Consider the following 71,887-nt stretch of genomic DNA (forward strand, 5'->3'; position numbering starts at 1 on the left):
TTTATATTTTACTTGAGAATCTCGCAACTTTACGGACGTATTCTGCTTATTTATCGCTTTAAGAACTAGCTCCCGCTGAATATTCAAAGAGAGCGTTCAACCCCAAATAGAAAAACCAAAAATTAGCCGTCTTGAACGACGTTGACCAAAATACGCAGAATTTTGTCATTTCACGTTGTTGTTCGGCAGACATCGGCTTTGAAGTGAACCAAGATTCAAAACGCACGTGCATAGTTAACGCACGTGCAGATAATTTTGCTCATTAACGTTAAATGCTAATGAGAAAGAACAATAGGGATTTCTGATTTGTTTTCATACCTGTCTCACATGATTATGCAAAACGACGACAGCAAACAAAACTTTGAGCTATTTTTGAGCTTTAGCTATTTTACTTAAAGAAATGCGCGTCTTTGAACAACAACCAACAATAAATCAACTGAAAAACGGCCGAACAGAGCGAAATAACTGTTTGAAATATCACTAAACACATTTATTTAAATTCTAAGGTGCGGTCTGCGTAATCGGACTGCGGTCGTCTTCAAAAACACCAATTATGACGTCACGAGTTTTCATTTCCGACAATTTTCCGACAATTTTTCCGAGCACTCTACGAGTATGAAGGCCTAAAAGAAGCATTTTTAACTTGCAATATCTCTGCGATGCAATGTCCGATTACTTTGAAACTTCGGGATATGTTTATTTGGCTCTCAGTAAACACATGGACAAAAAATAAAAAAAATCCGTCCTTACAAGCACGCAAACACAACATCTTTTAATCGGGCTGGACCCTTGCTCATTAATAAATTCATTAGCCAAATTTCTTGACGGAGTGCTATCTTGTAAAGCTTTAATTCACTACATTTTGAACATCGATTCCTCTAAAATTTAACAAGGATATTCGGGGATGATGGAATTACATCATGATTGTCCTTTTACTGAGAGATGACCGTTGTCTGTGATGTTACAAGCCCTTAAAAGTTTAACTGCAGATAATGCGATTTTGTGTCCAAGTTTTCAGCTAGAACAGCGCACCTAAATGATTATATAGCTTAGTGGTAAATCATAATCTCTTTTGTGCTATGGCTAGAACGAAATTTTGGATTTCAAAAACTGCTACAAGTTAATGGCTTCTAAGAGAGGAAAACTGTGAAATCTAAACTTTGAAACGTGCTATCTTCATTTTGAGAAGGAAATTTAAAAATTCGCTCTAGTCATAGCACAATAGAGTTCACCAAGTTTATGTTCCTCGCGAATCAACTCTTGAAATCCTATATCGGCGGAGAAAACTTGGACACAAAATTGCAGGTTTTGAGGCTTCCGAAGACCTCCCGAGTCAATGTTTACAACAACGTATGATATATTCAAAGCTGTGAATCTAATTATGATAATTCCCTATGTTCCAGCGCACGTGCACATAGCTGAGAACAATTACTAGTAATTACTTGTACAAAAGGGTTTAAAAACAAACATTCTCATGAATATTTCGTTACTTGTCGGCTTCAGTCGTCCGGCAGTTCGTGCATACTCTTTAAATAAATACATACTAATGATTGCAAGGGTCCTGCGCGACCTTAACAGCATTTTAAATAAGCGATATCGGAATTTCGAAAACACGTGCGTGCTTCGGGATAAAATCCAAACTCCATGAAAGTGAACAAAGGAAAGATAATGAATAATTATAAAATGTTCGGTGTGTGGCCAGGCATGGTAAAAATTTTGGTAATTAGAATTTAAAAGGGTTGACATTGGCTAAAAATATATTTTTCTGAACGTTTCGGACTCTACTCTGGCTTCTTCAGTAAAGATAAAAAATGCAAATGTATTACAAAAAACTGTTGCTTTTTTCTGCCACGTTTAAACCGAACAAGACTGAATGTTCTCGCGGTCGAAACGTCTTGTAAAAAGTTCATTATGAGCGTTGTTTTACGTTCAACAAAGTCAGCGTCAGAATTTTTAAAGAACTTTAATGTCTTACAGCGTCCTGCTTAGTATATACGAAGGAACTTCTTAGTGCAACAATAGTCTCTAGATTATTCTTAATGACTAGAAAATTGTTAATGGTATTGTATATGTTTGGTAGCGCTATGTGTTCGTTTATAATAATAATATGATTAATAGTTATCCTGCTTTTTTGCTTTGCCTTTGTTCACTTCACGAATACGTGTATTGGAATTTATTCTGACGCGTGAATGTCTTATCAGAACTCCGATATCGCTAATTACATTAGAGTTTATTCTCTTTTTTCAGCTTCTTGAAAACAAACTGGCTATATGCTTCGATGCGCTTCTCTGAGTTACAACAGCTCCTTTGACGCAAACATGCAAACGTGGACACATTAACGGTTGACTTAACAATAAATTTGCATGAGAGATCTTGATAAATTAAAACTACACCGTGAAGCAGTCATTTAACTTCAGATTAGTTGACTTAACACTGGGTTGAATATGAGAGCGTTTTATCAGATAGTTTCCGCACGATTCTTATGGAAACAGAGATGCGTAATGATGGCAATGCTTCTATTTCTGCTTTTGGAAATTGTAACATTTTCGAAATTTGATGGATTAACAGCGTTACTAACAAAACAGCGAATTCGTGATAAAAGTATAAGACAAATCTCCTTGGATTTAAATGAAATAACTGTGAAAAAGACAGGAACTTTAAACTTGCATCTGTGGAATGAAATATGTGCGACAGATTTGAACATTTTGTGTAATTTCCCAATGTTTCCCAACTCCCCGGACAAAAGGCTTTTACTAAGCAAGACAGAAGTTGCCAAAGACTTGACAAGCGCACAAGATGGATTGAGGTTATTCGGATTTATCACTCCAGGCAAATCTGGTGTGTATCTTTTTGAAGTTAAATTTTGCCCTGCAGAAGTTTGGCTGAGTCACAACGAGAACTGGAGAAATGCAAGGAAGATATGGGACTCTCGAAAGCTATCACAAGAGAAACATTATGGAGTTTCTGATGAGATCAGATTGATAGCTGGAAAGAAGTATTTCATCGAAGTCGTGGCCACTTGTTTTCGTCAACGAAACAATATACAACTTTTGTGGAAAGCTCCAATGAGTTCTAGTTTTGAAGTTATAAACGGCTCGTTTCTGGCCCATTACATGGACGACAGCGGCTTGAATAATTCCAAGATCTACGATGACTTGTTGCCAGATTCTCCCGTTTGCGCTTTAAGGAGGAATAAAACTACGTATTTTCAAGTCCAGCGGGAAATAAGCTATTTATCACATGACGAAGTAAAAGATATATTGCCGTATTGTAACTATAATGCAAGCTATACGGTCAACAAACGATTGGAAAAGTATCAAGCGGTGAATTTTTACGTTGTTCACACATATGTTTACCCGTTTCCTGAACATAATAAGCTTCACCTCACGGCTAAACGTCTTAAACCTCAAGACAAAATACATGGATTTAAACTTGCACTCGACAAAGACGAAGCTTTGGAAGTTGTTCGTATTTTTCTGGAGTCGCTGGAGAGGGAAATGCCCGGGTAAGCAGATTTATTAGTGGTAGCGCGCGCGCTAAACTCCTGATCCAGCGGGCTCTGGCCGAGATCGTTGCGTCGAGTGTTCATGGGCAAGACCTTTTACTTTCCCACCCAGGCGTACAAACGGCTACCGGTGAATTTTAAAATGCTGAGGGTAACCCTACGATGGACTAGCATTCCATACAGGGGGGAGTAGAAATACTCCCAGTTGCTTAATGCTTCAGGAACCGGGATAAGCTCTGGTGTTATGGGCCACTTAAACTAGACGGTTTTTACTCAATAAAGGTTTGCGTGACTAAATTCGTCCCTTCCGTTCTTCCGCCCTTCCTGGGCGCCGTTGAGAACGAAATTGTAGCAAAGATAGCAATAGTTAATTTCTTAAGGCCCGGCCAAACGCACGCAACATTTCAATGCAACATATCCCAACATTGTTGGGTCATGTTGTGAGATGTTGTGAAGCAGCTGGCCAAACGCACGCAACATTTCAACGCAACATATCGCAACATTGTTGCGCACAACATGTTGCACGCGTTTGGCCACCCTGTTGCGATATGTTGCGGTATGTAGGATAGCGCAAATCGAACTAGTGCGCATGCTCCAGCGCAACGATGTTGCACGAACGTGGCCAAACGAGTACAACATCATGCAACATCCAAAGATGTTGCGAGATGTTGGGAGAAAAATTTGACCATTTTCAAACTTGGTCCAACATCACCCAACATATTGCAACATGTTGCAACAGGGTGGCCAAACGATTGCAACATGCTGTGCGCAACAATGTTGGGATATGTTGCGTTGAAATGTTGCGTGCGTTTGGCCGGGACTTTAGAGCCACCAAGGACCCGTCTACAATGATAAATTTGAAAACGGTGTTTAGCCTTGTAAACGGACAAAATGTTTTCCGTCCATACTAATCCGGCTAAATTTGAAAACAATACTCTACATCGCACGCAACGTTGTATCGCATGAGCAGAGCTATTGTGATGCTAATTGAACCATTTGTTTTTGACAGTGATAGAGGGGTTTTCACTTGAGTGTCGAAAGTAATTAGCGTTTGCTTTGGTTTTGCATTACTACGCTCAGTGGTTGGTTTAAAACTCTCGCGCCACTTTCTCAGCCAATCAAAAGTAAAACCAAAACCAATCGTGACTCGCTTGCGCACGTTTTCCTGCGCTTCGTGCCGGCTACCTGTATTTGCTTCGAGTTTTGATTGGTTTACTCGATTGTCTGTGTTCTTTGTGATTGGCCAAAGTGATTACTTTGGTTTTGGTTTTCCGACAATCAATCGTAAACTAATCTAACATGAATGAGGCGTGAATGACTCGTAAATAGCCCAATTTCGATATATTTAAATTCAGCCTAAAACAAAAGACCTCCGGACGAGGCTCCGGGCTACTAAACTATAGAGTTTGTGGGGTTTATTCCACGAAAATAAGACTATTTTCTAACTATAGTTAGAGTGAATAGAGAAGCGCTCACATTACCGGAATAGCTAACTATAGTTATCCCCGTCCTAACTATAGTTAGTAGCCTAGATGTAACCGCAGCCATTATTGAAATACTTTATTAAAGTGTCTGAAGTATTTAGCTTAAAAAAAAACTAATTGTGGACACTATTTACATTATTATATATCTAAGCTATTTAAAGTTAAAATATTTACACTTAAATTCTAAGAAGAAGAAAAAAGAACCGTACTACATAGATAAATAAATAAATAAATAAATGAATAAATAAATAAATTACAATAGAATATAAAATTTTATTATAAAAGTAGGTGAAAGATAAAAATTGCAGTTAAGAGTTAAAAATTAAAAATTTAAAAATGTATATCGGCTAGCTGCATATGTCACATTTACACTCAGTTTTTATACCATACCATAGAAAATACAGCCAATCAGAATACAGGAAAGCCGTTGTATATTCGACGGTATTCAACCCAACCTTCCCATCGTGCGCTGCGATTGTATTCTCGACGAAATTTAGTAAGCGTATTTTCTATGGCATGGTATAAAATAGTTACACAACACTTTCTCGTGGTATACTATGGAATATCCCACTTGTCACTTGTATTTTCTTGGTATACACACTCGCCTAAAGGCTCGTGTGTATACCGAGAAAATACAAGTGACTCGTGGGTATTCCATAGTATACCACTCGAAAGCGTTGCATAACTAGTATGTATAAGACGGGTGAGGTCTTTTCTCCCAATACTGTTTTTAAAACTCGTGACATTAGGTTTTTCTCTATCACTGTGGTCTAGTTTGTTCCATAGATAAGGCCCGAAATATCGTAAAGAATGTTTTCCATAATGTACTGTGCGAAAACGTGGAATATTAAAATCAGCGTTCCTCAGATTATATCGTTTCGGGGCTGTATTAAATATTTCTGTTATATAAGTGGGCACAAGTCCGTGTTTTACTTTATACATTAGAATGGCAATGTTTTGTAGCCGTCTTTGGTACAGACTTGGTAGACCTTCTCTTTTCAGTAGCTCACTGTAGGTCTCCGATTGGGATTTAAAGACTGCCCTGAGTGCGCGCTCTTGAACTCTCTCCATTTTCTTCTTATCGGATGATTTGCAAAAGTGCCATACAATATCACATCTGCATTTTATACTAATTTTGGCTTCGTTTTACTTGTTATCCTACACAGGAAATTTTCTCTTAACGAAATAAGAAATGTTGAACGAAAGACAGATAAGAAAAGAGGAAATCGATATCTGATTGAAGTAGAACTCCTGGATTTAACAAACAACAGAAAGGTGATGTTATCTGAATACGTCTTCATGCCCAGTGGAACAAAGGAACTTTGTTACCCAAAGAACTTTCGGTGGAACAGAACAGTCAATGTTTATCTCATAGTTACGGCCAAAAATCTTGGAAGATGGGTTCATCACTTTATAAAAAATGTGGAAAAGATTGTGAATGAAACCAACGACCCTAATCTTCATGTTATAATATACGATTACAACAGCTCCGACATTAAAGGAAAGTTCTTTGACAAACTACATGTTTTTGAGTGAAAGTGGTCAATATTCGCGGACACGGTCGTTTACCGAGGCTATAAATCTGGTGTCAGACCCTCACAGTATAATATTCACGTTGGATCTCCACTTGGATATTGGAGCTCCATTCATCAATAACATTAGAAAAGTAAGTCATTCAATCTATCATGTTTCGCGTTTTTTTGTGTTGAGCAAGTTATTGTTAGTTTTTTTCAGGAAAAAGATGCTTTTTTAACTCGGAAAAGAGTTGTAGTGAGCGAAGTGAATTTGATTCGATTCCTGTTAAACACAGGCACGCAATGCGTGCAAGTGTTTTAAAGCCTCTAGAAAACTAGTAGTAATCAGAGATCAGGGGAGTGCGTTCGACCTATAGGTAAAATAGACCCAAGGTAAGCAGGCAGTGGCAAAAAAACCGACATGGTCGGCCTACTTGTAGTATGCCTTATGTCAAAGTTAGTTACTATGCTTCAGTACCGAACCAAACTCGAGGAGGATAAGTGTGAGAAAGATTGTGTGACGAGCCAAAAGAACATAGAATGAATGAAATATTATGTACACAAAAATAATTATTTATTTCACTTGACCTGTTATCGTTTGGCACTATCGTTTTCCACAAACTTCTGGAAATAGTTTTACTTCGATTTAAAATTCCACAGACATAATTCACACAGTAATCCACTACACGTATATTACATTCACACAACGATTTCCTCGTCAAAACGTCTAGTGTTTCTAGAAATAACGATATATCACAAATTCAAAGAAATGATAAAACAATTTCGATTCGTACTATACCCACTCTCGATGCATTTAATTCTAACAATTTGTAGTTTTGTGCAACATATAATAATTGCAGGAAAATACGCTGGTTTACCTACGAACGAACTCCGTACGAAACTACGCATCGACTTACTCCATTTCCACTCTTTTTATGAAGTTCGGTGGCTGAAGACCACTCTGCTCCCTTGGATGATAACCTTCTAATGTTCTCCATGACATTTTTGGCAAAATTACAATTTTGACAACACGTTTTTAACCTTTTTTTTCAAGCAAAATAATGTTTCTAAGCTGCGTTTGGGACGCCATCTTGTTTTACATGAAATCGAGGCCATCTGTGGCTACCAGTTTCCCGGCCGAGAATTGCCCCTGCAAAAATCAATCGGGGCGGCCAATCTGGCGTCCATACATCTGCGCGCGCAATAAGGCTCGATTCATTCCGCATAACAGTACACAGGTATACCAACTCAAAAGACACAGGACGCAAAAACAAAATTAGGCTTGCGCTCTCCTTCGTCGAACGCAATTAGACCTGTTCTCTGATTACTTGCATTTCTTTAAATTATATAATATTAACATGCTTAATGAGGTCAAATATTGTATTAATGTCAGTTTTCTCAAAATAGACCAAAGCTTATTTTATGCAATGATATTATTATTATTTTGCCTAACCTTCAAGAAACAACAAAAAAGGAAAAATAAAAAGAAAGAAAACAACATGAAGAAATTGCAACGGATGGGAACTCTATCTCTTGGCCTTTCGGCCTGCTTTCGATTAGCAGCTAGATGACAATCAAACTTAGAGAAGTGAAATGAAGCGTGGAAAGTTTGACATCATTTGTTTTGGAAAAACTGTAAAAAAAGTGTAAACTTAAATCAGGATAAAAGTACGTCAAAATATTTCATTTATTTTCAGCACTGTATTGAAGGTCGCATGGTCTATACGCCAATTATTGTCCGGATGGGATGCGGTGCTAACCCCGCCAATTTAGCAGGAAAATGGCAAGTGTATGGATACGGGATTATAGGGATGTACAAATCGGACTGGGATAGATCAGGGGGATTCCCTACGGATAAACACAAGTGGGGCGGAGAGGACCACGAGCTTATGGATCAGTTGGTCAGCGTGGGACTGGAATTTGATCGCATGCGCACGACGTACGTGTATCACTATCATCATTCTAAGAAAGGAATGTGGACAGATGGAACTTAATGCCGAGACAAACTGTTTTTATTACACAAGTAACACTGTAAAGGAATAAAAAATTATCTGAGTTTTTATCGTTTTTTGGGGGGGTTTTATCATGCTCCAGAAGCCGGTTGAACTAAAGCCCTGGCCAAACGGAGACGCAAGTAGACGCAAGTTTTCAACTTGCGTTCACTTGCGTTTCCGTTTGACCAGGACTTGTGTGCACTTGCGCTGACTTTGGTAGAAATCAAATTTGCACACAAGTCAACGCAAGTTTTTCACCGTTTGGCCACCCAACGCAAGTCTTTCTATTTACTTCAAGTAGTAAATTGCAGCGCGGACAGTAGCATTGAAATGGCTTTTTGACAACTTGCGTGCACTTGCGAGTACACTTGAGAGTCCGTTTGGCCACCCAACGCAAGTCTGTACGCAAGGTCAACTTGCGATTACTCCGTGATTACTTGCGTCCACTTGCGTTATACATGAGTAAAGAGATTAAAAAGGCAATAATTGTTTCAGTTTTATTAATGCAAGAACACAACACAGCTAACATGTCCCAGAGTTTCGACCAATTTATTTATTCCAGTCTCTATTTTCCCCCCTTCCTTAACAAAGTCCATTCGATTTTGTATATCTTCTTTAAACTTTGAAATTAAATTTTGGCTATTTGTGTTTTGGGGTCCCATATTTATTCTGCTCTTAGGGGCCTGTACCGCAGTATAATTGTAGGGGCCTTAAGATTAAAACAAGAGGCTGAGTATGAAGAAAAAAAAATTAAATCAAGTTTCTCAGTTCTTGCACTCTACGCTGTCAGTAAGCAGTAGAACTGGAGGTTCTTGTAGTTATAAGGACCATGTCACGGATTTTACTAGATTTTTGAGCAGCAAAAATTTATATTTGTGTCGTAGGAAACCTAAAGAAAATAGCCCATTTTTATTAAAAACTGCTATATTAAAGCACTGAATCTGATAACGAGCATCTTTGCCTTTGGATGGCTCGGATGGTAACGGATTGCAACTTGAAAAAGTAAGGCCTACTTTTTCAAGTCAGGGCTGCAAATAACAGTCGGTCATAGGACATTGACCGACCAAAATTTGCTCATGTCCGACGAAATCCGAATTGTGGCCGGACATGATGTCCGGACAATTTTTGATCATAAATCATAAGTGATAACTTGTAAGTGGTTTTGTTTTTGTTGATGTCCGACCACAGTTTTGTTTTGTCCGACCAAGATGGTGACTTAGTAGGACATATGTCCTTTCAAGTGAAAAAAATTATTTGCAGCCCTGCAAGTTGTTTCCACACGTCTTCAAAAAAATTGATATTTATAGCCGTAGCTTGATTTATATCCAAAATTTAAGGTTATCTTTCTTTGGATGTTTAAAGATAATGTTTTTATGGGTTAAGTTGCCTACCACTAATTTCAGAACAGTTGAGACCAAAAATCTGAAAAATCCCCGTGACGTAGCTTCTTTAAGAGGGTTTCTGTTAATTGCACTGTATGCTGTACAGTATTATATTTCTGTCTTATTATTCTTAACTACATGTATTACCTTTACAAATAAAATTAAAGGTCAAAAAAGTAACTGAAAACGACACGATATTAATAAATTTGATATCACGTAAAATGATACAAAAATACATGTACTACCTAATGAAAGCTCTTCAACAAAGCTATGTTAGCAATTGAAAGTTGTCACACTTAAATTGTAGTGTCACACAACAGTGTCACACAACAGCCATGTGAATTTTACAACAGAACAGCTTCATTTGTTTGTCCCACTTGGTCTTCCCAATGTTGTGACAAGGCTTTATAGAATATTTATAACTTCTATTCAGTTGATGTCTATAGCCACTTTCAATGTGCATTATTTTTTATGACGTAGCAATGGGTTGTGATTGCGTTGGTGGCGTTGGTTGGAAAGCTGCAGCGATGTCTTCATTTGTGGACGTGGGAACTGTTGTAGGTATTAAGGGGGCTGGGCTTGCCCCTGCGGTGATATCAGTCATAAGCGGCGTTGCTGTTGCTGTTACAGTAACTGCGGAACTTCCAGCTGGTAGCGTCGAAGGTTGTGGGGGGCTCACAGAAGCCAAGGGGATCAAAGGTGGGGTCATACCTCCTATTACAGGCGCGCCCTGGACTTGGGGCGAGAATGAGGGAACTGTAGGTGGGGCACCTCCAGGTGCTACTAAGGGAGCACCCACTGGATATGTTCCAGTTGTAGCAGGGGACGCGGATGGGAAACTGGGACTAAATGGGTTCATGGCTGGTGGGGCTGCAGTTGTGTTGAGGTTCAATGTAGCCATCCCTGACTCGAGACCTGGAAAAAGGACATCAATAATTATGTTGTTGTACATGTACATTAATGAATGTACTAAAATGGAGTCAAACCACAAACTTGGTGCCCAGCAGTGTTTTAAAATCTGCCACAAATAAGCCTGGTAACTTAACGAAAAATTCTGTTTTCTGTTAGTCAAGATCGCCCATTGTTTCTAAAGGAAAAGTACTATGCATCTTATTTCCACACCTCCAATTTTAGTTTCAACAAATTATGTATTTGACAAATAATTTTCTGCTACATGTACACATACATGTACATGGTGTACACCTATACATCTTTAATTTAACACTATGACATTTATGGACATGCATGGACTTGATTGGTACATGTATTCAGATAATCAATTAATTGTATGCAAGAAGGATGAAGTTAGCCCTCTTCCCCTCTTGTTGAGGAAGGGAGATACATGTAAATGCTACATGACTGTATTCAGGAGAGAGAGTGTTCATTTTGATTATTGTTGTATACATACCTGCCGCTTGTGCTGGTGACACTGTTGATGTTGAAACTGCGACAAGAGGCACTGATGTAGGCCCAATAAGAGGAACCTATGTGACCAAATAGAAACAGAAAATTAAAAAAAAAAATGAGTCTATGTATTAGTGCTTGAAGGTGAAGGCTACAGATACATGCATGTTTTATTGCATTTGTACTGTATCTATATGAACCCTTTTGCAATAAGGTAAAGGTAAAAGTCTGCATACGAGCCTAGCAGCCCATCAGGCCAGTGCTCATCTCAGTTTCTGTAGTATGACTGAAGCGACCAGGAGCATTTCCACTTCCCCCTGGATGGGATGCTAGCCCATCGCAAGGTTACCCCCCAGCATTAAATTCGCAACTCGCTGGTACCCATTTATACACCTGGGTGAAGAGAGGTACTATGAGATTAAAGTGCCTTGCCCAAGAATACAATGCATGGCCAGGGCTCGAACCCGGACCACTTGATCCAGAGTCCAGAACACTCACCATTATGGCATGGTGCCTCCCATATTTTGCAATTAAATTTCTTTACAATACAGTGTAAAACCAATGATCAATATTCTGTTATGTGAACATCAAAAACAGCACAACACATTTCATAGATAGCCTCTTCCAAACCTTGCAAGAGTTTCTACCCGGCGCAACATGGTTGTACTTACTTCAGAGAAGCCATCAGGAGCGGGTGATGAGGAGTTAGGTTGGAGAGGCATCTCAAGGGATTCTTTGATAGGTATTCTGTGAAGGTAGCCATATCCTATTCCACAACCCATGCTGTAAGAAAATACAAACAGGAACAAAACAATCACTCAGAAAGAACAAGTAAAGATGAATGTCCAAGTTTAAGAACAAAAATGACTAGAAGTGGTTAACGCTGGACAAAACTATGTGTAGGAACACCTTTAAGGTCATCAATGGACAAAAATATTATTATGAAGCCTAGCATTTTGATCAAATTTAAAGAAAAAAGACACAGTTTCAGGGATGTCGCTTAGGGCCGGCTACTTTAACCAGCTGAAATAGCACTTAAATCAGGCTAACATGTCACATGAAAACAAAGACTTACTAGGTAATAGTATAGGCCAGAAAAGGCCAGAAAAGCCAGCTATGCTTGTTGATGAGTCGGCTTAGTGTTTTCCTAGCTACATCCCTGCACTTTTAAGGCATGACAGGATCCCCTTTGCATTGATACTTACAATGTACAAAAGTTTTGATTGACTTACCTTCCCTCACCTCCCCAGTTTCTGTTGGGTGTTATTGTCACCTGTTAAGACACAGTGATCCAGAGATACATGCAATTATTGTGCTTAATAAAGTTATGTTTCTAATTTTATGGGAGGCATACATGTATAATAGATTACAAGTATATCAAGATTTATTATTCAACAAATGCGTGCGCTGCCCAAATATGGTCAAAATGCAATTGTTATCTGTCATCGGTACATGACAGATATCCTGTGATATACATAGGTTGTCAAGATTCGTCCGAAAACTTGGAAATGCTGCACAACCCCAGTTTTTTCTAGCTGCAAAATGTATTTTGTTGACAAATTGTTGAATCAAATTATCCTGCTCAATCTTGCAAAATATCGTCTGATTTAAGCCCACTTGGCCTACGGCCTCGTCGGCTAAGTATCAAGCGATATACCATGCAATTTTGCGGGATAATGGTTAAGTTTTATGTTCACACACTTCAACAGTTCATGTACCAGTCATTAATGTTATTAAGTTTAAATAGCATGATCTTCTTGATGGGAGTAGTTCTCAAAAGAACTGTTGTTGGTGACTGACATTTCAACAACCTGGGTAATAGTCATCTTGAGAGTGTTGTTGTCAGTCGATGACATTATAAGTCTGGTCCATTGAAACAGATTGGCAAGTTTAGACTCCAGTACAGTTTGTCAACAGTAATTGATCCGTTGATCCACTTGTTAGTCACTTGTTACTGTTGACATACAGCATGTCCATAGGCGTTTGTGTAGTGTCGCAATTGTACCATATATTCTTTCAACTTGACAAAGGTTTGTGTACTTGTACCTACCTCTCGGCAGCCATCTGTTTCTGAATTATAAACATATAACTTAAGTAGTTTGCCCTCGTGAGATTCTATAAGTTGAAACAGGTCTTCAGACTAAGGAAAGAAAACAATGAGGCGTTCAAACCAGTGTTAAAATCATTTGTAATTAGCTTATATAAATGGATGAAAACTGGGATATAATTATTGCTAGGTAATATCCTCAGATATTACCTACTTTTAGCTGAAGTATTGTGTCACATGATACACTAAGACTAATCAAGCACGAGAAAGGATATTCCATACAAATGTTCTATTATATGGGGCTAAATGAAATTTAGGCGAAGTTACACTTGAGACAATGGTGGCCAGGGGTCTCTCTAATAAATTCGAGGCAGTCTGAGGGCTTTCACAGGGCTTCAGTAAACTTGCATGTACAGCTCTTCCATTGAGGTCAAACCATTTTGTTCACCTTGCCGTTCAAGTGTAGTTCTCGCAACTAGAGGTTGACTATGTCCTTACCTCGTGTAACACTGAATCAGCTCCAATGATGTAATCTGTGTTTGATCGTAATCCAGCAATGTCAGCAGGGGAGTTTGGTTGTACTTCCTTTAGAGGAAGGAGAAAAGAAAACATCAGCATCCAGTGTATACTACAATTAGGAAATTGTAGTATACAAATAAATGTAAAAATGTGGCCTCAGTACTGAACTTACCAAAACATGCCAGACATTTTCATTAGCTCCTTCAAAAGAACAGAATCGAATGCTAACACCTGTAAGAGAACAAAGAAACAATCAATGTACTACAAACTCACACAAAATAAACAGAGTTTCAGGGGAACTGCATGAACACACCGTCTTGACTACTACTGTCAAAAAAAAAAAGATAAGCAAATGGTTTCCACACCAAAAATTAGAGTGTCTGCTGTTCGAGGTGTGTTCATTTGGATGAGGGTGCATGTAGTAGATGGGGGGATGAATGCAATGTTAGCTGGAATTATTGTTGTATTTCAGCGTAATTCCAACATAAACAACAATAAACATAATAATAATAATAATAATAATAATAATAATAATAATAATAATAATAATAATAATAATAATTTTCTTCTAGATTTATTTGTTTTCAACCGTTTGGAGCGTGAAAAAGTTACACTGACATCGTCTAGAACTTTCAACCTCTTCAGGGTTCTCTTCAGGACATGATAATGAATAATTATTTATTATATTAGCCACTACGTTAAATATGCTGGGCAAGTAAGAAAATAGCACATGAACATTGATTCTCTAAGGTGCTGTCTAAATTGTCTTATTGTTTGAGTTTCTTAGGATAATAGTATTATTTTAATTAGGATATGTACGCAGTTCTATTCTTACGCTCTGGTGATTTGTCTTTGTGCGTATTTGCGTATATATACAATATTGAAATAAGAATAAGAATAAATAATAAGAACGTTTCCATGCTTGGCGAACCGCGCCAGTCCTATCATTCCGGTCGCAAAAATAACGTTGTTGCTCCGCAACTCATTGTGCTGCTCCTCGTTGGGTCCTGGTCTGGGGGACGGCTCCCTGCAAATATTCCAGTTTACTGTTCATTTGTAGTTGCTCCATTCCCGAGTATTTTGGTAGTCCCGTCACGATGTTGACTCCTTCCTGCACCTGCCGGGTCAGCGGGTCCTTGTGGGTGCTGGTGATCCACATGTCAAAGGTCACCTGCCGGCCGCTGTGGTAGTCAATCACATGTTTGCCCAAGGCGTTGTTTGTCTGCCGCTTCTTGGTCGCGTCTTGGTGATCTAGTGCTCGGGTGAATCCATTTCGTGCCGATTCACCGATGTAGTAAGAGACCATCAGCTTACCAGCTTCGCCCACCACCTTTTCGCCGCTGTCGGCTCTGTCGGGGATGGTGTCTGGCCCCTTGGTCCTACAGTCGCGGCATTCGATCAGGTAGCAGCAGCTATTTCACGAGCAATAATAATAATAATAATAATAATAATAATAATAATAATAATAATAATAATAATAATAATAATAATGAACTTATATTGCGCAAGTACCAATCAAGGATTTTCACTTGCTCATTACAATATTTATAAAAATTTAAATTACTAAATGGCCCTAAAATTAATAAAAATACTAATTTAATAAAATACATGATAAGTGTAAATTCCAATTAATAAAAAATAAAAATTAGCTTAAAAACGCCTTCTGAAACAAATTAGTCATAAGATACTTTTTAAAACTATTTACAGATAAAATATTTCTAATAACATACCTAGAAGACCCTGTCCTCCCCACATGGTACTTGGGGTAATGCTAACCTCTGCAACATAAACAAACATTCATTAAACAAGCAAATTATAAATAAATGAACAAAATCAATAAGCTCTGACGAGATGAACATGAGGTGTCAAGCTATGACTCCAGTTTTTTTCACTGTGCATCTAATTGGAATTTACCAGTTTTGGTATTGTTAGGAGGTTGGGTGGGAGGGGGAAGGAGATAACTGCACCACCTGGAGAGGAACCCTTGCAGTAAAGCAAGAGGCAAAAACAAAATCAACCCTATTATGGAGTCATTGGTACATGTCTTAAGGTAGCTTTAAACTCTCTTCTTAGAAACAATATTAATTATCAAAATAAAACTGCTGGAGCGATCTGTAGTCATAGCTTAAAATATAAAAATGTTTAAAACAGATCTAAAAATATAAAACGATACTCTAAATTTTCGATCGCCTTCTGCGGTCTTCTTCAGAGAATGATGGATTTTTGCAAGGTTCGCAGAATTCTAATAAGCTACATCGACGTTATTGTTCATTGTCCCCCTGGGGAGCAACTAGCGATGCGTAAACCCTTGGGAAGGGCGCTCTTTCGTTTATAGTGTTTTTGTCGAGGAAGGAATGCAAGGATTCCAGAAACAGTCTTTTGTTCTTGCTGCTTACACCTGTTTAAAGAATTTTGGCGTAACTTGGATGTATGTCGTGGCCGATTTCTGCATGATGTTTAAGCACGGAGTTGATATTTCCGTTTGTTCCGGGCTTGTGTTCGGCTCCCCGCGATTTCTAGTTTCTTTTGCTTTCAACAACGTATGTGTTGTGGTTCAATTTTATCTTTGGTTTAAAATTTTTCAAACCAGTTTGATTTTTATTTCCTTTTGTCTCCGATTATGATAATGAACATAAAACAATGATAAATGAAAATCAAACTGGTTTGAAAAATTTTAAACCAACTATAAAATTGAACCACAACATATGCAAATGGACATGTCCTGCAAGTCACTTTGTATACGATTCCTTTCAATTGATCTTTATTCGGTCGGTCCTTGGGCTTTTTGAAGATATTTCCTAACATTCGTACTGGTTTAAACGCTGTCTTGATGTTTTCGCGGCTCAAAATACGCCGAACGCGCTCCGACACTCCTTTCACATATGGAATGGACGTGTATGCCTTCGGATTCTCCTGGGTTCTTGGTTGCATGTTTGTTTTGTTTGATTCGCCAGCTGACCGCGAGCGCGTTCGGCAGATTTTGAGCCGCGAAATACAAGCGAAATAATTCCATGCGTCAAGCAATAGTTTTAAGTCAATTCGAGTGCCTGTTTTTAAAGGAAGAGTATTTTACTGACTAAATAATCTCAATAAACGTTGTCAAACTCGAGATTTTCTTGTTTTGAAATCATGTCGGGACGCTTGATTAAAATGCAAATCAACGCGGCCGACAAATTGTCGCACGTGTACTGAATTTGCAGACGGTCATGTAACTGTGTGAACATGTGTTGTTTACGTACACTTTGTGAAGAGTCATGGTCCTTTTTCTACTTCTTTACCAGCGTTTTATTTAAGACTTAAGTTTTATTCGATGAGTGTCCCAAAATATGTATTTTTTTTAATTTTATGGTGTGCGAACATCAAGCGCTTTTGATTTGAGGTCAAAAGAAATCTCCCGTGGGAATTACCACTGCGACTGTCACACTGAATCTTTCTTATGAATGAGAGTAATAATCATTTTCCCTACCTTCTGAGGAAAACTTTCGATTCACAACAGGCTTGAAAATCGAAACGTTTATGCCTGATGCGACGCGTGGGGGATGGAGGATCTTTCGCTTCGACGTTCGAAGAAAAAAAAATGAAAACGCATGCACTTATCCATTGCGTTACGCATTTGTTTGTTTGTAGTGTTTATAATATATTCAATCGACTGTTTTTATGCTCATTCATGCAGCGTGCGGCGAAGCACGCAATGAATGAGAATATTAAAATGGACCAGCTGTAGACGGAAGTTGTTTTTCGTTCCGTGGACGGAAGTGGTTTTTCGTTCCGTGGACGGAAGTTGTTTTTCGTTCCGTGGACGGAAGTTGTTTTTCCTCCGTGGACGGAAGTTGTTTTGCCTTCCGTGGACGGAAGTTGTAGTTCGTTCCGTAGACGGAAGTTGTCCGTCTTTGGTACCCCCTCCTTAATAAAAGTCAAAAATAAATTCCATGAAGCTCAGATGCACATGTGAAAAGAAATTACATCTTTTATAGTGTGATAAATAAACGTCAGATCAAAATTTCACGTTCACGCCGAGGGGGCCCTATAAAACGAGTTTATGTTAATACACTCTGACACACACAATCAAGTCCATCGAGGCAGCTATATTGGCAAGGTGCAAATTCGCTAAAGTTCACATTAGTAAGTAACCATTCCGGAGATCCCCTTTTTTCTCTTCTTTCCCTTGTAAGTGAAATTTACGATGCCTTGAGTGGTTTTCCCGGTCACACATTGCGATTCGTCACGCACCGTCTTTTCCACATTATTAGAAAAAAAATAGATTAATTTTATCGTTTATAAATTACCAAAGATTATTGACGTACCTTTATTTTCTATTTATGGTAAACATTATGTTGGTATTTTCGCCAACTGGGCAACGTCACGAGCCAAAATAAGGTCTGTTACGCGCGTAAAAATAGCAAACGTGCAAAACAAACATTCCTTTAGCTCGTTCATGCCGCGGAGCACGCAATGAATCAGTATATTAGATTGTTTTACAAGAAAATCACCTAATCACTATTACTTTTACCCTCCATTCGTGTTTTTTTGAATAATTTGTGCCAATGTTTTCTTTTTCAGCCACAGTTATTGTGTTTACAATATCAATATTTCGGCAACAACAGCGTGTAAATTATTGCCAAATATATTCATTCGTAATTTTTGGCAAAACTGGCTTTACTTACTTTCAGAAACTAAACCAAAATTTACTTGATTAAATTGAGAAAAAAATCTTGGAAGGGTCTTTTTTTGTATGTTTTTCTATTTAAACTTGGCTCGTGACGTTACGCAGCTAATGTTCACCCGCACGCATTTCTGTCGTGTACAATGAACCCAAAATAAAGCTACGTCAACTCTCTGTATAGCACTGCACGACCTGCACGCGTCACTTTTACGGAAATTTATCAAACATAATATATTCTTTCGTTTTTTTCTAAGACCGTTGAAAATGTCCTCGACCCTGACCCCCAATCCGTCTACGTCCAAGAGAAAGTATAAAGAGCGATCGAAAAAAAAAAGATCACCCGCCCGCATTTCTGTGTACAACGTACAATGAACCAAAAATAAAGTTGCGTCAACTCTGTTTGTTGTAATGCATGGCCCACACGCGTCTCTATTACGAAAATTAATCAAATTTATCTTTTCTCTCATTTCTGGTTTTTCCTAAGACCCTTAAACATCGCCCCCGACCCTGAGCCCAATCTGTCTACGTCTAACAGGGAGTATAAAGAGTGATTGAAAAAAAAGTATTCAATGGAATGTTTTCTTGTGCGTTTGAAACAAAGTTTGTTTTGACTCGTGACGTAACGCAGCTGAGGATCACCCGCACGCATTTCTACGTACAATCTACAATGAACCAAAAATAAAGCTGCATCAACTCTGTTTGTAATAATGCACGACCCACACGCGTCGCTATTACGAAAATTCATCAAATGTATCTTTTTTCATTTCTGTTTTTTTCTAACACCCTTAAACATCTCCCCACCCTAACCCCAATCTGTCTATGTCCAACAGAAAGTATAAAGAGCGATTGAAAAAAAGTATTTTCAATTTCAATTTTGTGCTTTACCGATAACACATGCACAACATTATCATTCAACAATGCTTTGCAAAGGGAACCACCACAACCAATAATTAATCAAAACAATTACCCATTACATGAATGAGCTGGCTCACAGGAGCCCTTTGATTGATTGCTGTTATTCGAGGCCGTTCGAAATGAAGTGTATTCCTTTATATAGCGATGCTGTTCGAGCGAGTCTTTGATTTTCTTGTTTGAAAGCCAAAATTTCCAGCCGTTCGACTTCAGCCGTGTGAAGAAAATTTACATCCGTGTAGCCGTTCGACTACATCCGTGCGAAAAAAAATTACATCCGTGTAGCCGTTTGACTTCATCCGTGCAACAAAAATTTACATCCGTGGAGCCGTTCACAGAATCCGTGTAGAACGGCTCATCGAACCGTTTCTCATCCGTTCGCTTGCCGTGCGATCAGCCGAACACACGGATTCTCTAAGGAACGTTTTCGCGTGAGAGGTCACAATTCTGTTTACAACAGCGGCAATCTTTGGCTCGTGAGCTACAGTGTAGTACAGTTTCACATAAACACCACTTATTATATCTGAAATGTTCAATCTGCTGAAAATGGAAAGGAAAGGCCTTTTTTCAAACAAAACAGCTTTGTCACGGCGCTCAGCTTGATGTCACATACGACGCAGAACTGAAATATTCAAAATGCTCTGTTTAAAAAACGAATGACACTATCGATCTGGAAATTTGCAAAAAGATATATTTTTAGTTTATCTTACGTCTAATGACAACGAAAATTTAGTACGCCTAGTGAATTTTAATTTCAGAATTTTATGACGTAACATGAAAACCAAGAATTACTAACGTTCATTACTAACGTGACACGAGATGTCGTGACACGAAACAAAAACGTGCTGCTGTGGATGTCGTGTTAACTAAAACATGTCACGTGGCAAGCGTAATAAAAATTTATAATAATTTAAGCATAACTGCATATAGCTTATGGCTGCTATCAATATCACAATCTCACTTAATTTGCCTTTTAATGTTTTCTTGCGTCAATGGGTCATTGATAGCTTTTTTTTCAAATAAGCGTCCAATAATGTAAAACAATCTCACTTTGTTTGCGTTTGAATGTTTTATTTTTCATGGAAGCTGCGGCATTGATGGTGCGTGCTTTCAGGTTTTGTAGCACGAATTCTATTTTTTCACCACAAAAAATATTCAACTTTTTAGCTTTAAGTAAATTTGTTTTGTGAATTTGTTTACCTTTCTGTCAGCACGTATAGCGTTATTTTGAGCAGCGAATAAAATTTGAGAGAAAGATGTGCGTTTCTGCTCAACTCAAAAAGATGAAAAACGGATGACGTTGACACGAGATGACGTGACGCGAAACAAAAACGTGCCATGAATGTCGTATTTACTTAAACACGTCAGATGGCGAGGGTAACTGCGTGTAGCTTATAGCTGCCATCAGTAATGTCACAATCTCACTTCATTTGCCTTTGCATGTTTTCTTACGTGAATGGGTCATTGATAGCGTATGCTCTGAGGCTTCGTACGGCGAATTCTATTATCTTTTATCACCTGATTGGAGGATATGTGTAACCTCTTTCGATTTGTTTTGTAAAAATTCAACCTTGTTCCTTGGAAGAGGGAGACCCTGGGAATGAGGTTGGAGAATAATTTGGTTTTGATTGACATGTGCTGAATGGCGTTTCAAAGAACCTTTCTGTCAGCACGTTTACTGTAAAATGCATAAGTTAATTGCGGTTTAATATCAGAATGGAGTGATCGAGTGAGTGAGTGATCCGTGAGGGAAACACGTGACGTCGAGAATGATCACTACACCTTCATTACCATTCGGTAAAAAACGAATAGGGCAAACAGGGGTACATGTACAACTGTACATGCAAGTGAAGTTTCATTATCAGAAACTGCCTTGGTATACAAAGAATTCAATGTACAATACTTACCTCTAACTTTACAAGTTTTGCTACTGAACACCAACATCTTTACAGGTTTTTCTGCATTAGATTTTAGAATTTCTTTCAGTGTTTCATTATCTTGGTCCTGCAAAAAAAGTTATCAAAGAACTTAATTTCCCTTAGCTGCAATACACCGCAAAAAAAATGTCTTCTTTGGTCAGTTTTGGTAACACATCCTTTGTTCTGATGTATGGTAAATATATCTTATTAAACAGTTTCAGGGCTGCAAATATTTTTTTCACTTGAAAGGACATATGTTTTACTAAGAGACCATCTTGGTTGGCAAAACAAAATTGTGGTCAGACAGATTTTTATTCATCATTGCCGTAAAATGATTTACGATCAGAAAATTGTCTGGACATCATGTCAGACCACACTAGGGAATTTGTCAAACATGAGCAAATTTTAGTCGGCCAATGTCCCATGACCAACTGTTATTTGCAGCCCTGCATTTTAGTGTGTAATATCGCTGTATATTTTTGCGAGTCATGCAGTGTTTGGCAAGTCAAAATACAAATGACAAGTAAAAATGTTCAGCTATACTACACACTAAAATGTCTAATAAGAGTTTTATTATCCAATGGTTTCTTTCCCCAAAATGCTGACTTGCCACTTTTTCAATCTTTTGTGTGGTCAGGAATGAGACGAGTAAAAATATCGTGAGATATTTGTCATCATCATCATCATCATCATCATTTATTTGCCACTTCAGAATTAAACATACAAATTAAAATAACTTAAAAAGATAGGGCGAGGAGACCTCCAAGAAACCACAAGGCTTATGGGGGAGGCCACCTCGGGTTAGCAATAAGTTAGTAATTTCGCTGTGAATGTGCAGCTAGGCCTAGCTAGGCCTAGGCGTTATTCATACTTTACAAAGCAGAGTTGGATAATAATATATGTTAGTATATACTCAAACAGTGGATAGCATTTTTGGTGCGCGCTGATTGGCTACTCAAACTCCGAATATCCTTAGCTATTCACCTCTGAGCAACTCGCTCGCGAAAACTTCACTTGTTAACAGAATAAACTGATCAAAAGTCATCATTTCAGGCTACATTGTCTCACTGTTTGAGTATAATTACTAAAACAACTATTCATCTCAGTGTCGGTGGCTAGTGGTGGATATTTACCTCGCTGCTTCGTGGCTTGGTAAATATCCACCACCAGCCATAGTTGTTAAATAGTTGTTAAATAGTAAATATAAAATGAAGGAAAACACCAAACTGTACCAAGGGTAAAATTGAGCCACAACACAGACATCTACATGTAAGCTTTGTTGGCCAAAAATATACATGTAGATTGGAATTAAAACTTTCATATCCTAATAACCAGTATAATACATGTAGGTACACCACCTACATTGTACATGCATCACAATATGTTTTCAGTTTGTTTTAATTGTCCTTAAGTACGTTTTGGCCGCCACTTACATAAACAGCTGCTTTTTTATGAGTTAGACAAAAGAAAGAGTGTTTGCAAAGTTTCAAAAGATTACTTTAAAATAGGTTTAAGTTGCATTTTACAAGGGCTGGAACAAGAGAGAACAAAATCACGAAAAGGGAGAATAAAACGCAGAAAAGTCTTGTATAGGATAAAACAAAAATGTAAATTCGCCGACCTCTGGAACCAGAAGTTATATCAACGTAACCACATTGCATGACCACCTACCAGTCTTGTGTTTTCAATCGAAATGATGAAATCAAAGAACGGTTCCAATCCTGCTTTATACCCAGGAGAATTTTCTTGAACCTACAATGTGACATGTAAAATAAAACGGCGTTAAAATTCAATTCAACAGCGCCATTCAGTTCCAAATAATTTTATAATGCCATCACAGGAAAGCAAACGCAAGTTTATAAGCTCGTAGCTTGAGTATTTTAAAATCAAATGCGCAGATAACAGCGATCGTATATTACCCTAAGTACATGATATCCCTCTGATCCACCGCCTGGGATTTCTGCGGATTGGCCTGCTCCCATATTAAAATTTCCTTTGCTATGTTCTACGAAGTTTCTCTACTCATTCAAGATGGCCGCCAAAATGTTGACGTGGACTTCGAGGGCAATCTCCCAGAAACCCTAGCGAGGCTCGAAGCGAGATACGTTTTTACAGGGGTGGCGAGGGGACTTCCCGCATATTTCAGCCCTCTCCCCAGTCACACTCGAAATTAGGTTCACGCTCGTTCCAGATTCTTCAGCTTTCGTCTTATTTTCTCTTGTTTTGGTTTTGTAGAATAGTTTTCGCGGCTCGGTAAATATCCACCACTAGCCACCTTCACTTCGGTGAATAGTTGTTTTAGTATATACTAAAACAGTGAGATAATATATCGCAAAAGGATGATTTTTTTGCTAGTTTATTCCTTTCAAAGATTACAATTTTCTCGCGCGCGTTGCTCGGAGGTGATTTGTGTCTGTAAAGAATTTTCTAAAACTAATCAAAATGTTGTTCTACCGGCTTCAACAATTCACTTGACATCTTCATCTTGGTATTCTAGACGCATTTCGTGTGTAAGCGAAGATTCTTAGTTATATTTTTAGCGCCATTTTGACCAAAAATGTAGCAAAATCCCCGTGACATTTACCCCTTCAAGTTTGTGTTGACGTAATGAAGTCTTTAATAAATCGTTAAACCACAACGCTCCAAGCATGTTTTTTCTCCTGAAGCCCGTTCTAAGTCAGATAGTTGGTCTTTACAAAGGAAAACAGTTTTCCATTTTCCTTAAAACTGATGGTTCTGTTAATGAGATACTCTCACACGTTTTATCTAAATATATACCACTAACACCTCACGTGACCCCATTTTAAAACCCCTGGCAACTTAATTTCTAAGCAATGTAAAGTCATTTGGTGTAAATGATTACTTCGGTATTTAAAGGATTTCCGGTTTTAATGGAAACTTGTCATCGGGTTTTTGAACTCTTCAACTTCCTTGTTAAACGAAGCCATGTTTCAAAGATGTAATGTTAAAATTCAAATCAAGTAGTGTCTTTTCTTGCAATAATTATGCTTTCTTTGTCGTTGATTGCGTACTTGCTTCTGTTGCTGTTGTTGCTTTGCATGCAAGTTGTTACTTCTTTTTAACCTTTGCACGGTCTCGATTTTCCCCACTGGAAACTCAATCCCACTTTCCTGGCTTAGAAGTACATCATGCGGAAAGCTTTTCAAAGACAAAAATATCAGTCACCAGATGTGTGTAGACTTATGCAACCACATATTTTTTGCGCCCCTGAAAGCCGCCGCTGGAGCTGCTAAACCCTTTCAAGTGTTTTGTTTATCGAATGCTTTTAAATGTATCACAAAAAACCCGAAGATATCGAAAGGATTTTCAACCAACCCGGAAACTACTAAAGCCAGTAACCGCGAATTTTATCACGCGCCAGTAGCTCTGGTACTTTGCACTGGGAAAGGTTGGTTTAGTTTTGTTATAGTTGGAATACAACTTGTAAATGTGCCCTCTCTCAGTCATTTACTGACTTTCCGAATAAACCAAGTTCATTTTCTTACGGGACTTCTATTAATAATCTAAGTTCCAATCTCTCAAATTGATTTTGCTTAATCCCTCTAACATACACGCGCACAGAACGACCTAAATAAGTTGGACTCTTTAGCCGTATGGCTCAGTATTTTCTATATTTTTGTTTATTTGAGTTCTTTTTTTTCTGTATCTTCTGATGCCTTTTAAACTTTATCATAATTGCCTGTCGAAGTAAATAGGGAACAACCTGAAGGGACCACCCAAGTCAGATAAACAGCTCGCTTCAAAACAGATAATGGCGGAGAAATATTCATGACTTTCGTTTCGCACGGAATGGATGTAATTGCTTATTGACCATAAGTATTTTTTAAGACACCAAAAATATTTGAACTCGATTACTTTTTAGTCAAAGATAAAAAGATAAAAAGTGATGTGGTTGGACTTAACAAACATTTTCTTCAAGAATAACTTTGAAGGCTAGCCGCCTTGCAAGGGGGTGTCGAGAATGATAAATTCGAGACTTTGCAAGATGGCGAGACTGATATATTTTCAGCAAGCCCGAGAATTTCTTAGCCTTGCAAAAGAATTTGAGACTGAAAAGGCATCCCAGAAACTTTCGAAACAATTAAAAAGACGTGCATCTTTTGAAGTACCACTCGCAAGCCATCTTGCATGAATGAATCTTTATTTTGTTAAAGAAGTAAATTGAGCATTTTATTTCCTAAATAAAAAGTCATCACGACAGCTAAAGCTAGAACCAGGAGCCATATCATGGGGACAACCTCAATCTTGCGCTTACGGTCTCCGTCCCCGATTATGGCTCCTGCTAGAACCAAATAACTAATTTGATTCTTAATGTATGAAGCTACACCCCACTGAAATGATACAATGAACTGCTGAATGTTTCAAGCTTTTCACACAAAACAGAGAATACAAAAATCTATATTATGCGATAACTTCTTATTCACGCAGAACACTGATGCAATCAGAACGAGAATCGATCCTTTAAATCTATAGTCAATAGACTTGAATTATTTAAAACTGAATAAAGAAATAAATTTTTTCAATTATTACTACTACAATAACAATAAATGATCTACAACAACTACAATTTCTCTTCGGAAAACATCTACAAAACATGCCGTAAACGGCCATTATGAGCGGCTTTCTCGTTTGATGGATTGTCAAGATTTGAAAATAACTGCTGCATACCGCTGACCTTTGTTACTCGCAGGAGCAATCGTCAGCTTTCCACGTCTCCTCTGTCGTACCCAGTTCACCGTTAGACAAATGAACGCGGACAGTAACAAGCTGGCCACGACAGAGATCCAAATGCTGTGTTTCTCGATGATCGAGGAAATACCCCGTCTGTTATCATTGCGAGATTCTTTCTGAGCTCCTTCTGTATCTGGGACCTTGCTGCTAAGCTCTATGGAATTAGGTGATGCAGTCGTGTTTGAACGCAAAATAGAAGCTTGAGTTCCATTTTCTCTTTTCCGAAGCTCGCTTAAAATTTGGTGAAGAGAGTTTCCGGCACGGTATTTTCTTGAATTCTGAATGGGGTTGCTTGCATTATGTTTGGTTCGCGGTGAAGGTCGACGCGTGCCGCGGTGACTGTTGGGTATTATTGGAAATCCCAGATGATCAAGTGGAACAGAGCTTCTGTTTCCTTTTAATAGTTTATGTATTTGAACTTCTGTTAGTCCTGTTAAATTCAGGGCAGATCCAGTTGGCCTTGGTGTGTTTCTTCGTCTCGTTGGCCAGCCAAAGAAAGGGCGTTTATAGGTTGTAGCTACTGTGGGGACCCCCGTGGTGGTTACGTTTTGCACTTGGGTTGTGTTGGCGGAACCGGAAGTGTGATTACTGGACACATCGCGCTTGATTCGGCGCCCGTGATTCCAAGAAGCTAAAGCGATTATGAGAAAAAATGTTAAGTTAAATCAGTGACAGATCAAGATTACATTTTGGGAAGAAACTCCTTATTTGACAAGAACTAGCCTCCCACGCAGTCGTTCTTAGGGGCGATCGTGTTCGTGGGGAGGAGTGAAAGACGATCGCCCCTTAGAACGACTGCGTGGGAGGCTAACAAGAACGGACTTCACGCAAACGTTTTTGTGTTGAAAGGCCATTTATACTTTTTACAGAGGAAAAGGCTGCGATCTTTTGCATGGCGAAACACAAAGAAGGAAAATAACGGATCCAAAAGTTGCTTTCTTTCGTAACTGGAATTTATATATAGCTGAAAAAACTAAGTTGCTTAAGCTTTGTCTTCAGTAAAAATGCTCTTAGAAGCTATATTTATTTACTGTTTAAATAGTAAACAAAATCAACGTCCGTTGCACAACAAATCTCCCTGCAGTATCATGCAAACACACTGAGCAGACCATTTGCTTAACGATTTTCATGATGGTATGCTCGACTTTATGCACAGAAACCAGTCCTTTAAAAGAAAGTAAAATAACCAAAGCCAGTTTGGCCTCCTTACAGCTCGAAAACCAGGCCAAAGACACGAAAATAGGCTTGCAGTGACCTGGTGACTAGGATTATGTTCACTTGTACACTGTAATCTGGGCGCTCCTTAGTCTGTAACTATTTCTGTGTTTATATAACAAAGATAACATAAAAGGGTTTCCTTTAGCAAAGTTTGTTTGATATCAAGTTCTGTATTTTTAATCTCTGAAGTTTGCTGATCTATAATTTTAATACGGTTTTAATCCGCATTTATTTCTACTGTCGTGGAGGGGGTAAAAACGGCCCCATCTAGGCTGGCAAAAAAAATTGCATCATGCACCCAAAAGTGCAATAACCCCCTCTCCTCCTAAACCATTTCCAATACAAGAGGGAATGTTTCATTAAAATTGCATGAATAAAAATTTAAACTGAAAAAGCTCGATTGACTTCGTGCTGTCTCAGTCTTTTGTTTTCAGAATCTTTTAAGAAGTATTAACAGTCACGAAAATTAAGGGTCAAGTTAAAAAGAAGTGGTGAGTAAAACTGCGCCAAGAAAAGACATTCAACAAAATGAAAATTAACATTATATTAAGATACATCTTGCAATTGCTTAAGGACTTCCGTGTTTAAAAATCAAACCTTGAACATTTTCCAATGCTGGCGCAAACTGCTTCCATTTAAGAACAAAAGAGGAATTTTGGCTTTTTAACGCTATGTTTGCAAACAGTACAACTTCAACGGGATTTTTTTCCGGTGTTTTTTTTCTTTTTTATCGTGTTGTGTGCGACGTGCATGAAAATATGGATAGATCAAAAGTCAAGATGTCCTGCCGTAAACTAGCTCAGTGGCCTTTTTTTTTTCCATTGTGGATATAACAAGAACTTTTTCTGCTCTGTGAGTGGTCGCTATCCACGTATAATGTCGACAGCCTCTAAATGTTTGAGTACCACTTCGATAACAATCTGCAGCAATACGCGAAACACTTAGTGTTCCGCTGTGAATTTACGCAACAATAATGCAAACATTTTCTTCCTTGACCACGAAACGTGTCTGATTCTCAACGAAGAATCATGCAGAAATTAAGATAAAGAAAGGAAAAGGAAACTTAAACTACCAGTTCTTTTGTCTAATAGCTTACCGAATTTGTCAAAAAGTGCTTGGAAAAGATTTACGAATCATTGATATTGCGTAACGGTTTCCCTCCATTGAAGAAGACAGGAGTTCGATCCATGAAATTTTCAGTTCCTTTAACCCCCCGACAAGTGCAGTTTCTACTAAAAAAACATCGCAAAATTAGATTGCACTGACCTTCTTCTTGTTGCCTTAAATTGCTGGTTGTAGCGGATACTGTGATCAGCAGGAAGTTAGAGGAAACAACGAAAACCGCAACAGCTAGGACTGCAGGACAAAATGATTTCATTTTCAAACTGCAGCGTCGTTCGACCACAAGGAGATTCTTGCTCACTTTGAGTCGGGAGAACTCCTCTTAGCTACTGTATGACAATTGGTGCAGTTGTACCTTGCGAGAACTTTCACAGAACTAATTCTTAGACTGTGTTTTACGTCTTAAGTACCTCGCTACCTGAGCCTTCAAGGCGAACTTTTTTGTGTGATTGGCAGTACACTTAGCGGCTGTCATACATGACACTCATATTTGTGGTCAGAATTAATTTTCTTTACAAGGGCGCCACTTGTCTCCTCGCCTTAAGGATAGGAAGTTGTAAAGCGACTCGATTATTCAACACAAAATGATATTTCCTGAGCTTATACGGACTCTGTTGCACTGAATTCATTCATGTATTTGCATATCTCCCAGTCGGCCACCAAAGCATGACCGGAGCAAGAATATCAATCCATAGATCGATCGACTCTGTGCGTTTCGTTAGAGAATTTTGAGCTTTAGAGCTATACTTTGAAATCAAATCATATTCACATTTGAAAACGCCAGCGAAGGCAAATGTAAAAATACTAAGCCCTTTGCTAAATAGTCTTTTCTAATGGAGGAGATATCATTAGCTCAAAGAATTGTGCTACGCGCTTGGGAGGGTCACGTGGTTTCTTGGAAGGCAGGAGAATCATTCTTAATTGAGAGTAGTACACTCGAACCGGCTAGGACAAAATTAGATATATTGCGTAAGCGAGGCCACTGCCTTACTACCCGCCTACAGAGACCTCGAATTATGGCGGTCAGGGTAACTTTGGAAAAGATAAAATGGTTCCGCTAAAGCAATGTCCGGATCAGAACGAAAGTCCGATTTTTAATAGCTCTGGTTAACTTTTCGTGTCGTGCATTGAAAAGCACTTAATAAACCAAACTCTTTGCACGGTTTAGCCGTTCGAATTTCAAAAGATAAGGAAGTCTTTTGACAGGAAGGGAAGATGTTTAAGCCTCAGTCCCTGAATAATTTTCGCGAATTAGATTTGAAGTAAGTCCTGAATGTCCTGAATGTGGAATCGAGTTTCCCAGGGAAGAGGCGACAGCACAAAGGTTAAAAATTAGAGTTTTATACAGGGACCGCGCAGGAAGAATTTGAGTGGGGGGGGGGGGGGGGGGGCTTAAACTCGAACACGAAAGCGTGAGCCAACTACGCGGGGGGGGGGGCATGCTCCCCCGGGAAATTTTGAATTTCAATTCCTCTTAGTTACTGGAAAATGAATTTGAAATTAAAAATTTAAACGTTCAGTGCTTAAAAAGTTTTTGTAAAATGACAAAACGTTGCGATAAAGAGACGTTGCTCCACAAAACGTTCGATATAACTACTGAGATGTTACCAGAACGAATGAAAACAATAGAGACAATTTCACTTTCATTGTTACAAAATGGATTACCTTTTGTTAGCATGAGCTCGAAAACAAATCGTACTGACTTATTAACTTAACCCATTTGTTCGGATCGAAACTGGCCAATGAAGAAACAGGCGTTTTTCATGAGAAGTGTTCTCGCCCTTCTGTAGTAGTTTAACATTTTTCCATTATAACTGAAAACCTTTAATACAATTGTCCGCATTTACTTGTTTTTTTTTTATGTATCTAAGTTAAGGGTGAGTCTATTTTGCTAATAGTAACTGCTGTTACTTTCATCCTTTGCAAACTAAGTCAATACTATGCATCCACAAACGAAATATTTTCAGTAATTTTTCGTTGTTTTATATTCATTATATATTTTTTCATGTTACTGTAAAAAAGTGGGGGGGGGGGGGCTAAAGCCCCCCTAGCCCCTCCCTCTCCGCGGTACCTGTTATAAACATAAAAAAACACGCAATCAATGTTAAAGGGAGGAAGGTTATTTCAATACGAACTAGAACTAGACCCCTAAATCTTTGTTTAACACTGCTTCTTAGAAACATAACATGTTAATGAAATGTTGCATTGAGGTATGTGACAATCAAGTTGAATAGTTCGAATTGTCGATGACAGTCCAATTCTGCAGCCCTTCGATATTAAACGGAAAGCCCTTAAGTACTGAAGTATATATTTATAGCAATTAATGACGTTGCATTATTCGAAAGGTTGCTACGAATTTTAAAATAGGGTCAGAGATTTTTGTGCAAAGGTTAAGGCATAACAGTTTTACAAACATAAAAAAAACACGCAATCAACGTTAAAGAAAGAACAGCCGAGCTTTTTTTCCAGACGAGCTGAAAAGAAAAATACTACACGCGATTTAAGATCAGTTAAGTTTTAACTTGTTTTGGTAGAACATAACTTCTTTATGAAATGTTGCATTTAGATGCTTGACGAAAACATTTGATGTTTAAATATCCGATGACAAGTCTTTTTAATCTAGCTCTTCTGTATTTAAGGTAAGCCGAAAAGTAGACAAGTACCAGTGTATTTTATACCAATTATAACCCAAACGAACTTAAATTTACTTGAAAAACTGATAAGCGAGTTCAAAGCGATTTCAAAGCGATAACAGAGGTTTTTGAATAAGGTGTTGATAAAAATTAAATATAAAAAGGAAATCTCAATACAGTATTTAAATTTAGAAAATCGATAACCAGTTGTCCATTATAAGGTCCAGTTCAGACACAAAATATTTGACTTTTACCAAACATAAATAAGCTATAAATACCTTCAATTCGGCGAAATTAAACAATTTTCGGCCTCTGAATCGATTGAGCGCGACTGATCTCATTAGGAAGAGCGCGGCCGATCGTCACGCCCGGCTCATCCGGGAATTAGGCTTCGGAGCGACTCTGACCATTGTCAACTGTTCTTGGACAAAACGCTAGCTTTACTCTTTCGGTCTCTCTCCACGAAGAAGTATAAATGGGTACCGCGGCGAATGGTCAGGAAAACCTGAAACATTGTTGAGAGATGAGCTTCGATGGACTAGCATCCCATCTTGCTGCTGAGGGAGCCAATGCTGACTCCAGGTCTCGCTCATGTTATCTCATAACTCGGCATACCGTTCATTTGCTTGACTTACTCAATAACTTCTTTCCCCCGCTGGGGCATACAGAATCGGGCCATAATGTCATCTTGAAAATAATTTTAAAAGCGTAAAAAATTCGTCGGCTGACTTTTTACTTTTAAATTTTAATCGATAAAACTTTCCCCAGTTGAGATTAGCTTGAGATTATTAACACTGGTATAAATAGTACCGTTATATTTGATTTGAGCAGTCGGCGAATGTATTAATCTTATAAACACAACCGAACATCTCTAAAGTTAACGCAAGCTGCGAAGGAGACCAAAGGTTATGAGGCTAACTCGATAATACCTTTACTGGTACAGTATGAGATTGTGTGTTTGAACTGTAGCCGGCAAGAAAGTTTTGAATTTTAAATTCTTTTCCCAAGTTTTTGGCAGAAATCTTTATTCCTGGGAAAGCACATTTAAAGCATGAAAAATTCTGCATACCATTCCATTAGCTTATAATTACTTTCTTTAGTTAAGTTATTTCGGCGCCTAAATTATCAGGTTAAAAAGCGGGATTTTCTTGATCTCGACTAAACTACTGTAGTATTTCAAATTAAATTAGACTTATAAACTGTCGGCGTTTGAACGAATATATTTATTCCACGAGCCGAGCTAATTCAACCTAAGTAAGTATTTGGAAATCAGTTAGGTGCCTAAAACAGTTAAGTACTGTTAATTTCATTTTGGAACGGCTCAATCGATCGCCACGCTGGCTCAGCCGGAATTACAGCTATCAGCAACTCTGACTCAGACGCCGAAATTGTGCTGTGTTCAGTCTTGTGCAAGTCTCTCCTGACCCAAGAGTATAAATGGCTTTCAGCGAACCGTTACTAAAAAGAAAAACAAGCAAAATGCCAGGAAGTATCCTTGAATGGACTAGCAAGGAAGGCAGCTAGTCCAGGTTCCGTTCATAAAAACGATTGTCATATCGCTGATTTACATCTTTTGTTAATGATATTACTAAGATCGGCGCCATAATCAAAAGGGAGGATTTTCTTGATTTGGCCCATATTCGAATTAAGTTAGGCTCATTTGAACGTTTGGCGCCAAAACAGCTAAGATGGAAACGGTGATGCCGAAAAGTTAAAGAAGCACCGCCTGAACTACCACTCAGTTGCTAATGAAGACTTAAGAGGCTCCGACTGAGAATATGAAGAATCGTTGGACAGGCTGGGGAAATCGAAAATCTTGAAACTTTGCCTGAATAACACCTTTGGGGAACTATGTTCGAAAATATTATTCTCATCTTCTAGGAATTTATGGTTTTCGAGAAATTAAGAAAAAACGAAAATAACGGTTTTAGCTCATTAAATATGCAAAAAATATGCGTAAAAATGGCAAAGTTCTCGATATTCCTATAAGAGCAATTTTCAATGCTTTGAATCGAAATAAACTTAAAATAATAGCTTGACCTTTCTTCTACCAGGCAACATAAACTTTCAATTTTTTTCCGGCTATTTTGAGGTTTCCTTCGCCTTTTAAAATACTGCTTTATCAAGCACTTCGGGAAAGGGCAAATTTTTTACAAAATACTAGTGAGCAGCACAAGCAACGAAGAAATCTTGTTGACTGAAGTTTTATTCTCCTGGACAATTTTTTAATTTTTTAAAAAATTTTTTACAAAATACTAGTGAGCAGCACAAGCAACGAAGAAATCTTGTTGACTGAAGTTTTATTCTCCACCGGTTTCGTCTGATAACTACAGACTTCGTCAGGGAGTTTGAACAAGATTACATTGGAAACTTATTTTATACCTATCTAATGTAGGACAAATCACGTTCCCATAAGTTAAGGGTGTGAACACATAACACCCACTAGAAATACGCGCAGGATATGACTAAGATCCTGCGTAAAATAGTAATGTTTAATTTTGGGGCTCACGGATTTAACGTTAAATCCGTGAGCCCCAAAAAATAATTATTTACATAGATGTGCTAACGTTTGAGTAGACTTATAGCTAACAATACAGCTAAGATCGGGTAAATGCTTAAGAATAACTTTTTTGATCCCAACATAACTACAATTAAAGGAAGTTTTAAATACCACTCCTTTTTGTCGTTGCGGCCTATTATACTTAGAAAACCATTTCCTCCTATTGCTATAGTTTATGTCCTTAAAAATAGGTAACAAAAACTTAGCAGGATACCCCCTAAGGCGTAAGCGTGTCCAGAAAAGCTGGCGGGTTTCATTAAATGAATTATATGTGGAGCTATTTCTGGCATAGCGCATAAGTTCGCCTTTGATAAAGCCGCGTTTGTTGCTAGAGGGGTGAAATGATTCGAATGGTATATATGTGGAGCTATTTCTGGCATAGCGCATAAGTTCGCCTTTGATAAAAGCGCGTTTGTTGCTAGAGGGGTGAAATGATTCGAATGGAATAAAAATAAATGACAGGCCTGCACGGACTCCCTGTGTGCCTTTTGTGGTCGCGTCGCATTAACACCTTCAAATTATATTTTTGCTCTAACAAGCATGTCTTTCAGGGATTTACCCTTTTTGAAAGAGACGATCGGAGGATTTTTAAAGATCGTTTTCAGCAAAGGCTGATTTTGTATTAGGCTCCATTGTTCCATCAGTATTTGTTTAACGTTTTTAACAGCCGGGTGGTATGTGGTGACAAAAGGCAAAATCCTCTCGTGACTTTTTTTCTTTTGTGTAAGAGCCGATTGTCTAGAGGCAAAGTTGACCTCTGACAAAGACCTTTCTATGATGTTTTCGGGATACCCGCGTGCTTGAAGGCGTTGTTTGAATTTCACAAGGCTCTCTTCAAATGTTTTTTTCGAAGAGTTTGTTCTGAGCAATCTTATTGCTTCGCCTTTAATGAAACCGTCCATCAAGTTTATTTACCAATTTACAAACAGTCTCTTGTAAGTCAGAGAGTCCTTTTCGTAATTCGGCTATTTCTTCATTGTTGTTTTTTACAATGTTCGCCGAAGGCGTTTGGTTGAGAGGTTGCCTATTTACATTTGTTTGTTTACGGACTGAGGGTACATTGTTAGCCCTCCGTTTATGGCTCTCGAGCCTTCGTTTATGGAAGCGAGAAAGGGCATCCACCAAGCTTTGCTCTGCTTGTTGTTTGATACCCTTTATTTCTCTATCGAAGGTGGTGTCTGGCGTAATGTTTGGTTTGGCCGTATATTGCAAAGATTTCGGACAAGTCCGATTTGCTAAATGTTTCTCAAGTTTTTCGATAGATTGTTCTGTTTTGGCTATTTTAGCCTGCACAGCGTTTGTGTCTGTGTATTTCCTTTTCTGTCCTCGCTTCACAGGGTTTTGTCCGTTTTGTCTTGGCGGGCTGTTTTCACGTTGTCTTTTAGGCTGGTACTGAGTTGAACGTACTGGCCGTGGTTGCGATGTACCCTCAGTCCGTAAACAAACAAATGTAAATAGGCAACCTCTCAACCAAACGCCTTCGGCGAACATTGTAAAAAACAACAATGAAGAAATAGCCGAATTACGAAAAGGACTCTCTGACTTACAAGAGACTGTTTGTAAATTGGTAAATAAACTTGATGGACGGTTTCATTAAAGGCGAAGCAATAAGATTGCTCAGAACAAACTCTTCGAAAAAAACATTTGAAGAGAGCCTTGTGAAATTCAAACAACGCCTTCAAGCACGCGGGTATCCCGAAAACATCATAGAAAGGTCTTTGTCAGAGGTCAACTTTGCCTCTAGACAATCGGCTCTTACACAAAAGAAAAAAAGTCACGAGAGGATTTTGCCTTTTGTCACCACATACCACCCGGCTGTTAAAAACGTTAAACAAATACTGATGGAACAATGGAGCCTAATACAAAATCAGCCTTTGCTGAAAACGATCTTTAAAAATCCTCCGATCGTCTCTTTCAAAAAGGGTAAATCCCTGAAAGACATGCTTGTTAGAGCAAAAATATAATTTGAAGGTGTTAATGCGACGCGACCACAAAAGGCACACAGGGAGTCCGTGCAGGCCTGTCATTTATTTTTATTTCAGTTTGATGTTTTCCAGACAGGCCCCGTCCTTGTGTGCGATCACTGTAGCGTGCATAATGAGTTAATGCACAATTGTACACATGTACAAAATACAAAATAACGCTTAATAATAACATTTTAAGCGTATTCTTTACGAAGGATAAAGAAATACTATTACGGAAAACCGTAAAAAACTATCACTATGCGTCTTAGTAGCCTTTATGGCTTACTATACAGCAAAACAAGCCTTCTCAAAAACACAAGCTCACCTTCACAATGAGTAGGATCGAAATCCCCTGCACCTGATTGGTTTGTTAAACAACATCAAGAACCAATAGGAATAGTGCAAACTCGATCCTCTACCCTAACGGTTCACATATATAAAGGTCAAAAAAACATTTTTCTTTCGGGAACGGAATTGAGAAAACATCTCTACCTTTCCCTGAGAAACTTTGCAACACTAGCATCAAACGACAGCTGAAGAGACTCGAGAAGAGTCGAAACCGCCGGTCCTGTTGTAGCCACCATAAATAGTTGCAGTTTAATATGTCTGCCGTTGACCAACCTCTGGCAATACACCATGATGATGTCAATGATGAACACGACATCGAACCACCAAAGACGCCAGACTATCGTCCCAATGGCGACGACTTAGAACTGAACGACCAAGAAATGTCTGCCATAATGGAAGACTATGACGAGGAGAACAGTCCTCCGCCATCGCAACCACGGCCAGTACGTTCAACTCAGTACCAGCCTAAAAGAGAACGTGAAAACAGCCCGCCAAGACAAAACGGACAAAACCCTGTGAAGCGAGGACAGAAAAGGAAATACACAGACACAAACGCTGTGCAGGCTAAAATAGCCAAAACAGAACAATCTATCGAAAAACTTGAAAAACATTTAGCAAATCGGACTTGTCCGAAATCTTTGCAATATACGGCCAAACCAAACATTACGCCAGACACCACCTTCGATAGAGAAATAAAGGGTATCAAACAACAAGCAGAGCAAAGCTTGGTGGATGCCCTTTCTCGCTTCCATAAACGAAGGCTCGAGAGCCATAAACGGAGGGCTAACAATGTACCCTCAGTCCGTAAACAAACAAATGTAAATAGGCAACCTCTCAACCAAACGCCTTCGGCAAACATTGTAAAAAACAACAATGAAGAAATAGCCGAATTACGAAAAGGACTCTCTGACTTACAAGAGACTGTTTGTAAATTGGTAAATAAACTTGATGGACGGTTTCATTAAAGGCGAAGCAATAAGATTGCTCAGAACAAACTCTTCGAAAAAAACATTTGAAGAGAGCCTTGTGAAATTCAAACAACGCCTTCAAGCACGCGGGTATCCCGAAAACATCATAGAAAGGTCTTTGTCAGAGGTCAACTTTGCCTCTAGACAATCGGCTCTTACACAAAAGAAAAAAAGTCACGAGAGGATTTTGCCTTTTGTCACCACATACCACCCGGCTGTTAAAAACGTTAAACAAATACTGATGGAACAATGGAGCCTAATACAAAATCAGCCTTTGCTGAAAACGATCTTTAAAAATCCTCCGATCGTCTCTTTCAAAAAGGGTAAATCCCTGAAAGACATGCTTGTTAGAGCAAAAATATAATTTGAAGGTGTTAATGCGACGCGACCACAAAAGGCACACAGGGAGTCCGTGCAGGCCTGTCATTTATTTTTATTTCATTTTGGAGAATAAAACTTCAGTCAACAAGATTTCTTCGTTGCTTGTGCTGCTCACTAGTATTTTGTAAAAAATTGGAAGTTTACTTTTTACGAACATAAACGTAAATAATTATTAAAACTATGATGGACATATATCGCTGTTAGATCCGTTCAGTTGTCATTAATGGAAATAAAATACGAAAAGTTTCTCATTTTGTTTTAAAACAACTATATAAAAGGTTTCGATTTTCTGGGCTTGGACTCCTGAAGCCCCACCAACAAGAGAGGCACAACTGTAAAGGGTCATTCTATTTTTAAATTTCAGCCGAATAATTTTGTGCTTTGTGTTAAATGTCCTGGCGCCGAGTTCTGTCGCTGTGTACGTGTTCGGTCTCTTTAAATTGAATTATAAATTAATTTTATTTTGTGATGTGCATCTGAATAAATGAATGAATGGTTTTTGCACGATCGAAACCTTTTATATAGTTGTTTTAAAACAAGATGAGAAACTTTTCGTATTTTATTTCCATTATAAATGACAACTGAACGGAAACTAACAGCGATATATGTTCATAATATTTATGTACGTTTATGTTTATAACTGAAGTCAACTTCCAAATTAATAATACTACGCAAGTTACGGCTTTGACGTGAGTTACCCGCCAGAGTAAATAAAAGGTACAAATCATTCCCAATTTCAGGTAAGTGAATGATATTATTATCTCATTCTTTAATCTTAAATTTGAAATGCAACTGAGTCCTAACAAACAAATCAAATTCAATTGTTGACAAGAAAATTTATAACGTGACGCAGGTCACGCAATGAGCTCAGTCGATGATTTTACTGTTTTTTCTTCTTTCTTCGCGTTTATATAACCTGTTGATAGGCATAAGACGTCAACAAAATCAAATTAAGTTTAAACTTGCTTTCTTTGTGCAAATCATAGCTCCCAAATTTAAATTTAGCGGACCAGATCACTTAGCGGAGAACGAATTCAAAACTTAGCTTTATGCAAATTAGACACGAGGAGGTCGTAAACTTTGGTTTCTCATTTGTGTGAATCTTGAGTACCCAGATTTTTTATTTAATATTATAACATAAGAGACATCGAGCTTTTGCACAGTGTTTAGTTTGACTCGATATCGGACATATCAAGGTGCTTTTTCGGCCTCCAAAGTTTCTCAATTTTTGCCCTTTCCCGAAGTGCTTGATAAAGCAATATTTTAAAAGGCGAAGGAAACCTCAAAATAGCCGGAAAAAATTAAAGGTGTATGTTGCCTGAAAGAATAAAGGTCAAGCTATTATTCTAAGTTTATTTCGATTCAGAGCATTGAAAATTGCTCTTATAGGAATATCGAGAACTTTGCCATTTTTACGCATATTTTTTGCATATTTTTTCTTAATTTCTCGAAAACCATAAATTCCTAGAAGATGAGAATAATATTTTCGAACATAGTTCCCCAAAGGTGTTATTCAGGCAAAGTTTCAAGATTTTCGATTTCCCCAGCCTGTCCAACGATTCTTCATATTCTCAGTCGGAGCCTCTTAACTATGTAATCTTTGGAACGCCAACCTCTAAACAACACCTTTGATCTATATCATACATAAAGCATATAAAGACGAAAGCTTACTTTAGCCGTCTATTAAACACGACAGAAATCTGGCGCTCACGACACCTGTTGGAAAACGAGCGTAAAATTTGTTATAGAAAGACTTCTTTCTGTATTAAATCTGACAAAGTCCGTCTACAATTCCGTGACTACAAATTTTTTTCAACACAATCTTTGGCAACACGCTAACACTTGTAAAAGATATTTAAGCTTTTTTTGTTCCGATTTCTTGCGGGTTTCACTGCGGTTATTAAACTTCAAAATTAAACATCTCTCAAATTCCGTCGTTGTATTCAATCTTCTCCTCGATACTTCCCATCACGACTAAAACAATTCATTTCCTCCTTCTTTTAACACTTAATAAAATAAATTTTTTAATAGGAAATCACGTGTTTGTATTCCTGTTTTTTAAGTAAATCGTCCTCTCGATTTCTAGCTTACGTGACTCCTCGCAAAAGATAAAAGAAATTTGCAGATGGACGCGTTTTTTGCAAGCTCTTCCATGTAAACATGATTTATAGTAAGGAGAACAAGCTTTTGGACGAAACTAGTTCTTGGAGCTTGAAAGCTCAGAAGAGCCGAACAACGTCTTGTTTTAATTGCTCGTTTATGTAAACATTCAAATAATAATGACGTAGGCGTGATTATGAACGTAATCTTTCGAATCCTATTTTTGTTATTTTCCTATCCTATGGAATTACCGAATAGAGCTCGCTGCAGTTTGCTAATTAACACGTTCTTCAAATGACTTCCGCTTTCCTGCGCACGTGCGCACGTGCGCTCTAGCTGCAGTGGTGACTTTAAGGCCCCGTCCACACTGACCCGGGTAAATTTGAAAACGGAGAAATTCGAAAACGCCGGGTTAAATCTGACTCGTCCCCAGTCGTCTCTTATGCGAAAATTGCAACACGCGAAGGATGATGGGAAGGAGGAAAGGACTCAAAGACGACTGGGGACGAGTCAGGGGTTAAATGTTTTCCGTCCACATTAACCCGGGTAAATTTGAAAACGATACCCACTTTGGAGAGCGTTTTTGAAAAGTACCGTTTTCGGTGACCAAAAACGCCGTTTCAGTGTGGTCGGTTGGCCTATCCGGGTAAATAAAGGTGCGTTTTCAAATTTACCCGGGTCAGTGTGGACGGGGCCTAAAAAAACAAGCTTTTTCTGTAGTAAGCATTACTTTCTTTTCCTTTGTTTTTCATTGAACAAAATCCTTAAGAAGCTTATTTTTTTATACAGTTTCCTTTGACTCAAAAAGGTAACTTTTCTGGACAATTGTGTAGTTTTATCTCATGTTCCATGCCGTATAAAGTCATAGCATTTTCGTCCATACAAGAATTTTTAGTGCCGTTCACGAAAAACTTCCCGTGTTTTTCAGACCATCGCCACTGTGCTAAAAATTGCTTCGAAAGAAACGTTAATCTATTACTGCACTTAACGACTCAGCAGTCACCTCTTTGAAGTATGTTTTCTCACCTCATTCTAAACATTTTTTTGTTATTATCTTTTAAGCTTTTGTGACGGTTAATCTCTGGCATCGAATCAAGCGCGATGTATCCAGTAATCACACTTCGGCCAACACAACCCACGTGCAGAACTTAACCACCACGGGGGTCCCCACAATAGCTACTACCTATAGACGCCCTTTCTTTGGCTGGCCAACGAGACGAAGAAACACACCAAGGCCAACTGTATCTGCCCTAAATTTAACAGGACTAACAGAAGTTCAAATAGAGAAGCTATTAAGAGGAAACAGAAGTTCTGTTCCACTAAATCATCTGGGATTTCCAAAAATTCCCAACAGTCATCGCGGCACGCGTCGACCTCCAACGCGAACCAAACATAACGCAAGCAAACCCAATCAGACTTCAGGAAAAAACGGCGAGGGGAACTTCCATACCGAAATTATGGGCGAGCTCCGCAAACGAGAAAATGGAACCCAAACTTCAATTTTGGATTCAAACGGAGCCACATCAACTAATTCTGTGGTGGTTAGCAGCAAGGAGCTCAGAAAGAATCTCGCAATAATAACCGACGGGGTATTTCCTTGGTCATCGCAAAACACAGCATTTGGATCTCTGTCGTTGCCAGCTTGTTACTGTCCGCGTTCATTTGTCTAACGGTGCATCCTTGCAAACTCTGTTATTTTTCTTAGAGTTGTACAAATTGTATCTCGAGAACTGGATCCCATGCTCTTGACAAACTAAACACAACTGTAATTTGAAGTACGTTTGGAATGATGAGTTTAAAGGGGCACTCTCATGAACACGACTTTAATAACACAACAGCCAAAAGTCACGTTCACATCACTGAAAAACTACAAGTAATGGTCAAATGTTTTTTTTTTAAAAAATTACTAAACTAGTGCACTGAGGTTTAATATTATGGCTGGAAACATGGGTGAACCGTGCACGAGCTCAAGGGTTTGACCACAAATCGACAAGACTTGGCAGCCTTTTTAAGATTCTGTCCTTGTGCCTTAAACATTTCTAAACACTTATCAAAATATTGCTCTATAGGCTTCAAAAAGTCGCTTAATATCTTCATTTTGGTATTCTTGACGCATTGCGTGTACAAGTAATGGTTCTTAGTCATATTTTTAGCGCTATTTTGGCCAAAAATGTAGTAATATCGCCGTGGCATTGCTCCGTTAAGATTCGGCTGACGTAATGAAGTCTTTAAATCGTTAAACCACAACACAAGAAGCACGTTTCCTCGCTTGAAGTCTGTTCTAAGTCAAATAGTTGAGATTTGCAAAGGAAAACAGTTCGCTATTTCCTACAAAAGGAGTGGGTCTTTTAAAGAAAAAGTAACAATATATTTTCATGATTTAATTTGGAGCCAGCTCTCACACGTATATTTTATCTATTTATATACCACTAATACCTTATATGACCCCATTTTATAACTCCCAGTTACCTTTCAAGTATTGTAAAGCCAATTGGTAAAAATAATTACTTCGGTACTTAAAGGATTTCCGGTTTAAATACTTGTCACTTGTCATCGGGTTTTCGAACTTTTCAACTTCCCCGTTAAACTTTTTTTATAAGAAAGCTATAGATCAAGATGCAACGTTCATGACGTTAAAATTCAAACAAGTGCCTCCTCTTCATCTTTGTAGCACGTTTTGTAATAACTTTCTTTGGTGTTGATTACGTATTTGCATTTGTTGTTGTTTCTTGGCAAGTTGTTACTTCTTTTTAACCTTTGCACCACCTTTTATTGTATTTTGATCACTGGAAACTCAACTGATCCCACTTTCCTGGCTTAGAAGTACCCCATGCCGAAAGCTTTCTAAGGACAAAATTATCAATCACCAGAAGTGTGACGACACTACCACCTCATATTTTTGCATCGTTTAAAGCTTGTCGTCGCTTAATAAAAGAGCTGTTAAACCCTTTCAAGTGATATGTTTATCGAATGCTTTTAAATGTATGACGCAAAACCCCAGATATCGAAAGGATTTGCAATCAACCCGGAGGTAGCCGAAGTACTTTGCACTGAAAAAGGTTGGTTTAGTTTTGTGCTAGTTGGAGTACAACCGGCTATCACGTGCCGTTTACAGATTTGAAATCGATCAACGTGTCTCGAAGTTATGGCTCTTCCTTTAACGTATAAGAATGCCCTCAGACTGACTGAATAAACCAGTAAACCAAGTTAACTTTCTATCGGGACTTCAATTAATAAACCAAGCGCCACCCTCTCAAATTGTTTTTGCTTAATCCTTCCGACAGCCACGCGCACAGAACGACCTAAATAATTTGGCTTCTTTAGAGCTCAGTATTTTCTATATAGTTTTTTTATTTGTATTCTATTTTTGTATCTTCTGATGCTCTTTATCTTTTATCTTTACCATAATTGCTCGTCGAAGTCAAAAGTGAACAACCTGAAGGGACCACCCAGGTCAGAGAAAATACTTGCTTCTAGGAACAGATCACTGCGGACAAATGTCGCGTAATTTCGTTTCGCACAGAATGGGGGTTATTGTTTATTGAACTCCTGTATTTTTAAAAAAAGGCAAAAAGAAACATTTTTGACCTCGGTTTTTTAGACAGTATTTTGGCGTTTTATTAAATTCTTCACTTGCAAGAGAAAGAGAAATGATTTGGACTTGACAAACATTTCCTTGAATAACTTCGAAAGGGGAGCTGTGCATAAATGATTCTTAAAGAAGTAAATTGAACCTTTTACTTTAGTTCAGTTTATTTCCTTAAGTTAAAATCAACACGCCGGCTAAAACTACAATTGATTTAATTCGCGGCCTAAATCACGAAGCTACACCCCACTAAAATTATATAAAGAACTCTTGAATGTTTCAAGCTCTTCGCACAAAACAGAGATTACAAAAACAAATAATATATCTTATGTGATAATTTCTAATTACAACATACTGATATAAACAGTCAATAAGAATCGATCCTTTAAATGTATAGTCAATAGACTTAGAATGATTTTAATAAAGAAATAAAATTTACCAATTATTACTACTACAATAACAATAAATGATCTACAACAACTATAATTTCTATTCGGAAAGCATCTACCAAACGTGCCGTTTTAAACGAGTTCATTGAGCAAGTTTATTATGAGCGGCTTTCTCGTTTGATGGATTGTCATGCTTTAAAAATAACTGCTGGAGACCGCTGACTTTTGTTACTCGCAGGAGCAATCGTCAGCTTTCCACGTTTCTTCTGTCGTACCCAGTGCACCGTTAGACAGATTAACGCGGACAGTAACAAGCTGGCTACGACAGAGATCCAAATGCTGTGTTTTGCGATGACCAAGGAAATACCCCGTCTGTTGTCGTTGCGAGATTCTTTCTGAGCTCCTTCTGGATGTGGGACCTTGTTGATAAAGTCTATGGAATTAGTTGATGTGGTTTCTTTTGAACGCAAAGTTGAAGCTTGAGTTCCATTTTCCCTTTTGCGAAGCTCGTCTATAATTTCGTGAGAAGAGTTTCCGTCACGGTCTTTTCCTGAAGTCTGAATGGGTTTGCTTGCGTTATGTTCAGTCCGCGGTGGAGGTCGACGCGTGCCGCGATGGCTGTTGGGTATTATTGGAAATCCCAGATGATCGAGAGGAACTTCGCTTTTGTTTCCTTTTAATAGTTTATGTATTTGAACTTCTGTTAGTCCTGTTAAATTCAGGGCAGATCTAGTTGGCCTTGGTGTGTTTCTTCGTCTCGTTGGCCAGCCAAAGAAAGGGCGTCTATGGGTAGCTACTGTGGGGACCCCCGTGGTGGTTAAGTTCTGCAGCTGAGTTGTGTTGGCGGATCCAGAAGTGTGATTACTGGACACATCGCGCTTGATTCGGCGCCCGTGATTCCAAGAAGCTAAAGATATTAGAACAAAAAATGTTAATTATTAAATGACAGAAGACAATTTCAAGAGGTGATTAATCAAGATTGCCTTTGGGAGCTTGCTGTCTTATGACAAGAACTTCCACCGCTATGGTTTCAAGATGTAGTGGCGACAGTAAAAAAACACGAAGGTTTTAGTGTTAAAAGGCCAGAGAAAAAGGCTGTGACCTTAGGCAGGGGAAATACAAAGTTAAACGACTGAACACGGATCCAATAGTTACTTTAATTTTGCGGTAGTCGGAATTTATATACGGCTAAACTAAGTTGCTTAATCATTGTCTTCAGTAAAAATACTCTTAGAAGCTATATCTATTTTCTGTTTAAAAAGTAAACAAAATCGAACCCGGTTGCACAACAAATCTCCCTTTGTACTGATCAGACCACCTGCGGAAAGATTGTATCCTATTCCATGCACGGAAACCAGTCCTTTAAACCAAAGAAACAAAAAAATAAACAAACAAACAAAACCATTTGAGGGTTGGTCACGGCCTTCTTACAGCGCAAAAACCAGGCCAAAAATACGAAAATATACTGCTTGCAGTGACCTGTTCAATCGGATTGCGTGCACCTGTACATAATATTAATCTGGGCGCACCATAGTCTGTAACTATTTCAGTGTTTATACAACAAAGATAACACAAAAGGGTTTCCTTTAGCGAAGTTTGTTTGATATCAAGTTCTGTATTTTTAATCTCTGAATTTTGCTGATCTATAATTTTAATGTGTTTTTAATCCGCATTTATTTCCACATCCGTCTGAGCTCGCAAAAACTTGCATCACCCAATACAGGTTTCTAATTTGAATGTTGCTTTGCTGTAAATTTGGCCTTAAATACAGCTAAGGATGGCTAAGCTTTTTCTAATTTACACCTATAAATCAAGAAATTGGCTGAGAAAATTATGTGATTTAACATCATGCAATTCTCGTTGAAGTCAAATTTTCCAAACAAGGCATCTAAAAGTTTTATGATGATAACTGCTTGCTTTTGGGAGTTTGATAATACTTTATGTTTATGTGCGTAGTTGAAACAGGCTACCATATGTTTTCATAAAAATAGTCAAACGCTAGATAAAACTCTGCTGTGAAGCCATCATACCCTGGTGTTTTATTCTTTTGAAATGATTGTCAAATTCTCCTTACATAGATGGACCTATAAAATGAATCCATTAGAGTTTCATCGCATGAGTCTTTTTGGTAAAAATTTGAATAAAAACTACTGAGTTCCTCCATGATCAACTTGGTATTTGTAGTTAAAGTTCCATTTTGTGCCAAAATCTTTCGAACTTAGCTCTTACCATCTGGCCCTTGAACGGACTATGACCCCTTGTGCAATGAATTCGTAAAGAATGTCATAGTCAGTGTTTAGAATCTCCAATCTATTTAAATTTTCAACTGATGGATTTTGATTCTACAATGACTGACAATTATGTAAATTATCTTCAACTTCCAACAGTTTTGACTTTCTTTCTCTTGCTTTTTTTTGCTGTAGGAAAATGGTTTTCTGTCTTATTTTTTGTGAGATCCCAGAGCAATCTCGGATCTTCAACATCCTCAAATTCTTTTAATCATAATTGATAATTTTCACTTATCAAATCTACATAGGCACTGTCATTCAGAAGGCTTGCATCAAATTTCCACAAAGATTGGCCACGTGTTTGGTTCTCTACACTTTTAATATAATGATTAATGTTATTCCCAAGTGATCAGATTTAACTGGAGGGTATAATTTTGACTTGGTCAATGTCTTCTTGGATATAGCATAACCAGAAATCCAACCTCCTTTGCACAACTGATGTCTTCTGTCGCCATGTGAAAGACTTGGTGTCCGGATTCCTAACTCTCCAAACTCTCCAAATATGTACAAGGTCATATGATGAACAAATTTTTCAATGTGTTTGACTGATTCTTTTTATTTTGGATAGCCACCAAAGCCATCGAGTTTTGGATCCATAAGAACGTTGAGATCGCCACCAACTATCATTCTACAATTTTCGTAAATGCACATGTTATCTAACTCATCTTTAATGTTGTCAAAAAGAGGTTCTGCTCATTGTTTTGTTTGGAGCGTAAACATTCACAAATGTGAATTTCTGATCTTGCACTAAGGCTTCCAAAACGATATAACGACCTTGACTGTCTTGACGCACAGGCTTTAGCTCAATTCTAAGGAATTTTTTATCGATTATAAGACGCCCCCGCCGTGCTGAGAGCCATGGGAGAAGAACATGTCACCTTTCCATAGCATTTTCAACTATTTTAGATTTCTATTGTGCTGTACGCTTCCTGTAAGAAACAAATATTCGCTTGTTGTTTTATTTTAGCCATGCAGAAATTGCTTTACGTTTTTCGAATGTGCCTATCCCTCGAGCACTTAAAGAAACTAATTTAAATGCAATGTAGTCGTGAGAGAAAACTTCGCTATTCGCCACCTAACTTGATAACAAATATGATTGTTAAAAGTAATTTCTAAGCTAAAGAAAGGTAAACTAAAAACATTAATTAACCTTTTAGCGAAAACAGCAACACTAAACCTATAAAGCTTTACTATAAAAGCGACAAACAAGAAAATTTACAGGCAGCTAGATAAACCTGTAATGCTGCCGTTGAACGAATCGGGGCATAGAAATTAGAAGAAATGAAAACAAAATGTATAAAGAAACACATAAACACAGATACATAATACACGGAAAATAGAATATACTCTTATAATTTTCCTCTTTCTCTCCGAAGTCTTTGGTTTCTCGCAGTAAGGAACTATTGGCCTTTTACTCAGGGCGCGTATAAATTTAGACTAAGAAGAAGACAAGATACTTTAATGAGCCAACACCACAATTACAAAGAGTCGAGAACACCGTCAAAAATTGTCCGGTTCTGCAAGACTAAAGAGTGCGCGCCTACCAGCTTTTCTCTTATCATTTATGTTCTTCTCTTGTAATATCCTTCGTCGGACGATTTCCTTCGGAAGATCTGCTGACACTACGAAGCCAGTCCGTTTTAGATCAAGGCTAAAGTTTAGCCTTCGAGAAAATAAATTCTCTATTCCCATAGCGAAGAAATCGAGCAATTATCGGTCTTGGACGCCCATATTCATTTATTTTTCCGATTCTGTACACTCGCTGGAATTCAAAAAGGCTTGCACCGACCATCAATTGATTCTTCAAAAAATCTTTGAGCACTAAACGTGTGTTTTCTTCTTCTTCTTCCTCGCTGATTCCGTAAAACCGAAGGATTTCTCGTCCTGAATCATGACCTCAGCGTACAACAATTTATCCTCCAGGAATTACATCTCGCTTTGCAATTTTCATCACAATCCTTTTTAGCTGCTCATTAGCTGTTAACCTCCAAAACCGGTTTGTTTGGTTCGGTTAAGCCATCATCCAAAAGTTTTACCTTGGACCTCGCCTCTTTAGCAATTTCTTCAAGATGGCGGACTCGATCATCTAATTTGTCGAACTTCTTCTTTAAACTCGAGCCAATTGAATCATTTTCAAGTTGTTTTAGTTTTGTGTCAATGTCAACTATCCTTAAGAATTGTATCCACTCTCAACTCCAAATTTTGTGTCATTGCATCAGCGTCTTCTCTATCGTTTGTTGACGAATTCAGCAAGGAGCTCGAAGAGGTTTCTTTGCTTGTTTTCTCTTCTGGTGACTTCGGCGTCGTTATCTGAAACACTAGATGAGCTTTTTGTACTCTTTCCCGTTTTACTTTTACTACACATATAAACTTTAGCCAATGATATTACATTTAAATGGGGAAAACTATCGGAGATCTATTCGAACGCGTCTTTAACTCTTCACGCATACATCGTCCCAGTCCTGTTGTGTGCTTCATGCGTGAAAACATGATCATCAAAAGTCAAGATGTCCTGCTGTAGACTCGCTCAGTGGCCTTACTTTTTTTCATCGTGAGTATAACGAGCATTTTTTCTGCTCTGTGAGTGGTCGCTATTCGCCTATAAGGTCGACAGCCTCTAAAGGTTTGAGTACCACTTTGATAACAAAACTGTAGCAACACGCGAGACACTCGTCCGGTACAGCCGAAAATTTATACAATAACTGAATTCAAACATTTTCTTCCTTTACTGCGCAACGTGAACCTGATTCATAAGGAAAAATCATGCAGAAAATTAAGATTAAAAGAGGGAAAGGAAAAAAATACCTGTTCTTTGTGAAAAAGTGCGTGGAAAAGATTTAGGAATGCATTGCGTTAAGGGTCCTCCTCCATTGAAGAAGACAAGAGTTGGATCCATGACAATTTCAGTTCCTTTAACCCCTCCCCCAGACAAATGTGGGTTTTCTACTAAAAACCTGGGAAATCGCACTTACCGCTTTCTTGCTGCCTTAAATTGCCGGATGTAGCGGATGCTGTGATCAGCAGGAAATAAGAGGAAGCAACGGAAACCGCAAGAACTAAGGTTACAGGACAAAACGGCTTCATTTTCAAACTGCAGCGTCGTTCGGTCACAAAGTGATTTACGAAGGCTTTGAGTAGGATGCACGCCTGTTAGCGATTGTATGGAAATTGGTGCAGTTCTATCTTGCGAGAACTTTCACAGTAATAATTCACTGACTGTGTTCTATGTCTTAAGTACCTCGCTACCCGAGCCTTCAAGGCGAAATTTTATTTTTGATTGGCAGCCCTCTTGGTGGCTGTCATGCATGACATTCATATTTGCGGTCAGAATTAATTTTCTTTACGAAAGCGCCACTTGTCTCCTCGACACAAGGATAGGAAGCTGTATAGCGACTCAAACATTCTACCAAAAATGATATTCCTGAGCTAATACGGACTCCGTTTGCAGTTAACTGATAAGTCTTAGTCGGCCACCAAAGAAAATGACCGGAGCAAGAATATTAATCCATAGATTATACTTTGACTCTGTGTGCCTTTGTACTTTAGAGCTGGAGTTCAAGTTTAACATCTAATCATATTAAACTTAAAAACGCCAGCGAAGGCAAGTTGAAATACCGAGCTGTTTGTTAAATGGTCTGTTCTTATGGAGGAGATATCGTTAACTCAAAGAAGTGAGCTACGCTTACTTGGGACGATCACGTGGTTTCTTGGAAGTCAGGAGAAGTATTGTTAAAAAGTAGTATACTGCAACCGCTAGGAGAAAATTCAACTTTAACTGAGATCTATTGCGTAGACAAGGCCTCTGCCTTACTGCACACCTACACACACCTAGAATTTTGGCCGTACAGGGTATAAATGGTTCAGCTACAGCAATGCCCCGATCAGAACGAAAAACCGATTTTTAACAGGTCTGGTTAACGTTATGTGCCGTGCAACACAACGCTTTGCAGGGTTTCGCCGCTCAGATGTCAAAAGACAAGGAAGGGTTTTAGTGGCTCAAAGATGACTAACTCTCAGGCCTAAAGAATTTTCGCAAATTAGATTTGAAGTACGTCAGGAATGTGGAATCGAGTTTCCCTGAGAAGAGGTGTCTGCGCAAAGGTTTAAAATTAGAGTTTTACAAACATAAAAAAAACACGCAAAGTCAAAGAGAGGAAGGTTATTTCAACACGAAATAGAATGACAAAAACTAGACCCTTAACTTAGGTTTTATGGCACATCTTCTAAGAAATAAAACATGTATGTAAAATTTTGAATTGAGGCATTTGACAAGAAGGTTGAATAGTTTGAATTCTCGATGACAGTCCACTTTAAGGCTCTTTGATATTAACCCTTCAGTTATGCTAGGCCCGGATTTTTCCTGGATTTGGAGGAATGGGCATTCAACCACTTGTGACGCCACCAATATACACGTCAGCAGATTTTTATGACGTGCAACGAATGATGTATTCATTTAGAGCAATTTACTCAAAACAATTAATTTACTTTGCATTACTCGAAAAGTTTAAAAGTTTAAAATGGGGTGAGAGTTTTTTGTGCAAAGGTTAAGGCATAACAGTTTTCGGCAAACATAAAAAAATTCACGCAATCAACGTCAAAGAAAGGAAAGTTTTTAATTTCTTAGACGACCAAGAAAGACAAATACTACACAAGATTTAAGATTAGTTTTTCGTAGAAACATTACTTGTTTATCAGTGGAATGTTTCGTTTAGACGCTTGACGAAAAATTTAAATTGTTTAATATCCGATGACACGCGTCCAATAGTTCCAGCTAGCTCTTCTGGAATTTAAGGTAAGCCGAAAACTCGTCAAGTAAAGTGTATTTATTTATATCCGTTTTAAATTAAGACTTGTCATCAGGTATTTGAACTTTTCAACTTCCCCGTTAGATGTTTTAATCAGGACGCTATGATTCGAAGGCGTCACGTTAAAACTCAAATCAAGTGCGTGTTCTTCGTCTCCAGTTAGCTGGTCTTGAAATAACTTTTTTTCTTTTTGGTGCCCACTGCGTATTTGCTGCTGTTGTTGTTGCTTTGTAAGATGTTACGTCGTTTTAACCTTTGCACCGTCTCCTATTTTGACCACACTGGAAACTCGATCTCACTTTTCTGGCTTACAAGTACCTCAAGTCTAATTCGCGTGGAAAACGTACCCAAGACAAAAATACCAATCACCAGAAGTCTACAGACTTTTGAACCACTGAAAGCCATGTTGTCTGTCGTTTAATAAAAGAGTGGCTAAAACCCTTTAAGTGTTTTGTTTATCGAATGCTTTTAAATGTATACCACAAAACCCCAGATATCGAAAGGATTTGGAACCTACCCGGAAATTGTCGAAATTGCTTAAGCCTGACCATGAATTTTATCACGAGCAAGGTAGCCAGGCCAGGTACTTTGCACTGGGAAAGGTTGGTTTAGTTTTGTGATAGTTGGAATGCAACTTGTTAGAATGCTTTCATCCATTTACTAACTTTCCGAATAAACCAAGTTAACTTTTTTACGGGACTTCTGTTAATAAACCAAGAGCTAACCTCTCAAACTTTTACTGCTTAATCCCTCTAAGAGCCACGCGCACAAAACAGAAATTGGATTCTTTAGCCGAGAGAGCTTAGTATTTTCGATTTTGTTTCTCTGATACTTTTTAAACTTTATCATAATTGCCTGTCAAAGTCAATTACTTCAATTAAACAAAATTAAGACTATGAAGGAAATTTACAATTTTGCTGCGTGCGCACATAAACAGCATTACCCAAATACGTTTTTTTTTACAGCAAACGGGACGCGGGTTCTGGGAAAGAGAATGTTTACAGCATTAAATAAAAATATCTCAAAGTAGAATTTTTAACAAAGATGTATTTTTCAGCAATGACACGAGCATGGGACAAAGAAAAATTGTGAGTCCCCGACGGGAATAGAACCCATGGCCTCCCAGATACCGGTTGGGCGCTCTAACCAACTGAGCTACGAGAGACTCGTGGTGAGCTGGGCCAGTTACTAGGTTGATATGTGACATGTGTCCGGCATTCTGCTAGGATCAGCAATGTCGAATTCATCGAGTGTGGAGTAATTCGTGATATTTTGTAGCTAACCGCATGTCACTTAAATTTATGTATTAAAAAATACGGGTCACCATGCTCGTTTAGAAGAAAACGACCACTTATTTCCCTGCCGAGCTTAGCCTATGCGCGCGCCCTAAATGACGCGCAAAATTATGAGTAGCCATAGATCACAAGCGACTGGGAGACGAGTATCGCCTGAAATTTCTTCTCGTAGCTAATATTGTTAACAAACTGCGCTTGCAATCGTAGGTTTTTGACTGGTATATTGCATCGCGTACTCCGAGCTTTGAAAAGTTGAAAGCATACATTTTGCTCAAGCTCGCAAGTTTTTTAAGTCTTTGAAGAAAACCTTTTAGAGATTCCTTTTTGCTGTTGACAGAAAGTTTCAAAGATGAATCAACTGTCAATTATTTCTCACATTATGACCGTAGTTCGTCTTGAATGAACTGAAAACGGTGCCCGTGTAAAACGCTCAAAAACCCGCTCGATGCCATTTAGACCCATTTATGTAATTGGCTTAAGTCTTGAAGTCGTTTTGACGTTTTAAAATATAAAATATCATCAAAAGTTTTCTTACATGGCTAAGGCTAGCTGGCTAAGATGAAATTCAAGCCTTAATGTACAAAGTTTAAGCTTTAAAACATCTTTTACTACGGACGCCATCTTGCTGCTAACTGCGTTGCCATGGCAATTTTATAATTTCACATGTGAAATTATAAATTAACGTTAAAATTTCGCGCCAAAATTAAGGAGTAATTTGTCACCTATGATATTAGTCTTGGAATTCCTTTCTCTACTTATTCAACCTGACCTCAGTCAGGGATCTTCCACTCTAAATAAGGTTCAAAGTGAAACTCAGTAGCGGTTCTTTTTTGCTGCTGATCAAGTTTCAACTTATATCAACTAACTGTTTTTGTAGAAAAACTACTTAAAATGCATGGCTGGCACTAGAACACTTTTAATGGGCCAAGTGACGTCTGGTACAAAGCATTGAAGAGATCCGGCAACAAGAAAGACTGGGTTTTAATCTGCATTGTGTGGTTCCCTGCATTCAAAAGTTTCAAACTTTGTTTTTTCTTACATATGTTGAGAAGAAATATTTCGGCGAACTGTGTGCTAATTTCTAAACGGCCCATCTTAGAGGTCCGTATTGCTTTTTTTCCCGCTAACTTCTGCACTTTTTCCAGAAGGTGAACTCTAGATTTTTGCCGTGTTAATAGACGACTATAGTTAGCTTCTGTCCTTATATGCGTTATCTATGCTATAGATCAAAGGTATTGTTTAGAAGTTGGGAATTCAAAGATGAAATAACTAAAAGCCTTGCTAACAAAAGTGTGGTAGTTGTGGGTGGGCCCCGTAACTTTCATCCCCTTTCCACCTAAGCTGTTTTGGCGCCAAATTTTTTAATGAGCCTAACTTAATTCGAATTTAGGCCAAATCAAGAAATCCTCCCTTTTTGATAGAGGCGCCGATCTTAGTAATAATACCGTCCGTCCTTGTACGCACCGTTTAGCCCTCAATCATCTCATACTGCTGGGCAAATATTTTCTTTATGTCAACGCACTTAACAATGTCAAAGGCGTTTTTAATGACTTCATCTCATTAGTGCACGAGAAAATCGAGACTGAAAAATATATCGCTGTCATGTCGAATGATGAGAAGAAATTTAAACAGAAATGGAAATTCCTTCTCAGCTAGTTAGAGTCTGTATTTTAGTAATGTAAGCAATGCAATTATACATTTAAATGTAACGTACCAGCGACTGTAATTAATGTATTGTTTAACTTATTGTAATGTAGTGTTAAATATATAGTGTGTTGTAATTTAGATACTTATGTATTGTATTGTTTCTAGTACCATGTAAATAGCTTGTGAGTGTTGTTTGTAATAAAAGCGCAGTTAAAAAAAAAAAATCTCGTTAACAAAAGATTTAAATCAGCGATATGACACTTAAATTGTTTTGATAAGTGGAACCAGGAGTGTCACTAACTGCCTTCCCTAAATGGGATGCTATTCAAGGTTACCTCCTGGCACTTTGTCACTGTTACTCTAATATAGCTGTTCGTCGGTAGCCATTTATACTCCTGGGTGGAGGGAGAAACAATTTCAGCGTCTGAGTCAGAGTTGTTGATGGCTGTAATTCCGGCTGAGCCAGGCTTGGCCAACGGTTGAGCCGTTCCAAAATGAAATTTCCAAGTACTTACTTAATTGGAATTAGGCTTGGCTCATGGAATGAATATATTCGTTCAAACGTCGACAGTTTATAAGCCTAATTTAAATCTAACTAGTTTAGTCGATATCAAGAAAATCCCGCTTTTTAACCTTTTAAGTTAGGCGCCGAAATTAAGATCCACAAACTTAATTTGGCTCAATATATAGAATTCGCTCAAAATCCCTCCAATAATTTCTTTTATGCCGAGAGCGGAGCCCAAATATAACCAATTATCAATCATCATATTTGCGGTCGTGCGTGCGGCAAGATTCACTGAATTGTGGAGACACTTGTTTGGATTAATTTGCCCACTCACGTGGCGTTTATTTCAAACCATTCAACTGCTAAAGTGTCAAACAATTAATCAATAAAACATCGCTTTAATAGTGTTAACTCCTAGTGTTTATTCAGTGAATTATGTTGGGGCGGAAAAACAGACAAACAGCCCGCAAAGCGGTAGCAAGAGCAGAGGCGGAGTCCAGGGGAAGGTGGAGGGTCGACGAAATTGAAAGTAAAATGCGCTGAAAGTTAATCAGCTATCACCGTCGACGTTGGCAGAGAAAGGGGCGAGTGAGAGCGAGCTTCTGAATTTATAGTTCGCTCAGCGGGCGGTATCTAGCACGCAAACATTAAGATTTCGTTATCAGCCTCTGCAGCTTGGACCGCAAGATAAGATACAGCCCCGCCCCAGCATAAAACCCATTATCGCGCGAAGTCAATAATGGGCCATATTATAAGTAAGTAACAAATATGGAATTAGACTGGAGAAAAATTGTTTTCTTTATGAAATCTGGATGAAAACTTTTTACACATCTCAAAACACCTTAAAATTCCCCCGATTGTGAGGAACTTAAAATTTGTGTTTGTTTCATTCGCTTAAGTCTTTGATTCTTGGATCGGAGTTGCAGTGGAGACTCGTCTCAAAACTTTATATAATGTTGTCAATTTCATTACAGATAACTCGAACCTCCTGCTAAACTCGAACCTTCTCCGATCCTCCAGGTGGTTTTTTCCCTAATAATTTATTACCCTTGCTAACTCGAACTCCCGATATCTCAAAACTTTTTCGATCTCCCTTGAAGGTTCGAGTTAGTTATCGTTATTCAACTGTATATTTGGCCAGCCTCTAGCGGCAGGCACGTGAGAATTTGACAAACAACCCTAATTTGCATGACAATGAAAACCGGGTCAGACGTTTTTCCCCGTATGTTTTTCTCTTCTGCCAGTAGAATTTTTTAGCTTCTTCAGTACTTGATATCCCGAAAGATTTCAGAGAGCTTTCGGAAGGTAGCCAAGCGTAGTCATTTTACGCGTGGTGCACAGGAATTCGATGTTGTGCTCAACTCGAAACAATAGGAAATCCCAGAGCACAAAATTATTCAAAACTACGAGATCGCTCCAATATTTACTCAATTTTGCGTTTATGTTAGACAACCTTAGAAGTTTCCAATTAGCATGAAATTCCGGGATTGTGTAGTGTACTGATCAATTACCACCCTGAAAAATTTTGGAGAAAATTCATTGACGAGTTTTGAAATAATCGCTTTTTTGCGAAAGTAGGCGTAAAATTGGTAAATAGAGCTAAACATTGAGCTTCACTATGATTCATATATTTCATATTTTTTGAAATCGCGTAAGTCTACCTACTTCTTACGGTTTATATATCGGATATGGGACATTTTTTAAAGGAATGAGGGCTAAAGCCTTTTATAAAACATCAAAAAAGAAGCAAATTTCTTTATATGAAGTCTTGTCTTTATTTTACGCCTTAATTATACCATCTAAAAAGAAATTCTAAGATATTTCAAAATCCCTCTTGTAAATTTTAATGAATCTCCGCAGAGCTGAAGGCAAACACCCAAGGTATACGTAGCCTGGAGGATCTCAAGAGAAAATGCGGTTACGGGCTAAAATTCGATTCAGAGCAAAAACCTGTGTGACGTCATTGTCACGTGATATCCATTCCGATCTCCCAAAAAATTATGTCATATTGCAGTTCAGTCTATGTGTAATCCATGTGATATAGTAGATATGTCATTGACATTAATCCGTTTAAGTATGAGGGTTTCAAAGTTGATAGGTATCGCTAGAAAAAAACTGGGTCGAGCCACCTTAAGGTACTTTGTAGAGGAAGATCATAATTGTTCGTGGTGAATCCCTACGAAGTTCAACGGACGACGAAACGGTAAACTTTGAACAAGATTTATTCACTATCTTTGATAACAAACAACAGCGCAATACGGGGCGACAACGATAACAAACGTCACATAAGCCGTTGCGTTACATGAATCATCCGCACAGTTTTGGCATGAACAATAGAGACATTTAGATTCAGGTTTTCGGCTATAAACGTCAAACCGCAAACGTCTAGGAATCACGTGACCAGGCCCCGAGGTCACGTTTGAAGTTTTCAACGTAAGGTAGCTTTTCACGTTGGTGATTTCCCTCAAGGTTTCTCCTCTTTTATTTTATTTTTAGTTATCTCACGTATTGACACTATAGATATCCGAAGTAGTTATTTGTCTAGACGTAGAGAAAAAATTCAAGTTGAAAGAGTGCAGATTGAGCATTTTGTCTTCTTTTGATATACAAGCACTTGTATATGTCGCAAATCCAATATGGCAGCGGAAAGCTTGCAAGTAAATTCTCGGAATCTCACCGTATATTTCTCAGAAAACATCTTGTGGAAGGACGAATGTTTTGAAGGCGAACCAGTCAAATTTCAAGAACGATGTGAGCGTTAATTAAGGTAAGCCTCTTCTTTCACAGATACCGAGCAAAGCATCAGAAGCATTTTTTGAGAGAATTGTATTTATCGTGAAAGAAAAAATAAATTTTGATTTTGCCGTGAATCTTGACGAGCAGTTTGTGTGCTTTTCTTCGTGCCGCCCTCAACAACCGTCGATAAAAAAGCGGTGTTAGACCGGATCACTTGTAATTTTGAATTTTAGAATTTGACAAGTCATCTTTCCTTTTAGTTAAGTTGTTTTCTACGAGAATTTGCTCGAGGTTGGAGACGTCTAGCTAAACCGATGGAATTTATGATACCTCAAACGCCAAACAACTAACCTTAAAAAACTCATTAATAATTCATAAAGAAAATTCAAAAGAAATTAACGTTTAATGAGTGGCTTTATGTCTGATCAAGACACGGCTAAACTTTACGTCCAATTTTCTAGGCCAAAATAACCCCAAATCTAAATATTAGTGCAAGAATGAGTTGATCTACATCGGAAGATTCTTAAGCCGTTCAATAAATTCGCAGTTCGTGTTTTATCAAGTCTAAAACACTCGGCTGCGCCTCGTGTTTTAAACTTGATAAAACACTGCTGCTCATTTATTAAACATTACTTAAACTGCCGTTTGCGGTTTGCTGTTAAAGTAAAAAACCTGTAGCTAAATTGTTTTGCTCAAGTATACATCCTTGAAAGGATGACGTTATTTCTAGCCGTGGTTCGCTTTTAAACGCATTTTATATGCTCAGTCCGCATTTTATACCGTAGTCCGTATTCTATACCCAGTCGGCAGTTTGAGTCCGCATTTTATACCCCAGTCCGTGTTTTATACCCAGTCCGCAGTCCGCAGTCCGTGTTTTATACTGACCGACTAAACTGGTCAGCGGATGTTAAACCAAGATGGCGGACAGTAGAAGATCGATATGTAGCTGTAAAAGTTGCTGTAAAATGGACTATCTCGACGTGATAATTTCCGTTCAGATTAAAGCGGATTGCAAGGTGATTTCTTCCTTCGCTGCGAGATAAATGTACTAGTGATCTAACAAAATTCTCCTCTTTTTGTTTCGTTTCCTCAGAAACGATACGGTATTATTTTGGCTTCGATGTGAACTATTTACACAGTGGGGGCTACTATCCAATCAGAAGTACGGTCGTAACCACAAAGTAAATACGTTTGACCGAAGACAATTAATTTCGTAAAAACATGTTCTTCAAATATCGAAAAGATATTCCTCAGCATGATCAAAACATATTGAGATTCGTTGCAAACAGAAATATCTGACGACTGCAATGGTTTTAAGTTTGATTAAAGCGATGTATTGTAAGAAAACTAGAGAAAGCTCTCGTAGCGTTTAATTGTTAAGAAAACATTCTAGCGATTTTCTGAAACGGAAGTAAATTTCCACCAATCAGTGTTTGCAAGCGTAAACAAAAACGGGATGACTTGTCGTGTTTGCTCGCACGGGGGGCTGCTATCCAATTACAAGAACGGTCGTAAACACAAAGTAAATACGTATGACCGATGGCAATTAATTTCGTAAAAACATGTTGTTCAAATATCGGAAATATATTCCTCAGCATGACCAAAAATATTGAGATTCGTTGCAAACAGAAATATCTAACGACTGCAATGATTGTAAGTTTGATTAAAGCGATGTATTGTAAGAAAACTAGAGAAAGCTCTCGTAGCGTTTAATATTATTCTGAAACGGAAGTAAATTTCCACCAACCAGTTTGCAAGCGCAAAGAAAAACGGGATGGCTTGGCGTATCTCGTGTTTGCTCGCACGGTAGAGCTTAAGTGCGCTACAAAGAGAAGTGCATATTTGCAGGTAAGTTACAAAGTTAATTTCACTTTATGTGAGAGGAATGTATAAATGTGGGAGATTGCCCTATTCTATTTGTACAGGAAAATTCACGGCATCTTCGACGTCACAAACAGCGCGAATACACGCAAAATTGCGTGGGTTCTCGCGTGGATGTACCCGGAATTGCGTGATCAGTGTCACGTGCGACGCAAAAACATTCGAGTCTGCACGGAAAGTTGAGAACGAAAAAGAAGACAGTGAAGTTCTGTTCAAAAGTTAAATTTTGTATGGACAGTATCTTATAGCAAGGTGTACAACTGCCGTGTCGAACTAAATTCGTCTCCTTAGTTGATGTAACGCTCAACATTAACTACCGTTGCAACTACTGGAGCACATTTCTGAGATTAAATTAATGGTATAAACATTATTTGGATTATTCAAAGCCATCGCGGTCTGATCGAAACTCCACAGTATCGCCAAAAATGCAAATCGTTATTATCAGTGTTACCAATGCAAGGCTGTTACACTGACAACAGAAGCAACTTGGCTGTGTCTTATTCTGTGGAGATAATTTTATATTTGCCGCGAGAACGTGCAGCGCGGATCGAGCAAAATACAATCCTGGTATGACTATATATAACATATATCAAAAAACTTTCTTTAAACTTGAATTTTGCTTAATTAAAAATCCCGGTTAAAAATGTGTGTATGGTAGCTTATTTACATTAATTTGCCCTGGTTGTTTACGTGTCTTTGTAAAGTGGCAACAGGCATTTGATTTTGAAGAAATGGCTTCGAAACAGAGTGCTTATCTCTGTTCTTGTCGACCAGGGTTTTGGTTTGTCTTGAATTTGGCATTTATTTGATTTGAGCATGTGATCAACTCAGAGAAGTATATACCTCAAGCTTTTTGTCAAAAGGTAATAATTTCATCTACGATTAAAGTGTTGTTTTGCATTTTAACCGAGATCAGTAGTCACAAAACACTTTATTTAAGGAACTGATTTATTTTAGGATTGTTTGTTTCAAAATATAAACCATTTAAATTAATTGCATTACTCTGATCTTGCATTTTACTCTTGTGGTTTGATGTTTCCCCACATTGATAGGAATATATTTAAATATTTTCTGTAAGTTATTTTTCCATTCATGTAACATTCAAAGTTATGCTATCAGGTGCCATTTTTAAGCGAAATAGTGTGCTGCAGAAATAAAAAAATCATTTTAATTTTCACTGGGTGAGTAAAAACGATAAAGGCAAGCTCCTTCACTTAACTTAATTTGGAGAGAAAGACACATGCTATTTCTATAAAGAGAAATATTTATGTGTTACTTGAACTCTTGAAAGCCAAACTGCAGCAGGACGGTAGTTTATGTCTCCTTTACATAAAATGGACAGTAGGTTTTAAATGGGAATTTAAGTTACTACTGAATATGAAGTTCTTCTTTTCATTCTTCACTCGTGCATAAATTCGGCAAATTCAACATACACTAGGACCTTCTCCAAATTAAAGTAAACCACAAACCCATCTCCCCTTAAGTATTATACTATTCTCACCCTTCCGCAATCTGGAAACGAAACACTATTTCTTTTTGAAATAGCTGCTTGTTGGTACTGTATTTGGTTCGAATTGTTATGATGACAACATGGCGAAATCCGCCTAGTGGCACTTGTTTCGCCCCTATTCTACAATCGAAGGAGTAGAGAGCAGCCAAATATTTTTACATATTCTCAGAGCGGAAGGATGGAGCTTGCCGCTGATATGCAGTTTAACTTGTGAGTACGAGCCACTTTTGATATTTTACTACATGAAGTTAAGGAAAATTTGAGCTGGCCTTTAACGTCCAAAATAGCCAAACTTTAGATCCTCGTCCCCTTCTTGATAATCAAAGTTGTTCAATGCGGTTCATCCAGTTTAAAAGGCCAAGGCTTGTTGTTTTCAAGTATTGGAATTTTAGCGATGTAGCTGCAATATTTGTATTAGAGCGAATGGTTAGACTTTACCAAATTTCACGATCCGACCAATGGCCGTCGAGGCCACCAGGATGTGTAAAAAGTTTTCATCCAGATTTCATAAAGAAAACACTTTTTCCCCAGTCTAATTCCATATTTGTTACTTACTTATAATAAGAAATTATTGGAGGGATTTTTAGCGAATTCTATGTATTGAGCCAAATTAAGTTTGTGGATCTTAAGGAGACATTCTCTTAAGTAATTATAAGCTAGTGGAATGGCGTGCAGAATTTTTTATGCTTTGTAGCTGAACCAACCAGGAAAATATATTCTAAAGAAGCATCAGCTGGTTCCTATCCCAGTAATAAAGCTTTTTGCCAAAAACTTGGAAAACGTTCACGTTCTTGCCGGCGACAGTGGAAGATGATGGATGGATGATATCGGTCAGTCAATCGCCATTGATGGTATTATCAAGTAAGCCTCATTAACTTCAGAGAAGGTACACCAATTGTGTCATGTTATAAGATTAAAACGTTCGCCAACTGTTCAAATCAAATAGATAGTATAATAGTATTATTTATTCCAGTGTTAATCTCAATTGTGGAAAACAATATCGACCACAGTTTAAAAGTAAAAAGTCAGCCGACGAATTCTTTACACTTTTAAAACTATTCCCCAGATAAAATCAGTTATGGCCCTCTCCCCCAGCAGGTGAGGAAGTAATTGTATGAGTAAGTCAAACAAATCAACAGTATGCCGTATTCAGTTTTCATAAGCCAGACTTGGAGTTGCCATGCAGCTACAAGATGTTATGCTCGGCCATCGACACAGCTTATCTCTCAACAATTTGTCGGGTTTTCCTAACAATTCGCCAGTACCCTCTTTCTTTCTACATTTAATACAACCAATGTACAATGTCAATTGAACTACCATTAAGACAAAAAGACAGTCAAATGTAGGTTTATTACCGAAGAGGGGAGGTCCCACTTATTGATTCTAAATTTTTCCAACTTCAAAATGCCATATCCCATCCAGTATTTGTCGTATGTACATACTGTTTTCGGTTTTCAACTTCTCTTGACGCGCTCTATCTCAAACAGTAGAAAATTGAAACAATTCCAAACTTTAATTATCAGAAAAAATGACGTCATCGATTATGACGTCATATAGCGACAAGTTCTACATTCAAGTCTTTCAAAGTGATTGGCATGTTGTCTTATGTTAACCTACCAAGTTTCGCAAGCAGACGATCACCATCAACAAAGTTATTAAAAATCTCACCAAAAACCCAATTTTAGATGAAACATTTGGGGGGCTGGTTTGGCCCCTACTTGTTCAAGTTTCATGTTAAATAATTCAATGCAACATTTCATTAATATGTTGTGTTTCTAAGGAGCGGCGGTAAACTAAATTTAAGGGTCTAGTTTTTGTCATTGTTTACTTTGCTATCCTTAGTTTTTGTTAAGAGCCACCCGCATATAGTTCTTTCATGGCAGAAAAGCAAAACATTCTTTCAGTTTGTGTTATACACCCTTTTAATAAGTCGAGGGGCCATTTTGAATTTTTATTTTCCCGCGAATGACGTCATTAATAAGACATTCAAAATGACACCTCGGCTTATTACAATGGTAGATACTTAATTTTAATACGTCGAGGCGCGGATGAATATTTCATTAACAACGTCATTCGCGGAAAGTTAAATATTCAAAATGGTGTCTCGACTTATTAAAATGGTGTATTAATCCTGTTTTTTGGGCGGAGTTTAGTACAGTTGGTGTTGGCAATAAAGCAGTTCTAAGCAGAGTCACGTTCCTTCGCAAACTGACTTACTACAACAAGTTTGTGAGAACCGATTTGGATAAGACTCGAGAATTTGCGAGTGGAACAGTGTTTTGTTGAGAAAATTGACGTTCTTGTACCCCCAGCAAACTCTGCTAGTTCTCTACTAGCAAGAATAAAAATCTCTCAGTGTTGCACAAATTGTATCTTGAGAACTGGATACCATGCTCTTGGCAAACTAAGATGGCACAAGTGTAATTTGAAGTACGTTTGGTATGATGTCGGAGTTTAAAGAGGAACTCTCACGATCACGACTTTAATAACACAACAGTCAATAGTCACGTTCACATCTTCACATCATGGGAAACTACAAGTAATGGTCAAATTTTTTTCAAAAAAAAAATTACTAAACTAGTACAATGAGGTTTAATATTAAGGTTGGAAACATGAGTTAACCGTACACGAGCTCAAGGGGTTGATAACAAATTGACAAGATCTGGCAGCCCTTTTTAAATTCTGTCCTTGTGCCCTATAACATTTCTAAACACTTATCAAAATATTGCTCTATAGGCTTCAAAAAGTCACCTAATATCTTCATCTTGGTATTCTTAAGACGCATTGCGTGTACACTGAAGCGAAGGTTCTTAGCCATATTTTTAGCGCCGGCCATTTTGGCCAAAAATGTAGCAAAATCGGCGTGGCATTGCTCCGTTAAGATTCGGCTGACGTAATGAAGTCTTTAAATCGTTAAACCACAACACAAGAAGCACGTTTCCTCGCTTGAAGTCCGTTCTAAGTCAAATAGTTGATATTTGCAAAGGAAAACAGTTCGCTATTTCCTACAAAAGGAGTGGGTCTTTAACTTTTAAAGAAAAAGTAACAATATATTTTCATGATTTAATTTTGAGCCAGCTCTCACACGTATATTTTATCTATTTATATACCACTAACACCTTATATGACCCTATTTTATAACTCCCAGTTACCTTTCAAGTATTGTAAAGCCAATTGGTATAAATGATTACTTCGGTACTTAACGGATTTCCTGTTTAAATACTTGTCACTTGTCATTGGGTTTTGGAACTTTTGAACTTCCCCGTTAAACTTTTTTTTAAAAGAAAGCTATAAATCAAGATGCAACGTTCATGTGTTTAAATTCAAATCAAGTGCCTCCTCTTCATCTTTGTAGCACGTTTTGTAATAACTTTCTTTGGTGTTGATTGCGTATTTGCATTTGTTGTTGTTTCTTGGCAAGTTGTTACTTCTTTTTAACCTTTGCACCACCTTTTATTGTATTTTGATCACTGGAAACTCAATCCCACTTTCCTGGCTTAGAAGTACCCCATGCCGAAAGCTTTCTAAGGACAAAAATATCAATCACCAGAAGTGTGAAGACACTACCACCTCATATTTTCACATCGCTTAAAGCTTGTCGTCGCTTAATTAAAGAGCTGTTAAACCCTTTCAAGTGTTATGTTTATCGAATGCTTTTAAATGTATGACGCAAAACCCCAGATATCGAAAGGATTTGCAATCAACCCGGAAACGGAAATTGCTTAATTAAGCCAAGCCGTGCATTTTATCACGCGCGAGGTAGCCGAAGTACTTTGCACTGAAAAAGGTTGGTTTAGTTTTGTGCTAGTTGGAGTACAACGTGTAAGAATGCCCTCAGACTGACTGAATAAACCAGTAAACCAAGTTAACTTTCTATCGGGACTTCTATTAATAAACCAAGCGCCACCCTCTCAAATTGTTTTTGCTTAATCCTTCCGACAGCCACGCGCACAGAGCGACCTAAGTAAATTGGCCTCTTTAGAGTTCAGTGTTTTCTTTTTGGTGTTTTATTTGTACTCTATTTTTGTATCTTCTGATGCTCTTTTAACTTTACCATAATTGCGCGTCGAAGTCAATAGCGAACAACCTGAAGGGACCACCCAGGTCAGAGAAAATACTTGCTTCTAGGAACAGATCACTGCGGACAAATGTCCCGTAATTTCGTTTCGCACAAGAATGGAGGTTATTGTTTATTGAACTCTTGTATTTTTAAAAAAAGGAAAAAAAAAAAATTATTGCCCGGTTTTTTAGACAGTATTTTGGCGTTTTATTAAATTCTTCACTTGCAAGAGAAAGAGAAATGATTTGGACTTGACAAACATTTCCTTGAATAACTTCGAAAGGGGAGCTGTGCATAAATGATTCTCAATTTTCTTAAAGAAGTAAATTGAGCCTTTTACTTTAGTTCAGTTTATTTCCTTAAGTAAAAATCATCACGCCGGCTAAAACTACAATTGATTTAATTCGCGGCCTAAATCACGAAGCTAAACCCCGACTAAAATTGTATAAAGAACTCTTGAATGTTTCAAGCTCTTCACACAAAACAGAGATTACAAAAACAAATAATATATCTTATGTGATAATTTTAATTTCAACATACTGATATAAACAGTCAACAACAATCGATCCTTTAAATTTATAGTCAATAGACTTAGAATGATTTTAATAAAGAAATAAAATTTACCAATTATTACTACTACAATAACAATAAATGATCTACAACAACTATAATTTTATCTTCGGAAAGCATCTACCAAACGTGCCGTTTTAAACGAGTTCATTGAGCAAGTTTATTATGAGCGGCTTTCTCGTTTGATGGATTGTCATGCTTTAAAAATAACTGCTGGAGACCGCTGACTTTTGTTACTCGCAGGAGCAATCGTCAGCTTTCCACGTTTCTTCTGTAGTACCCAGTGCACCGTTAGACAGATTAACGCGGACAGTAACAAGCTGGCTACGACAGAGATCCAAATGCTGTGTTTTGCGATGACCAAGGAAATACCCCGTCTGTTGTCGTTGCGAGATTCTTTCTGGGCTCCTTCTGGATGTGGGACCTTGCTGATAAGGTCTATGGAATTAGTTGATGTGGTGTTCGTGTTTGGACGCAAAGTTGAAGCTTGAGTTCCATTTTCTCTTTTGCGAAGCTCGTCTATAATTTCGTGAGAAGAGTTCCCGTTACGGTCTTTTCCGGAATTCTGAGTGGGGTGGCTTGCGTTACGTTCAGTCCGCGGTGGAGGTCGACGCGTGCCGCGATGACTGTTGGGTATTATTGGAAATCCCAGATGATCGAGAGGAACTTCGCTTTTGTTTCCTTTTAATAGTTTATGTATTTGGACTTCTGTTAGTCCTGTTAAATTCAGGGCAGATCTAGTTGGCCTTGGTGTGTTTCTTCGTCTTGTTGGCCAGCCAAACAAAGGGCGTCTATCGGTTGTGGCTACTGTGGGGACCCCCGTGGTGGTTACGTTTTGCACTTGGGTCGTGTTGGCGGAACCGGAAGTGTGATTACTGGACACATCGCGATTGATTCGGCGCCCGTGATTCCAAGAAGCTAAAGAGATTAGAACAAAAAATGTGTATAGTTAAATGACTGAAGAAAGTTTCAAGAGGTGATTAATCAAGATTGCCTTTTGGGAGGTTGCTTTTCGATGACAAAAGCTTCGGCTGTATGGTTTCAAGATATAGTGGCGACAAACCTTAAGAAACTCGCAAAGGTTTAAGTGTTAAAAGGCCACTAGGGATACTTTTTACAGATGAAAAGGCTGCGACCTAAGGCAGGGAAAACACAAAGTAAAACTTCTGAACACAAATTCAAAAGTTACTTTAATTTTGCAGCTAGAATTTATTTACAGTTAAACCAAGTCGCTCAAGCATTGTCTTCAGTTAAAATGCTCTTAGAAGCTATATATACTTTCTTTTTTAATAGTAAACAAAATCCAACCCGGTTGCACAACAAATCTCCCTTTGAACTGATCAGACCACCTGCTAAAAGATTGTTTCCTAGATTCCATGCACGGAAACCAGTCCTTTAAACAATAAAGAAAAAAATAAACAAAAACAAACAAAACCATTTGAGGGTTGGTCACGGCCTTCTTACAGCTCAAAAGCCAGGCCAAAAGCACGAAAATATATAGGCTTGCAGTGATCTGTTCAGTGGGTTTGCGTGCACCTGTACATAATATTAATCTGGGCGCACCTTTGTCTGTAACTAGTTTAGTGTTTATACAACAAAGATAACAAAAAAGGGTTTCCTTTAGCAAAGTCTGCTTGATATCAAGTTCTGTATTTTTAATCTCTGAATTTGTTGATCTATAGTTTTAATGTTTTAATCGGCATTTATTTCCACATCCGTCTAAGCTCGCAAAAACTTCGTCTTGCATCACCCAATAAAGGTTTCTGATTTGAATGGTGCTTTACTGTAAATTTGACCTTAAATACAGTTTATGATGACTAAGCTTTTTCTCATTTACACTTATAAATCAAGAATTTTGCTGTCAAAATTATGCGATTTAACATCATGCAATTCTAGTTGAAGTCAAAAGTCTAAAAGTGTTATAGGTGATAACTGCTTGCTTTTGGGAGTTTGGTAATACTTTATGTTTATGTGCGTAGTTGAAACAAGCTACCATATGTTTTCCTAAAAATGGTCAAACGCTAGATAAAACTCTGCTGTGAGGCCATCATTACCTGGGTGTTTTATTCTTTTGAAATGATTTTAGTGAATTGTCTAACATTCACTGATTGCCAATGTTACATAGAAAGATATTTTACCTAATGAATCCAATAGAGTTTCATCACATGAGTCTTTTTTGGTAAAACTTTGAATCAAAACTACTGAGTTCCTCCATGATCACCTTGGTATTTGTAGTTAAAGTTTCATTTTGTGTAAAAATCTTTCGAATTGACCTCTTACCATCTGGCCCTTGAACAGACTATGGCCCCTTTTGCAATATACCGTAGAATTCCGGTTATAAGCCCTGGGCTTATACAACTTTGTAAGGGGTTTTGTGTGGGCTTATAAGCGGAAGGGCTTATATCCGGGGGGGCTTAGGCTTATAAGCGGAATAAAAAAAACGTGTCGAAACGACCCACGGGAGTGTTGATCGAAATACGTTTTTTAACTTAAAAACGCATAATAACGCAACATTTAGCCCTGTTCAGTACTGTCATCCGGCAGAGGGGGGCTTATATCCGGGGGGGCTTATAACCGGATGTATCTTTTTGTTTCCAGGTAGATGGGCCTATAACCGAAGGGGCTTATAAGCGGGGGGGGGGGGGGCTTATAACCGGAATTTTACGGTATTCGTAAAGAATGTCATATTCCGTGCTTAGCATCTCCAATCTATTTAAATTTTGAACTGATGGATTTTGATCCCACAATGACAGACAATTATGTGAACTATCTTCAACTTCCAAAAGTTTTGACTTTCTTTCTCTTGCTTCTTTTTATTGCTGTAGGATAATGGTGTTCTGTCTTAATTTTTATAAGATCCCAGAACAATCTCGGGGCTTCAACATCCTCAAATTCTTTAAACCATAATTGATAATTTTCACTTATCAAATATACATAGGCACTGTCGTTTAGGAGGCTTTCATCAAATTTCCGCAAAGATTGGCCACGTGTTTGGTTCTCTACACTTAATGTAATTCTCAAGTGATCAGATTTAATAGAGGGTATAGTTTTGACTTGGTCAATGTCTTCATGGAAGGCATTGTCAATTAACCAGAAATCCAACCTCCTTTGCACAACTGTTGTCTTCTGTCACCATGTGAAAGACTTAGTGTCCGGATTCCTAACTCTTCAAATATCTACAAGGTCATATGATGAACAAATGTTTTTAATTTTTTTGACTGATTTTTTTAATCTTGGATTGCCACCATAGCCATCGAGTTTTGGATCCGTAATAACGTTGAAATCGCCACCGACAATCATACTACAATTTTCGTCCATGCACATGGTTATCTAACTCATCTTTATGTTGTGAAGAAAGGTTATGTTCACTTGTTTTGTTTGGAGCGTAAACATTCACAAAAAAGAATTTCTCTGATCTTGCACTATAAAGCATCCAAAATGATGTAACGACCTTGACTGTCTTGATGCACAAACTTAAGCTCAAATTATAAGGATTTTTTTTATCAAGATTAAGACGTCCCTGCAGTGCTGATAGCCATGAGAGAAAAACATGTCACCTTTCCATTGCATTTTCCTACTATTTTCGATTTCTATTGTGCTGTACGCTTCCTGAAAGAAACAAATATCCGCTTGTTGTTTTATTAGCCATGGAGAAATTGCTTTGCGTTTTTCAAATGTGCCTATCCCTTGAGCACTTAAATGCAATGTACTCGTGAGAGAAAACTTCACTATTCGCCACCTAACTTGATAACAAATCTGATTGTTAAGAATCATTTCTAAGCTAAAGAAAGGTAAACTACAAACATTAATTAACCTTTTAGCAAATACAGCAACACTAAACCTAAAGCTTTACTATAAAAGCGACAAACAAGAAAATTTACAGGCAGCTAGATAAAACTGTAATGGGGGATGCCGTTGAACGAATCGGGGCATAGAAATTAGAAGAAATGAAAACAAAATGTATAAAGAAACAGATAAACACAGATACATAATACACGGAAAATAGAATATACTCTTATAATTTTCCTCTTGCTCTCCGAAGTCTTTGGCTTCTCGCAGTAAGTAACTATTGGTCTTTTACTCAGGACGCGTATAAATTTAGACTAAGAAGAAGACAAGATACCTTAATGAGCCAACACCACAATTACAAAGAGTCGAGAACACCGTCAAAAATTGTCCGGTTCTGCACGACTTTAGAGTGCGCGCCTACCAGCTTTTCTCTTATCATTTATGTTCTTCTCTTGTCATGAATATCGTCCGTCGGACGATTTCCTTTGGAAGATCTGCTGACACTCCGAAGCCAGTCCCTTTTAGATCAAGGCTAAAGTTTAGCCTTCGAGAAAATAAATTCTCTATCCCCATAGCGAAGAAATCGAGCAATTATCGATCTTGGACGCCCATATTCATTTATTTTTCCGATTCTGTGCACTCGCTGGAATTCCAAAACGCTTGCGTCGACCATCAATTGATTCTTCAATAAATCTTTGAGCACTACACGTGTGTTTTCTTCTTCTTCTTCCTCGCTGATTCCGTAAAACCGAAGGATTTCTCGTCGTGAATCATGACCTCAGCGTACAGTAATTTATCCTCCAGGACTTTACATCTAGCTTTGTAATTTTCATCACAATCCTTTTCAGCCTGCTTATTAGCTGTTTTGACTTCCAAATCGGTCCAAAACCTGTTCTGTTAAGTTTGGGCAAGCCATCATCCAAAGTTGTACCTTGAACCTTGCCTCTTCAGCAATTTCTTCAAGATGGCGGACTTGATCATCTAATTTTTTTGTCGAACTTCTTCTTTAAACTCGAGACAGTTGAATTGATCTTAAAATTGTTTAAGTTTCGTGCCAATGTCAACTATCTTTAAGAATTGTATCGACTTTCAACTCCAAATTTTGTGTCATTACATCAGCGTCTTCTCTCTCGTCTGTTGACGAATTCAGAAAGGAGCTCGAAGAGGTTTCTTTGCTTGTTTTCTCTTCTGGTGACTTCGGCGTCGTTATCTGAAACACTCGACGAGCTTTTTGTACTCTTTCGCGTTTTACTTTTACTACACATATGAACTTCAGCCAATATATTACATTTAAATGGGGAAAACTATCGGAGATCTATTCGAACGTGTCTTTATCTTTTCACCCATACATCGTCCCAGTCCTGTTGTGTGCTTCATGAATGAAAACATAGATATATCAAAAAGTCAAGGTGTCAGCTGCCGTAGACTCGCTCAGTGCCGCCGTCCTTTTTTTTCATCGTGAGTATAACGAGCATTTTTTCTGCTCTGTGAGAGGTCGCTATTCGCCTAAGAGGTCGACAGCCTCTAAAGGTTTGAGTACCACTTTGGTAACAAAACTGTAACAACACGCGAGACACTCGTCCGGTATAGCCGAAAATTGATACAATAACTGAATTGAAACATTTTCTTCCTTTACTGCGCAACGTGAACCTGATTCATAAGGAAGAATCATGCAGAAAATTAAGATTAAAAGAGGGAAAGGAAAAAACTACCTGTTCTTTGTGAAAAAGTGCGTGGAAAAGATTTACGAATGCATTGCGTTAAGGGCCCTCCTCCATTGAAGAAGACAAAAGTTGGATCCATGACAATTTCAGTTCCTTGAACCCCTTTTCTGGACGCAATAAACAATCTCTCACAGAATCCTAGAAATTTGCGGAAAAAGGTTTTGAATTTATTAACCCCCCGACAAATGCGGGTTTTCTACTAAAAACCTCGGAAATCGCACTTACCTCTTTCTTGCTGCCTTAAATTGCTGGTTGTAGCGGATGCTGTGATCAGCAGGAAATAAGAGGAAACAACAAAAACCGCAAGAATTAGGACCACAGGACAAAACGGTTTCATTTTCAAACTGCAGCGTTGTTCGGCCACAAGGTGATTTACGAAAGCTTTGAGTCGGATGCACGCCTGTTAGCGATTGTATGGAAATTGGTGCAGTTCTATCTTGCGAGAACTTTCACAGTAATAATTCATTGACTGTGTTCTATGTCTTAAGTACCTCGCTATAGCGAGGATAGGGGGCCCCCCCCCCCCCCCCCTGAGCCTTCAAGGCGAATAGTTTTGTGATTGACAGCACACTTAGTGGCTGTCATACATGACATTCATATTTGAGGTCAGAATTAATTTTCATTACAAAGGCGACAATTGTCTCATTGCTACAAGGATAGGAAGTGTATAACGACTCAAACATTCTACCATAAATGATATTTCCTGTGCTGATACGGACACTGTTTCAGTTAACTGATAAGTGTATTTGGATATCTCAGTCTTAGCCGGCCACTAAAGAGAATGACCAGAGCAAGAATATCGATCCATAAATTATTCTTCGACTCTGTGGAGGGGGGGGGGGGGGACAGGAGAGTAAATCTCCCTCCTCCCTACTTTTTGCGCCAATTTCTCCCTCCTCCCTATTTTTTTTAGCCAAAATTTCTCCCTCCTCCCTATTTTTTGCCAAAATTTCTCCCTCCTCCCAAGTTTTTTTGGGCCATTTCTCCCTCCTCCCTATTCTGTACCTCCCCCCTCTCTGTGTGCCTTTCGTTAGAGAACTTTGTACTTTAGAACTGGAATCTGACATCTAATCATATTAAACTTTAAAACACCATCGAAGGCAAGTTGAAATACCGAGCCGCTTGTTAAATGGTCTGTTCTTATGGAGGAGATATCGTAAGCTCAAAAAAAGTAAGCTACGCTTATTTGGGAGGGTCACGTGGTTTCCTTGAAGTCAGAAGAGTAATATGCTACAACTGCCAGGACAAAATTCAACTTTGAATGAGATATATTGCATAAAAAGGCCACTGCCTTACTACACACGCCTGAAATTGTGGCCGTACAGGGTAACTTTGGAGTGAAAAATAAAATGGTTCAGCTAAAGCACTGTCCTTATCAAAACGAAAATCCGATTTTTAATTGCTCTGGTTAACGTTATGTGCCGTGCAACACAAGGGCACTTTGTATGGTTTAGCAGCTCATATGTCAAAAGACAAGGAAGGCTTTTAGTGGCTCGAAGATTTGCGAATTAGATTTGAAGTAAGTCAGGAATGTGGAATCGAGTTTCCCTGAGGAGAGACGACTGCACAAAGGTTAAAAATTAGAGTTTTACAAACATAAAATAACACGCAAAGTCAAAGAGAGGAAGTTTATTTCAACACGAACTAGAATGACAAAAACTAGACCCTTAATTTAAGTTTTACACAGCTTCTTAGAAACATAACATGCATGTT

The 71,887-nt window shown here is 38.2% G+C and overlaps 4 protein-coding genes and 1 pseudogene across 5 annotated transcripts; 1 reads left to right on the forward strand and 4 right to left on the reverse strand.

The window, feature by feature from the left end:
* The first annotated feature begins 2,444 nt into the window (after window positions 1-2,444).
* Window positions 2,445-8,511, forward strand: LOC144630689 (uncharacterized; annotated as a pseudogene). The gene is made up of 3 exons (XR_013566604.1): window positions 2,445-3,505; window positions 6,156-6,655; window positions 8,201-8,511. The product of XR_013566604.1 is annotated as an uncharacterized LOC144630689 (transcript).
* Window positions 8,512-8,980: 469 nt separating this feature from the next.
* On the reverse strand, window positions 8,981-23,419 carry LOC144629812 (Golgi reassembly-stacking protein 2-like). The gene is made up of 11 exons (XM_078488022.1): window positions 23,263-23,419; window positions 23,015-23,095; window positions 21,332-21,428; window positions 15,580-15,627; window positions 14,022-14,080; window positions 13,829-13,915; window positions 13,334-13,423; window positions 12,516-12,556; window positions 11,955-12,066; window positions 11,288-11,363; window positions 8,981-10,794 (listed from the first exon to the last, which is right to left on the reverse strand). Exons 1-11 carry the CDS (start codon window positions 23,323-23,325, stop codon window positions 10,349-10,351), a joined length of 1,200 nt encoding a protein of 399 aa, XP_078344148.1. The 5' UTR covers window positions 23,326-23,419; the 3' UTR covers window positions 8,981-10,348.
* Window positions 23,420-25,979: 2,560 nt separating this feature from the next.
* Window positions 25,980-28,860, reverse strand: LOC144630136 (uncharacterized). The gene is made up of 2 exons (XM_078488428.1): window positions 28,580-28,860; window positions 25,980-26,726 (listed from the first exon to the last, which is right to left on the reverse strand). The coding sequence occupies exons 1-2, from the start codon at window positions 28,689-28,691 to the stop codon at window positions 26,005-26,007; spliced, it is 834 nt and encodes a 277-aa protein (XP_078344554.1). The 5' UTR covers window positions 28,692-28,860; the 3' UTR covers window positions 25,980-26,004.
* A 14,387-nt stretch (window positions 28,861-43,247) lies between these two features.
* Window positions 43,248-48,736, reverse strand: LOC144630715 (uncharacterized). The gene is made up of 2 exons (XM_078489093.1): window positions 48,625-48,736; window positions 43,248-44,271 (listed from the first exon to the last, which is right to left on the reverse strand). Exons 1-2 carry the CDS (start codon window positions 48,734-48,736, stop codon window positions 43,553-43,555), a joined length of 831 nt encoding a protein of 276 aa, XP_078345219.1. The 3' UTR covers window positions 43,248-43,552.
* Window positions 48,737-64,437: 15,701 nt separating this feature from the next.
* Window positions 64,438-70,621, reverse strand: LOC144630710 (uncharacterized). Its single transcript, XM_078489087.1, has 2 exons — window positions 70,400-70,621; window positions 64,438-65,579 (listed from the first exon to the last, which is right to left on the reverse strand). The coding sequence occupies exons 1-2, from the start codon at window positions 70,509-70,511 to the stop codon at window positions 64,855-64,857; spliced, it is 837 nt and encodes a 278-aa protein (XP_078345213.1). The 5' UTR covers window positions 70,512-70,621; the 3' UTR covers window positions 64,438-64,854.
* Window positions 70,622-71,887: the final 1,266 nt, after the last annotated feature.

This window comes from Oculina patagonica, chromosome 11 (genome assembly GCF_052425735.1).
Source record: "Oculina patagonica isolate OP01 chromosome 11, crgOcupat, whole genome shotgun sequence".
Classification (NCBI taxonomy): Eukaryota; Metazoa; Cnidaria; class Anthozoa; order Scleractinia; family Oculinidae; genus Oculina; species Oculina patagonica.

Excerpts from the sequence above, each read along its gene's own strand:
- LOC144630710 (XM_078489087.1), bottom strand. The coding sequence starts at position 70,511 with ATGAAACCGTTTTGTCCTGTGGTCCTAATTCTTGCGGTTTTTGTTGTT. Across the intron at positions 65,580-70,399 it reads TTTAAGGCAGCAAGAAAGAG|CTTCTTGGAATCACGGGCGC; the intron begins GTAAGTGCGATT and ends TAATCTCTTTAG.
- LOC144629812 (XM_078488022.1), bottom strand. The coding sequence starts at position 23,325 with ATGGGAGCAGGCCAATCCGCAGAAATCCCAGGCGGTGGATCAGAGGGA. Across the intron at positions 11,364-11,954 it reads CTCCTGATGGCTTCTCTGAA|GTTCCTCTTATTGGGCCTAC; the intron begins GTAAGTACAACC and ends TTGGTCACATAG. Across the intron at positions 10,795-11,287 it reads GTCACCAGCACAAGCGGCAG|GTCTCGAGTCAGGGATGGCT; the intron begins GTATGTATACAA and ends TCCTTTTTCCAG.
- LOC144630136 (XM_078488428.1), bottom strand. The coding sequence starts at position 28,691 with ATGAAATCATTTTGTCCTGCAGTCCTAGCTGTTGCGGTTTTCGTTGTT. Across the intron at positions 26,727-28,579 it reads TTTAAGGCAACAAGAAGAAG|CTTCTTGGAATCACGGGCGC; the intron begins GTCAGTGCAATC and ends TAATCGCTTTAG.
- LOC144630715 (XM_078489093.1), bottom strand. The coding sequence starts at position 48,736 with ATGAAGCCGTTTTGTCCTGTAACCTTAGTTCTTGCGGTTTCCGTTGCT. Across the intron at positions 44,272-48,624 it reads TTTAAGGCAGCAAGAAAGCG|CTTCTTGGAATCACGGGCGC; the intron begins GTAAGTGCGATT and ends TAATATCTTTAG.